This window comes from Nelumbo lutea, chromosome 1, assembly GCF_056320005.1.
Source record: "Nelumbo lutea isolate HS-2025 chromosome 1, American lotus-T2T, whole genome shotgun sequence".
Taxonomy (NCBI): domain Eukaryota; kingdom Viridiplantae; phylum Streptophyta; class Magnoliopsida; order Proteales; family Nelumbonaceae; genus Nelumbo; species Nelumbo lutea.
Genome location: NC_142684.1, coordinates 19160789 through 19232877, shown reverse-complemented (window position 1 = coordinate 19232877; position 72089 = coordinate 19160789). Strand labels below are relative to the sequence as shown.

Genomic DNA, 72089 nt, shown 5'->3' with positions numbered 1-72089 from the left:
CTTCCCATTGTTCTTCTTCACCATCACCACATTGGCCAGCTAATCGGGGTATTTCACTTCACGAATGAAGTTGGCGTCGAGCAACTTCTGGACCTCGTTAGTGATCACCTGCCACTACTTCATATTGAAGCTCCTTTTCTTTTATCTGATGGGTCGATAGCGTGGGTCGGCATTCAAGCGGTGGGTGATGATCTCGGGGTCGATCCCCGGCATATCCGTCTCCGACCAAGCGAGCACATTGGCGTGATCCTTCAGTAGCTGTATCAGTTCTTCCTGAAGGTGGTCGTCCAGGAGAGAGCCGACCTAGACCATTTTCTTGGGGTCTTCTTCATTGAGCGACACTTGGATGAGGTCTTTGATAGGTTGGCCACATTGTGTCTTCATCTCGTCCCACAGATCATAAGCTTTAGCCATCAGCATCTCTGCGATCGGGCATGGTCCTCGGCAGGAAAGTAGATAGCATTGTTGTGTAGTTCTTTGGTCTCCACGCTCTACCCCTATACTGTATTCAGTTGATAGAGAGGTGGAACGTGAAAACCGTGGCCTACAAAGCGTTGAGTGTCAGCCTGCCAAGGATTGCATTGTACGATGAGGGGCAACAGACCACGATGAAATCCACCATGACCATTGTAGTAATTTTGTCATCCCCGACCAGAAGTGGAGGGTTATCCTCCCGGTCGGCATGAGGGACTCCCTAGAGAAGCCCGTCAGGGGAGTGTTGACGGGGGTGAGGCAGTCCTTGATGATGTCGACCTTCTCAAATGCTTCTTCGAAGAGGACGCCAGCGAAGCTACCCGTATCAACTAGGATGTGCCACACTTTGATGTTGGCAACCTCGGCCGTGATTACCAGGGCGTTGTCGTGTGGGGTTTGGACCCCCCAAAGGTCATCGTCGGTGAAGGTGATTGGCTCGTCCCGCCTGTTCTTATGTCTCTAGTTGTCAATCTCACACCACCGCGCATAAATTTTTTGCCTTGAGTTGCTCTCTCCTCTGATAGCTATCCCTCCTGATATCATATGGATGACACCGGACGGGAGAGCCTAGGGTGGTGGTCAAGCATTCTTCGCACATGGTTCTTCCTGTGCTGCTTCTCATTCTTGTCGATGAATTTGCTGAGGTAATTGTGCTTGATCAGGTCCTCGATTTGGTTGCGGTGGTCATAGGAGTTGTCCGTGTCGTGTCCGTGATCCCTGTGGAACTCGTAGTATTTATCACGGTTCCTCTTGATGCCCTATGTCTTAATCTTTTCGGGCCCTTGGACAAAGCTGCACTCTAGGATCTGCATCAGGACTTCAGACCGCGAGGTGTTTAATGACATGAAGTTTTGATAGGTTGGGTTAGCGATCTTACCTCTTGTGATCCCGATCTGATTTATTTGTCTTCCGCCCCTTTGTGTCTCTTCTCTTTTTGTCAGGCTTTTCATCCTCTTCCCTCAGTTGTGCTTGTGCTTCCTCTGCGGTGATGTACTTCTGGGCGTGTTTCATCAACGCTGCTATAGTCTGTAGAGGGTTCTTCGAGATGGAGAAGTTGAAGGGCAAGGGATGGAGTCCGTGTTGGATAGCTTGATAGCCATAGACTGATTCAGGTTACGGACCTGCAATGCCTCGGCGTTGAATCTTGCCAAGTAGTCTCTGAGAGATTCTCCCTTCCTTTGTCGCATCTGCAAGAGGTTGGCCGAAGTGTTCCAATGCTTTTGACTGGCTGCGAACTATGCTAGGAATTGGGCCTCCAGCTATTCCCATGACGTGATGGAGCGTGGAGGTAGGGACTAGAATCATGTTAGGGCCGATTCCTTGAGGGTCACCATGAACACCTTGCACATCAGGCCTTTGGGCGCCCCGTGAAGCATCATCTGGGCTTTGAAAGGCATCGATGTGGTTGCCAAGGTTTGTACTTTCGTTGCATCTATCGAACTAAGGAGCCCGCCAACCTACAGGGGGAGCTTGTCCACGATCTTTTGGACGAAGGGCAGAACCCTTATGGGTTGATTGCCTGGTTGCGTGGGCTCGGCTATGGGTGGATCCACGCTTCTTTGCGCTTGGCTGTGCTCTAGCTCCGTCAGTCGTCGCCAGAGTTCCCAGATTTCCACGTTCCTGTCATCTGGTATGGTTGCATGCGTGGCTCTTTCCTTCTTTGGCCATGCTGGGCGGTCCTTAATAGAACTGGACTTGGTGACGGAGACCACACAGGGCGGCGTTTGCTTGCTGAGCCTTTCTTTAGCCAGAATCTAAGCAATATGGTGTGTTTGGTTGTGGTTGTCCTGCTCACGAGATTGGATGGAGGATGTTGATTTTCTTGCGGTGTCATTCTTTTCATTACCGGACCGTGCTCCCTTGTCTGACCGACACGTTTTGGGTCCTCAGGGCAAGGATCATTCTTCGTATGTGTCGAATCAATAGGGGGGACGATTTGTGTGGGTGGCGCCATGGGCATCCGCGACTACATCATTGTCAAGATCTGATCGACCTTTTCTTGCATCACCCGGAATTGAATGGGGTTGACCATGGCTTGTGGCTGCAATTGCTAGGTTTCATGGTGCAAAAGGCTACGATGGGAATGGGATCCCCGAGATGGGGATTGGTCTGTAGATCTTTCGAAGTGGTTTCTCGGCATCTTGATTGATTCTTGAATGCGTAGTGAGAAAGAGATTTTAGGGAAGGCTTTTTGTGTGTTTTCCACAGACGACGCCAATCTGATGCTGCTCAATTCGAGGTTGCAGTCAGATAGTCCTTGCCAACAAGGCGGAGCCGAGGTGGAAGGATGGGGCTATGCTTCAAGACCTGTGATCAAGAAAGGAAGTTAGAGGCCCAAGGAGTTATCCCTAGGTAGGCACTCTGACGCTCAAGTCTATAGAAGGTGGTGGATGGTCGGGCTGAGCAATGATGGTGCTGGTCTGAGTAAGATAACAGTATGGGTGGTAGAATTTAGAATCCCTTACCTTGAGTGGGAGATACTTTTTTATAGTCGAAGGTTCGTGTCTTGGTTGGATTAGGCTTATGGGGTTGCCAGGATAAGGTTAACCGTCGAGGTCTTTGGGATAGAGTCCTAATCCCCAGCGGAGTTGTCTTCACCCCTTCTCTTGTTCTTGGTCGTGCTTATCCATGTGACGTGGGGCTGACATGGCTTAGAGGATAAAGTGGGGGGCTATGCAGATAACGTAGCTTGGTCATGGCTGCGGAGTCAGTATATGCCACGGAACTAGCCGGGTGGTGCCAACGTGGCCGAAGTCACTAAGCGATGACTGGGTGTCCACATGGCATTTAAGGCCGGTTCAAGAATGACCCGAACATATATAATATAAGAGAATTTTTTATTCGCATTTTTTGTAGTTGAGATTACCTAATGTGTCGTTATTTGAACAATATGAATTGGGGTTTGGGGAGTTTCCATGGAGAATATGGCAATTAAAGTGGAGTTGCCTGAAAAACCAATGTTGGATTTACGACCTAATACTCAAGCTCTTAACTTCTTTTTTCTTGGGGTTTTCATCATGGTTTTCTTACATTTATTTTTGTCTTCTTATGTAAATGCATATATTATTGTTTTGTTTTTTTAGAAGTGGGAGGTCTAAACTTTATGGAGTGTGCAGTCTGAAGCAAACACTTGACTACCATTAACTGCGTTTGCTTTTTCTTCTATGGATCGAAGATTTAATGCTTACTCTCAAACTGACTTTGTTTTTGTCGAAGGTTTTTGTGCTACTACCAATAAATTGTGTGAAGGGTTGAAATGTACGTTTGGTTTTCCCAAGTGGTAGTAACCGCAAAAAGTTGATAAATTTGATTCAATATCGGTGGTTCTCTTTGAAAATTTGAAGGTGTTGAATGGTAAAATAGTCTTTGTATTAAAACATAATATTCTTGCAAGGGAGGTGTAAGTATTTATTTTTCCGCAACTTCAAGGGGCTTTCGCCCTTTATTTGATTGAGATTTTTTGTCACAATTTAATTGAGATCAGTTTTGAACTCTTCTTCATAGTAAAGATAAGCGCTAGAAAACTCATTGCTGGATGATGCCTATTGGGCCTATTGGCTTTATCTAAGCTTTAAATTTGCTTTAAAAGTAACCCTAGCATCCGAATAGGACTATTGATGGTAACGGGTAGGGTACCCTCAAAAATTGCTATTCTCATTCTCATACCTACCTAGGCATAACCCATTTAATTTTCCTCCCAATTTTCCAAGCAAGTCCTCCTAAACCCATTAAACCCATCCCATCTTAAATCTGTCATCAAATAAGTGAAATGTAGTATTGCTCTTGAACAAAAATGGTATGGGACATGCACGAGGGAAGGGATTTGAATCCCCTCTTATTTATTAGGGTTTGAGTATGATACCAAAAGAATTTATAACTGCAAACTGAGTGGTGGATAAGTTGGTACTTAGTCTGAATAGTCCGACAAGTAATGCGCTTTCGAGCTCTACTATCGGCTCCCACCACTATAGCTTTGAGAAGAATTGTAAGATTACTGTACTTCGCCAAGTTTAAATGAAATAGGGCCTCAATGATAACTTTTCTCATTATTTACAAACAAAGGTTGTTTTAATTTGTCTTTCCATTGTGAATTCAATTTATTAAAAATAGGATGTGCCTAAATCAGTCTCCCTTGTTTATTTTTGACATGATTACACAATACTTGGCTACATAATCATATCCTTGGCTATGATCATGTTTTAGACAATTATGGTACTACCAAACTTCATAATGGGTCACACACACTTCCGTATTCCCAGGCTTTACTTCAATTTATATTTATTTGTACTTTGTTTGGTGTATAATACCTAAGCAGCCACAAACCTTATTTCACTATTAAGAAATGGTATTTTAGATAAAAAAAAAAAAGAGACATTTATTAAGGAAAACTATGGGGGACATAAGCTTACCCCTCAATGCAAACAATAGGGCATTTTCTACTTGACTGTTTAACAATTATGAAACCCTTACTTCCTTTTTAACAATTATGAAAGGGCATTTTCTACTTCACTGTTTTTTGATCCCTCATTGTTCTTGGGATATATGTCAATAGATTGAACTTCCACTTCTTTATTCTACACCTCCGTGCATCCTTATGCAATTGGGATTCACATCACACTGTGTATTCCAAACATCTCCCATAAATAACAACATACAAATACGAGACATGCTGTGAGTTTTGTATAAGGAGTGCTTTGTGAGCAGTAGATCCAGAATCTTCCAAGTTGTATTTTTGTATATGATGTTTTATAGCAACACCCCGACTAATGTCTAATCCCTTTATATCATATGAAAATACATTTTTTACTCTTTTTGTATTCCATTTGACTAGATAATTTTCCCATTGTGTCCTTTTCCTGTTATACTGTTACTCATAGGTGTGTTTGTGTGAGAGAGAGATGTTTGGACCAAATTCGAATTCAAAGTTATAATCTGCAGGATTTCACTAATTTTCTCTTTGCCAAAGTTCACTACTCAAGATCAAAAGAATTTTCATCCTTCATATTGCTGCCAAGGATGGAGCCGAGAGTAACAAAGTAACTTGGCTTCTTTGGCTGAGGCTGATGTATCCAACTTTAGAACAAGAGAGAGCACGTCAAAGGCCTTGGGTGATATCCCAAGGGCAGAGACTCCTACGGTACGAGAGGGGTCAGACCAGGCTTGAGATAAGGGCTTAGACGAGATCACTCTAGAACAAGAGAACTAAAAAGCAATAGTGAACAAGATGCATATATATTAAAAAACTGAATCCTATTACACTACCCGATTACTAGCATATATATTAAAATTCTATTATGGCTAATGGTACAGATTGATATTTTATTGGACTGGCCACTAATTGTAAATGGTTTTTCTTTCTAGTTTCTAGTTTCCATTAGGACCTCTCCGCCTGGTCGAGTGAATTTGAATTGAACTTAGGCGTCGAATGCAGGAATAGGTTTCTTATTGTGTGAAGGTGCAGGTATAATGAGATGGGCTGTCCTCAAAGCGCCAATATCGGACAGAGAAGGGCTAGATGGTTGATTTGTTGGGTGGGGAGAGTAAGAGAGTCGTCCAGGACTTTACCCAAATCTGATATTTTCCACACAATAGATGAATAGATTAATGAAAAACTTGGCAAAAAGTTGACGCAGCCTGTCAAATCGACCCAATTCAATTCGAAAAAATAGGGTTAGAGTTTTATATTTAGTTACTCGAATGTGAAAACGACCGACCCGACCCGAGAAAACTGGATTGGGTTGGGTTAGGTCATGGGTCAATCCGCTGGCCTGATTGTTAAGTCTAATTGGAATTATTTATGCATTAATAGAAGCTTCTATTCTTTAATTGTTTCTATTTAGTCTTTACTTATTATTGTTTACTCTTTAAATTGTTAAATGTTGAAGTGTTTTATTTTACATTTGGAATTTTAAGGTTAATTCTTTTAATTTTGATATTTTTATGTAATTTTTCTTTATTTTTTTTTAATTTTAATTATTTTTTGAGATGACCTGAATTGACCTATGGGTCAATCCTAACCCGAACATTTAGGGTTAGGGTCTAACATTCGACACAATCCGAAATTCAACCCAACCCGAAATCAACCCAAAATACCTTGACCTAACCCGAACCCGACACACCCAACCCAATTGCCAGGTATAGTAGATAGAATACCCATTGATTGGTTATCAGATTGTTGGGTACCATACCTCTTTGGGTAGTCTCGGAAACTAGGAAGAGTGGCCAAGTGAAGAGGCAGACAACGTCGGAGTCACGCTAGCTAGCTCTTCCAGGGATCTGTCCAAACATGATCAGAAACGTCGACTTACTGACCCACTTGACGCCTACTTCCGGTCCTGTACATTGTACACTGTACAGTGTTGACTTTTAACTTAATTGGATGCCAGATTGTATTTTAATTTCCTGTAGATGGCGGGTACCACAGATGAAGAACCCACCCAATTGCAATGAATCTACGGTTTCTCTACCTACCGAACTTCTGAAACCTGAGCCTCTGCCTGGAGAGAATCAAGGCCGGAATAAAAGAACCTTGTATCCATGAAACAAGACTGTAAATAAAAATCTCAATTTGTTCATGTCCTGTACCATTTGATCCTTCAGACTTCCATGATGAGGTAGCTAGCTCACCCCTCTTCTATACATTTCAAGAGTTCTATAAACAAATATAAGAATTAAGATATCAAAGTTCGAAAAGAGAAGATATAGTAAAGAAAATTTTCTACCCAGTACTACTACTACTATTGTCTCTCTAGATCTTCCACGCCATCTGCTTGCTCACAAGGTTGAATTCTCCTATCTGATCTCTCCCTACTAAGCATCCGGCGGAATGAACTCAATCGCGAGGTTGATGCACCCACCTTCGAAGCTTGAGCAGAGCTGTCAGGTGTTCCGTCTGAGCATGTCGTTATCGAATTCAAAGTGTCCATGGCTGGAGCTGGCGGTACTGCAACAGCAGAAGCAGCAGCACTACTTGATTCACCCGACTGATCAGGCTTAGGTTGGGGTTCCGCGTCGGTGCGGCAAATTGGGCAGGTCAAGTGAGAGTCCAACCACATATCAATGCAATCAACATGGAATAAGTGCTTACAGTTGGGTAGGAGCCTGACCTTCTCTCCTCCTTCCAAGATGCTCAGACAGACTGCGCACTCTGTGGTGGTAGAGTCATTGAGTGGGTCTATTTGCTTGTAGGCGAATGTCGGCAGGGAGTCGATGACGGACTGGCCGAGCCCCCTCTTAGGTGGCTCGCGTGTGTAAGGTTGCGCGGCCACGGACATGTTGACACGACGGAGGATGGCCTGACGCCTTGCTTGGCGTCTAAGTATGCACCTGGCGTAGATGTGGAGTAGGACAACAAGGGCGACAACAACCAGTAAGGAGATTATGGCCGTGATCATGATCTTTCCATTCATGCCCATCTGGTAGTTGTAAGGATAGTAGTTTTGATGGCCGACATCATTCTGAGAGGTGGTGGCAGGCATGGTGGCTCTGATGGGGAGGGAGAGAGGGAGAGAGGGCAGAGAGAAAGAGAATGGATTGTTCAATTAGTTAGCCCCCTCAATGCCTCACTTTTAATTCATGTGGTCTGGGTTTCGCTCTTCTTTCCTCACTGTGTCTATGCGTGTTATGAAGGCTTGAAGAGGTTCCAAGAAGGGAGACTATTACAGTCTGAAACCACCTTCTCCTTTCCCAGTTGACCAAACAGGGCCTGAAATTCTTTTGGGCCCCGTTTGAGTTTGAATATTTTGCATCTTCTATGTCCCTTCTCTTGTTTCCGTTGACCATAAGAAATAATGAACTCCCAGTACCAAATTACCAGCTTAAACATGCCTAAATAATTAATGGCAATAATTAAAAAAAAAAAAAACTACTAGCGTGGGCATTGAGGTCATTTGGGTTATGTATAGTAAAAAATTTAAAAGGTTGGGTGGGCCCAAGAAGATGGATATAATCCAACGTGTATGAGGATTAGTGCCCAAAGAAAAGTAGAACGACTTGTCACTTGTTAGGCATGGGTGCTGATGAGCTCCGATGTTCTGTCAACAATGTATTGTCTTTCAGAATTGAGCAGATCGGATCAGTTGCATCCGGCATCGTAATTCCATTATGAAATCTTTAGATTTGTATTTACATCCAATTATTATATCGGATTTTAGGTTTAATTTGTATTTAATATTTTAAAATGATTAAAAAATTAGTTATTTTTAATTTTTATATTTGTTATAAATGTATATAAATATAAATTATTAAATTTAATATTTATAAATTTTATAAAATTATATATATATATATAATCATATTTTTTATTAAACTCGGATTTTAATTGGATCAAATAAGATTAAATCCACATCCTATCTAATTATTAATTGAATGTAAATTTTAATATCTAAATTCAGGATAATCAGATTTCAAATATAATCCATGGGAATTCCTTTGACAGTATATACCTTATACTGTTATACATGAAAATCAGGCATAAACCCTGTGTAAGTGAATTCACATTTACGCCTTACAACATATCCCAATCGTATATTGAGAACATTTCTCACTCATAACTTTTTATAAATATTCCTAATAGCGCAGATCTGATCTCTCTTTAAACCTACCGCAAATCCGAGTTATAGTTAAGGGGACTTACCCCTGCTCCCACTTGTAAGTTGTCACCGTCACGTAAGGCACATAAGACTGAGAGAGAGAGAGTCTTGTGGAGGATATTAATTTATGGTTTTGTCCTACAAACACTTAACCAGGTTGTTAGAAAAAGTCCATGATGGATGGCCCATGAATGTGAACTGAAATGGAAATGGGAGGACTGACAGTACGAAATGGTGAAATCAACAATGAATTACGAAATCATAGCTTATCACAAAGCGCCGTATTAAATTGGGTTAGAGAAAGCAAAATAATCTTTATAATTTCTAATACTGGCACGAAGACGTCACTTCCCCTCTTGTTTAATTGCGTAAATGTTGGTTTTAGACCGTGGACCGAAAGAGAGACCCGTTGTTATTGGAATGAGGCCCTCTACTCTATTTAACCATTGGATTTGTGGTGATGGATTAAGACTAGTGGGGCCCTCTATTCATTAAGGGGGGCCCTCTCGTTAGTGATGTAGCTGGGTTGTGATTATAATTACTTAATTAGGGGTGTAAGCTGATTCGTAGGGCTGTTCATAAGAATGCCCAACCCGATCAATCCGGACTAATTCAATCTGAGTCGGTTGGGTTTTTATCAGTATTGGTCGGTTTCGGGTTGGGCAAATATATAAATCGATATATCGGGTCGATTTCGGTTTTTTTGTGTGAAAATCAAAACCAACTTGACCTGAACCGAACTAGTCTTCTAGTAGTTCGGTAGTTCCACCTTAGGTAACCCGATCAGGTCGGGTCAGTTGGGAAAATCCCAATAAACCAACCCAACCTGACCCGTGAACACCCCTACTAACTCGAATCGACTAGTATTGGTTTATTCAACGTCGATTCGATCTAAAAATGATCGAATTTCAAATTTTCTATGTTTACTTAAATAGGGATTATAACTGATAAGTGTAATTTTTGGATTTTATTATTAATGAAAATAATTTGTAGAATATGGTAACTTTTTTTTTTTAATTATAAAAAAAAAGGATAGAAATATTGTTCATCTTTTTACTCCTTCAAACCATCGAATAAATTTCCTCACATTCGATCTTTATCTTTCTTTTTCCTCCTCCTTTCGATGGCCATGAAAGAGCTTCATTGTGCTTCCTAAACCCTTGGCCCTCCTTTTGGATCCACCTCTATGTCCAAGATCGCCGGAACCCTTTGCTTTAGATACTTGGAAGCTTCATCACCGGAAGCCTCTACTTTAGACCCTTGGCCATGAAAGAGCTCCTATTACGAGTCAAAACACTGTTAGAAGAACTGAGATAGGCAATAGGCATAGTTCCACGAGTCTTGACAACCTCTATGTCATCTTTAGAGAATGGCAATGATCTCGATCTGGTGAGGAGCCAGGGACTTGAGTCGGCGTTTCTGCTCACGTTGATAAAGGGGAATGTGACTTCTAGAGCTTGCAACACTAGTTCGAGAATGGATTCATTCGTCCAAATCTAGTTTGTTGAGCTCTGGAAGGTGGATGAATGGACTCGTTCGTCTCTGCTCACAATTATTGGTATGGCTACTTGAGCCGGCATCCCTGGCTACTCAAAAGATTCATGTGTTCTTCTAAGAAGCATAGCAGCTCTGCTACAAACTCAGATGCAGAGAAGAAGAAGAAGCAGAAGATGGAAGAAGAGGAAGAAGGAGGAGGAGGAGGAAAGAGAAAGATAGAGATCAGAGGTGGGGAGATTTATTCAGTGGTTTGAAGGAGGAAGAAGATGAGCAGTGTTTCTACCCTTTTTTGATATATATTCTTTTTAAAGTTACCCTATTTTAGAAATTATTTTAAAAAGATTATTTTTATTGATAATAAGACCCAAAAGTTGCCTTTATCAACTATAATCCCTTGATTTTATTCGAGTTGAGTTTGAGCTTTTAGCAAATTGAACTCGAAATAGATGTGTCAAGTTAGGGTTGTTTATAAGATTGATCAAATCTATGAACTTTACCCAATTTGATCCAAATTGGTTGGTATTCAATTATTTTCGGTAAAGCTTTAATTCATACATTATATTAATCAGAGAGGTTAGGTTAGTCTTGGTTTGGCCCTTTGTTGTTATATATATATATATATATATATTTATGTAATCAAACCATGTTTCCTAATAGCAACCGATTAAATAAAAAAACTGATCTAAGACCATATAACCTGAATTGACCGATTTTCATAATGGTCGATTAGTTTTAGATGACCAAATTTTGAATCCAATCAAGTCGAATTAGTTGACCAAACAACTTGCAACCGAATTGAATTGACCCATATACACCCCTAAACAGATTAAGTAGGAAATCAGCACTGACTCAATCTTATTGATCTAGGATTACGTCAGCTTAATTGGATTAGCTAAACTTGTGCCAAACGTGGGACAAATCCATGAAAAGGTTCAAGCCAAATCTTGATACGCACATCTTCGGTTAGGTTCAGGTTGAGCCAAACCCGTGCCGAAGCCAAACCACTCACATCTTTAATCAATATTATGCAGGATCCCATTTGAATAAACATCATTTATTCTAGTAAGGAAGGGTGAACCAGTCAGTAGTGGACTCCCAAACCCTTTCTTCACGCCTGTCCTCATGAAAAGGTTTCTCTAATGCTTAGAATTTAGAAGGTACTCTATGATTAGAGGTGTAAATTGGGTCGTGCTATGCTTGGTACGATTGTATGGGCCGTGTTGGGCCTGGGGTTTTAGGTCCGTGAGCCAGGCCATCACGACACAATCGAGTGGGCTAGGCTACCCACGGCTCACATGCTGGCACAACCCATATATATTTTATATATAATATATATATTATACAAATTATAATTATATAATAATATATTATATAATATATTAATAGAATAGCTTTAGCCCGGTCCACGGCATGGCACGACACAGGCCCACACAGGCCCACACAGGCTTGGGCCGTGGGTCATGCCAGACTGACCCCCCAAGTTATCCCAATGGAGGATAGCATGGCCTGAAATGGCCCACACTTTGCGTGAGCCACTTGCAGGCTATGCCATGCCGGCCCAATATGACCCGTTTTATACCTTTATTTGTAATTCAGTAACAGTCCTTCTCGAACCAATTTTTAAAATAACATAGAGTAAAGAAATCAAAGACTTGGTTTGGTTTAAAGGCGTGTATAAATATAACTAAATAAATATACAAGAACCATCTTTTATCAATCAAATATACAAGAACCATCTTTATCTGTTTAATTTGACTAGTAACAGCAGTAATAGGGAACAATTGGGGTGGGGACTGTGGATCAATCTGGGAAGGTCTGATTTGGGAATCACAGTTCACAAACCAATCTATTACCAACCTATTACAGATTGTTGGGATGGGGGGAGGAATTTTTTTATCCTATTTTTAGTGAGTTTTCTTTTTAGTAGTGAAAATGGGAAAAATCATCAAGGGTCTCTTTGTTTTGGATTTTGAGAGGAGAGAAAGTTGGTTAATATGATTTGGGTTTTCATTCATCAATAAACTTATATTTGTTTTTCAGATTTATGTGGGGTTCATAAAAACTTTATTTTCCCTAGACATTATTTACCCGGGTAACTGATACCTATCTCTCAGATGAATAAATAACGGGAAAATCTATGACGCGAAAAAAATATGGTATGGGAAGAGTTTTAACCAATCAAAACCCACACATGAATTTTGATAAATAACACCTGATTGGCTACCACGTTTATGATTCCAGTTAACTGGTCATAAGTTTTTTATATATCATATATTTTCTATATCATAATCGAACTCATAAATAACTTTTTCACATAGGGGGAAAGCTGTCAAAACTTTGATAAGATAAAATTTCCTCTTTTAGTAATGAATTTTTATGACTTAAATGTTATTATGTTATTTACCTAGGAAATAAAAGAACATTGATAACTAGCTTACCGAAAAGTGAATTAAGCTCAAACGAAATCATTGAAAATATTTCTCTAAATACAAAGCACACCATCTCGATTTCCAAGGCATAGCTTAGAACACTATTTTTATGGAAAAATAGTTCCAAATGTATTAACATTTCCTGAAGCACGGAATTTTCCAATAAAGTGCTGATGTGTCACCATTTTATGGAGTAACGACATTAATGCCAAATAGACCAAAACTCCTTTTATCAAAAATGTACATTGATCTATGATGTTTTGGAGAGATTCTAAGTGCACCTCTTGATTCTATGTCAAAACCATGGGTAGAGATATTCATGGTTTTGGAATCTCTCATGTGAACATATTTGGATTAAAACTTTGGGAGTTTATGTCAAGATTTTTTCTTCCCTATTGTATAAGAGTTTGGTTACTGAAAACTGAAAACTGATGTATTCACTCCTGATATGTTACCGACAAGACTTTTATATTGCTTATTTTGGCTTTATAATGGAGGTCTGACACGGAATTGAGTTGTAAGCATGGGATTTAAGTCAATATTGACTATCGTTGAAGGTAACCAGCTAGCTTGTCTGGTTGTAGTGAAAAGTTGGAAACATGGGATCGAATTGGGTGTGGGGGGGGGGGTTTGGAGGCATCTGTGGCCCCACCTTGAATTAGATGAATGGGGCCACTCCAATACATCTAAGGCCATGATTCACGGTTTAAATGTCTAAAGTTATGTTGTAGCAAAAATAAACTCAATTTGAAGAGGGCCATCCCCTATTATATGCTATGTAGCTCGTTGTCTTATATACCATGTTAAAACCATAAAATCAACCAGCAAGTATGAACAGGCTTAGTACAGATTTTTAAATTCCACTGCAGAGTTACAAATATTTAAAATGTCAAAAACCCTTATTTTATATATTAATATCTGCTCGTGAATTAACAATAATAATTTTAAAGTAGCACCCACCCCAATTGTACTTTGGGCCTAAAAATTCTGACACTGAACTGAACTGTCATTTTTCTAAAAATCAAAGCCTTTAGATGCATCGTGTGATTCTACCTAGAATTAGATGAAGTCGCGAGGCTATGATTCATGGTTTTAGCTTGATGCTAAAACTGTCATTGCCATAAAAATAGTGAACCCAGTTTTTAGGAGGGCTATGGATCCCCTGTTACTTAAAAGGTTGGTCGACCAATTAAGATATGTCAAGTTGGTAATAAGGTATTTCTCTAGCTTTTCAACATATCTTTTGAAATTTGCATTAAGATAGTTTTTTTAAGTGGACCACCTATAGTAGAGTTTACATCTCCGCCCCACAACACATCTCCGCCGTATATTTAGAGTATCTCTCGATAATAACATCATTGATTCTGATACCATTATCAGAAGATTTTTCCAATATATAGCCGGGATGTGCTGTAGGGCATTGTGAGGCGGAGATATGGTCTCCCTATGATAGCGTGATTAGGACTGTCATCCCTATTCTTTGTTCATCTTTGGTTTACATTTTCCCCTCAAATTAGGTAAGGGAGCCATCCGAAGGTCCATTCTGACATGCAAATCTCCCATGATATAAAAAAACTTATTGAGAATATCAGCAATTTAACAAGATAAGACAAAGTAAGTGATAATTCCATTTTCTCATTCATTCAGGAAGTGATGTCAATCTCAGTGTATTACGTGCAAGCCAAAATATACAGCTGGTGGTCATTTAGAAAAATACGACATCACAGTATATACACCTCTTTAACTATTACCACTGCTCAGTGTCAAATCAACACAACCCAACTTATATAGTCCGGTTTATATTCAAATCAGATTCCTGGCTGGTAGTCATGTAATTATGTTTTTCTTAAATAGCTTGCACCCTTTCCATAATAAATGGGTTTTTATGTAGCATATACATTCACCCCTAGTTAATGTTTAGTGCTCGGCCTGTGTTAGTAGGATGCAACTTTTGTGGGTTAGGGTTGGGTTTTTGTCAAAATTTCAATGGAATCAATTCAAAGTCGAGGCCCAAAACAGTGTAAATTATTGATTCGGACTAACCTGACTTGCACCCCTATGTCTTAGTAACCAGACCTTGTGTCTGTTGATAGTAATCTACCCAAGAAAGCAAGATGCACTGACATTTTGTGCACCAAAATTTTTCAATTGCAACTATGGCTTCAAATGTACATGTCAGTGAATGGTAGAATTTTGTATATGGACTTCAAAATGTATGGGTTGAAACTAGGGATGCAACTTGGTGGGATCGGTTGGAAAATTGTTAAAACTTCAATGAGCCCCGCCCAAAAGCCTGGACGAAATGTAGTGTAAATTCTTCAAATTGGGCATTCAATTTGCACCGCTAGTTTAAATTGGTTTCACTTAGGGCCCCATTTAAAAATAGTACAAATACAAATATGTATAATATAAAACCAACCATGTGATGGAACACCCCTTAATGAACCATTTGAATCTTGAATAATAATGCTGACACCCACCGTTTGCCTTTGAATAAACACCATTGCCATTGATTTTCACAAAAGGGTAGGGGTGATCATGGGCCAATCTGGGCCGGGGTTTGAAACTATGCCACTAATTATATTATATTTAATATATGTAATATTTTATATAAAATACAAAATATTATATATAATATATGATTATCCCTACAAAAAGGGCTATAAGGTTGGTAGTTAGGGATACAACTTGGGCGAGTTAGGTTTGGGATTTTGTTAAAATTTAAATTGGCCTGACCCAAAATCCAAAGCAGTATGTTAACTCGGGCCAACCCAAGTTATACCCCTATTGGTAGTGGATTGTGAATCCCAAATTTCCGATTTGGGTTCAAGTGCTCAAAGATGAAACTGTTTCTATGCTTCCAAAGCTTCCATAGATGAATATCTCCCATCAATAAATAGCCATGCTTCACATATTGCTGCTATGGTTGTTAAAATCCAAGCAGAAACTAATGTTGGAAACCTTGTATTAGCTTTGGAAACCAAGGTTCAGTTTGGAAAGAGTATAAATACAAATATATATAGTGCAAAACTTTGTATATAATGTACTTCTAAACCTTATATTTGCATATATTTGTATTTGTACTCTCCCCAAATTAAGCCTAAGTGATTGTTTTTGCTTTCATTTGCTTTTGAAATGGCCACATAAAAAAGTTTTTGAACTCTGTTTTTGTTCTGAAGGGGAAAACAAGTTGGTTTTATTGCAAGAAAATCAATTTGTTGGAAAATAATGGGTTTTAAAACAAAAAATAAATAAATTTCAAAGTGTAGAAATTATATGATTTATGGAACATGAAATTAAATAACTAGATGTTTTTGGAACTAGGAATTCAAGAACGTATTTTTTGTTTCAATTTTGAAAACCAAAAGAAAAATACACAACTAAAAACATGTTTTTTTGTGTTTTTATTTTGAGAAAGAATTTGTTTTCTAACCAGAAGGTTTTGATTTGTTTTCAGAACCAACAACAAGAAAAAAAATCACATTGTACTTATACAACACCCCCTAAGTGATCTATTAATTTGCAAAATATAATATTGAATATATAGTTATAATTTAGGGGTGCTCACCAATGTGAATTGTTTTTCTTGTCATGAATTCTATCAAAAACAAACTAAAACCATCTAGTTTGAAAACAAATAGGTTCTTAAAATAAAAACACAGAAAATATGTTCTTGTTTGTATATGTTTTTTTTTTTCAAAACTAAACCTAAAATTTCTAGAATTTCTGATTGAAAAACACATTTCATCAGATAATCTATTATCACGTTTCATGAATCATATTATTTCTGTATTTTAACAAAATCAATTTTCTTTTTCTTCTCAAAACAAAAATAAAGCTCAAGAACATCTTTCAATTTTTTTTTACTAACATGACAATTTCAGAAACAAAAACATTAAAAAAAGAGAATTAAAATCGTGGGTGGAAATTCCATATAAAATTAATGCTACTTTCTTATATATAAATTCTTCACTTTAAGCTACTGCACAAGCAAGTGAAGCTGCTCAAGTATTCGCCAACAATAATCATGCACATCTGTTATTCTCTCAAACATCAAACGGTATTTTTTTTTCATATTTATTTCTCAGTTATTTTGATTAATAGCCTTGAGTCACACCTTCGGTTTGACAGAAAACTTCCTTTCCCCACCTTTTCTTTCAAACCAAACATAACCTAATGTTTCTTTCTATATGCTTTAATTTGATTGAACTGCTTGAAAAGCTATTAAAAGAAGTTTCAATACAAAGTCATATTTCTAGTTGTAACTTGTAAGGAGATATTTAAGGCTTTCTTAGGTTTTCACCAAATATTGTTTGTAAGCTAGCTATTTGAATAAAGCTCACCTTACAAAGCTAGAAGTCTCTAGTTAATAGTTAGTAGAGAAATTTGATGTTGGAGGCTTTTATTTAATTCTCCTTTTGGCTACCAAGGAAACGAGTAAAAGAGATGTGCCATAAAGTTAGTAGTAGAGAATTTTGATAGCAAATAGAATTTAAGGATGCTACTATGCCGTTTAATGTATTAATTTTTGTGATGGACTAATTAATGCATCACCATCGTTACCATCCATAACTACACGAATTCTATTTTACCAATTTGTCGTATTTAAAGCCATATTAAATCATTTCTTACTATTTTTACCCATGTCATTTTTTGTCTATCCATAGCTCTTCTAGCTCTTGTAATAAATCATTTCTTCTAATTGGAATTATTGATGGTCTTCTATGCACGTGACCAAACCATCCTAATATAATCTCTCATTTTATTACTTAAATTGGAGTCACTCCTAAATTTTTTTATGGATGGCTTCATTCATGGTTCTATCCTTTTTAGTTATCTACTCATCCATCTTTGCATTTGCATTTTTTTCTGCACTCAGTTTTTGAACATGTTGTTTCTTGATGACCCAACACTTTATTTCATACAATATAGCTAATCTTACAACTGTTTTATAGGAAATTTCTTTTAATCTAAGTGGTATTTTCCTATCGCACAAAAGTTCAAATGCACCCCGTCGTTTTTCTCAACCTGCTCTAATTCTCTAGATGACATCCTCTTCAATCTCTCATTTGTTATGAATTATTAAACCAAGGTACTAGAAATGGTCACATCGAATTATCTCTTGGTCTCCAATCTGCAGTGTATCTTGATTTACATTTCTAGCATTACTAAATTTACATGTCATATACTTTGTTTTAGTTATACTTATTTTAAAACCGTTTGTTTCAAGGGCATTTATCCATAAGCTTAACTTTGTATTTATTCCTTCATGAGTTTCATCAATTAAAACAATGTTATCTACAAACAATATGCACCATGGAACTTCTTCTTCAGAATGTTTAGTCAGTTCATCTATGATTAATGCAAATAGATAAGGGCTAAGTGTTGAACCTTGGTAAAGACCCATCCTAACTGTAAAATTTGAAGTCTCTTCTACCAGTATTCTATCATTGATTGTTGCCTCTTCATACATATCTTTAACTAGATCTATATACCTACTCTGAATCCCTTTCTTTTCCAAACTCACTATATTATCTTTCTAGGAACTCTATCATAAGCTTTTTCTAGATCAAAACGTTTAATATATAAATTTGTTATTTTGTACTATACAAGCTTGTGGGTGGTTCACCATGGATCATGGATTAATGTTTTTTTTTTCTAAATATTCTTAACCAATTGCACTTGGATGCATAAATAGTTAAGGCCCTAACCCATCAAGATCCATCATATCACACCCATGATTTTTTTGGTTCCTTGGGGCTACACAACAAGGGTAGCCTATCCCCCAAATCCAAAACCCCCAACCTTGGTGTAGGTGGGATTCAGCCCCAAGTCTCTGTTACAATCGTCAAGAGACTTTACCAACTAGCTAATGGAAATCTTGTCATATTACATTCATAATTTATTTTTTTCCAAAGCCCGATTAAGAAATTCATTGGTTTTTAGATGTGGCGAAAAATCACTTTAGATATAAACTGCCAATAAAGAGTTTGGATCTGCTGACCACAACACATTGCTAGTTATATTCACTTAGCTGCACACTGGAAATATCGATAATATAAAGTACAAGAAAAATTCCCAATGTGCAATTGTAACATAGCCAATAATGTGTCGTGGTCAGTAGATCCAAACTCACCAAAAAAAATAGGCAAAAGGACCAGGTATGCACTCTCGACGCAATTAACCTACATCTAGCAATGTGATGTAAATGTTTTGATATTTTGTTCAATGTTTTGATGTGGTTTTAAGATGATTAAATTGAGAGATCTTTGATTTAGGAATGGGGCAAGGCGGGTTACATCCTTCCCTTTTTAATATATGTTTTCCTTTTCTACAATGGCTAATAAAATTTTAAGGTAGTTGCCCTTCATTTGGAGTAAAATTTGAGGCTCAAAAAATAATACCTAACAACGTAACCCGCTGCCATATTGGTAGATGAAGGAATGTATTCCCAACAAGCTGTAATAACACACTTATCATCTCCTTCAAACATGACTGAATCAAGACCAACCTCTACTGCAAATTTCAAGCTTTCTAACAGAGCCCCAATAGGAAGGAAGAGGTGTATCAGTACATTGAACCTTCCCCTGTTGAGTCACGAATCACAATCCCCATTGCTGACGGTAAAATTCCTGTTATTCTTTGTATAATCAAAGGATCTATCCGAAAAATTAAACTGATCAAATGCATTGTCCATCTGCTCCCACTCTGCTACCCAACTTATTGGCGTTTGAAGTGAAGATCATCCAATACGAAGTCCCAGTCAGAAACCAAACAAGATTGCTCTGGTCACTTCACACACAATTTGGTTTCGCTAATCTCCTGGCGGCATGATTCAAGACTCAAGTATTAGTGTATTATTACTTAATGGGCATCCCTTGTCAAGATGTGTTCATGTTAACAAGGATCAAAATATCCATATGGTTCATATCTGCATTCATGGTCATGAATAATACGACTATATAAATACAAGGTTCAAAATATTGAAATGATAAATGGTTAGGATCAAATTATCAAAATGCACTGATACCCAAAATCCGGTATTGGCAAATATGGATGATAGATCCATACTGATGTATTTTAGGGTAAATTGTTGAAACCTCCCCTTAAGTTTGATGAGTGCAATCAATCACCTTAATTTTCTGAACTTTCTGATACTGTTGCATCTTTACCTTTGAATGATAAGGGTTTGGGCCAGCGGTTCATATGGAGAGTAAATATTTTGTTTAAAAGTAATTACATAAGGGAACTACATGCAACTATATGAGAAAGTTTAAGAGAGGTGATTGCAATTATCAAACTTCAAGAAAAGTTCCAAAAACTTTAGGGGAGGTTTTACTGATTCATCATTTTTCTATTTTATCAGAATTACAGTTGAGAGTGATGCCTACAACGCACACGCTACGGGTGTATGTGTTACATTTGTTAAGATTTGATAAATTATATAAACGGAAATCTCTTTTATATCCGGTCCCGTAGCTCAGTTGGTTAGAGCGTTGGTCTTATGAGCCGAAGGTCGCGGGTTCGAGCCCCGCCGGGACCATATCTTCTTAACAAAATCAAAATCTTATTTTCCTATGTTGGGGTTTGGAGGTTGGACCTCAGAAAGATCAACCCCCCATAACGATGGTGATGGGCGGGCCATGGCAATCCACACCGACCATTTCTTTTCGTTCGCTGCTACTTCTGCAGCATTTTTTTTTTGGTCTGTAAAATCTCCATTGCCCACCTTGTCGGAACAGCTCTTCAGGGCGTTTGCAATATCTTCTCTGGTATGATATCCTTATTGTTATCATGTTGTTCTTGTTTTGGGCCACTGAGTTTTGTTTCTCCGTGCAACAAATGTGCCCAAGCTCTTCTCTTAGAATTGGGAGGGAAGGCGGAAGGTAGAAGTATTGGCAGCGGCAATGAGAAAAACAAGCGGAGCTTCAGAGACTTGCCTTGGTCGTTTCTTATTTCAATTGTTTGAAATGGGTGCTACTACCAAAACCCCAAGCATAAATCAAGAGAAGAAAAGAAAAAAAAGGATTAACAAAGATGGAGTTTTGATTTGCGCCATATACATGGGCGTTGTTTGTGTTACAGGTACAGGCAAATCTGGTGAGGGTATTGGTTAGATTGATTATGTGTGTTTTCCTTTTTTTTTTTCTTTAAATTTGCAGCATGAAAGCTGTCGGTTTGAAAGCTTATATTTTAAAATAATGTAAAAATCATATCTAATAAATTTTAGAATAGAATAGAATTATCTTGTTGACTCTGAAATATCATAAGCAACTTAAAGTCTTAAACAATACTGCTTTGATTATTATGGCATTCTGTTCCATTGGAATTAAAAGCCTTTGTTGTGATATTGAGCTGAGCTATTTTTACATGTTGCAAAGTTTATTAGGAAAAAAAATTATTAACTAGGACTGAATCAAGGATACCTGTTTTGTTTAATTTAAAGTCACAAGGTTGAGTTTATTTTCATCTTTGCAAAACTAATTTGGGAAAGTTAGCTAGAACTAGACTAAGGACTCTATTTTATGGGATTTGGCATTTCATTCTGTAGTGACACCAATTCGCTTATTCCAAGGGACAATGACTATTGAAAAGATTGTATTGATTGGATATCAAATACTCCAGTTGCAATAGCAAATGAAGCAAGAAAAGGTTGTGGCATGACTCTTTAAACAGTCACAACCTGTGCATAGGATTGAATGCTATGGAGGGGTTTTCTTAACATGACAACAATTGTCATGCTAGGATGTAGGAGATCTACTTAAATTGGTAGGCCTAATTAATAGGGCAAGTGCCAAGCAGGATTTTGTTGTTAGCTTATTTCAAGATTCATCTAATATTTTTCTGGATATCAGTCAGGACCTATGATGATGAGTGAAGTCTCGTAGTTTTTGGTTCCATTAAAGAAGGAAAGTCTATTAACTGTATTGATCTTGTAAGGATGGTCATAAATGACTACAAGATTCTGTAGTACACGTAATATTATTAAGAGGTGCATATCTTCTTACCTATGTAATATTATTAATTTGTGTACATCCTCTTATTTACTGACTTTTTGCCACATAGATCTAATATAATCAATTCTCTTACTTTTTCTCAGAAGGAAAGAGTTCAACATGTGTCATATTGTTTAGGTAGTCAGTCCTTGTTGCTGAATAGGACTAGGTGCTTGAATACTAGTTGTGAAAACTTTAGGAATTGGGTAATGCATATAAAATGCAATAGCATTTTTAATTTTGTTTTTCCTCTCATTTTTGTAAAGCTTGGCAGAATAAGAGCAAAAGTATTGCCAAATTGGCTTCAATGTGCTCATCCCTTCTTGTGAGGTCCAACCATTGAAACTATTTTTGTTTGTAGGCTTCTTGTTTCCTTGCTGATATGCTTGTAACTTGTTTGGGAAGCTGGTCACATGTTCATTATTATGACCCCATAAAGTCTTCTCATTCCATTGTTTCAAAGGACCAAAAGTTAAATTACAGGCCTATAACTATAATTTTAGTGTTGCAACTATAAAACTACCATTAGCTTATAGATTTATATGTCATCTCTTTTCAATATTCCAGTTTCTTATCATAATTCATAACCATTGATTAATTTTTTGTGCTTTTAGTGAAGGGACATGCATATATTGTGGATTAATTACACATGAATGACAACTTTATGTACAGGAGCAGGAAAACCTATTTGCCACTTTAAGGTGTAGGCTGATGTAGGTTCATCCATTTTAGTCATCAACCTTCAATGTTTACTTCTCCCCCTAGGATGATCTATATATTGTAGTGTGATTAACATGCTGGCTTGCAGTTATTTCTGATTGTTCAGGAGTAGGAAAACCGTGCCAGGGTCATGTTAGATTGTACGCACTAATTCAACAAGGGATAAATAGGAATGGGCTTTGGCTATTGGTTTAAGGCAATAATTGGCCTGAGAAAGCATAAAGAAGATAGGTTGAAACAAGTGAATGTAAAATGGTCCTTGGAATGCTAATATGTTTCTCAGTTTATTTAGTCTATTATTTGGCCATAGAATTTCTTTCATAAAGAAAACTTCATTTTTAGAACAAAGTCAAGTTGAATTTTGATGGGATCTTGTTACAGACCCAAATAGGGACGTAACGTAACTTCATCTACTTCGAGGGAGACGAACACCTCCAAGGAGATAACTCTCAATTAACAAAAGACAATTCTCATAATATACTCATTAAGAGGAAAATTACAACTTAAATAGACCTTTGATAATAATCGACTCCTAAAAACTTGGCTCCTAAAATTAAGCAACAACTTGACCACTTATCCCAACCTCAATTTGACCACTCTCCACATAACTTCCCAACATGACCCAAAATCCTAGACTCAACCTATGACTTTTAACAGACCCAATAAATATTTATCCACAAAAATCTCAACAACCAAACCTTATCCACCCTAATGACTCCCCTAAATTTCTTAAATTACTTTGGCCCATGGGCCTATTAGTGGGTCCATGACAAATCTCCCTTGGAAACCTGGGTATGGCAGGAATAGGAGGGATAATTAGAAATTCTGAGACGAGGATCTTGGCTCTGTTTTCAGGGCAATTGATTTGGGAAACTCTTTGAAGGCTGAACTGTTTGTACTGTTGCAAGGTCTCCGGTTAGCAAAACAGCTGGGTTTTAGAATGATGAGGTGGAAAGGGGTTCAAAAGTAGTCATATCATGGGCAAATTGCAGTAGGCATACTCCTTGGACTTTTAAACAGGTGATAAGGGAAGTGGAAATGATTTCAAAGGACAAAGAGGCTGAATTTAAGTGGGTCAGAAGGAGTGCAAATGGGTTAGCTGATTCCCTCGCTAAACAAGGGGTTACGAGGCAGTGATTTTTCTGGGCTGTTATGTTATTTGGGTTTGAAAGTAGGGTGGGAAGCTCTCAACTGGTATCGCAGAATGGGGAAGGAAGGGAGGGCAAGGCTCAACCTTTCTTACAGTGAAGTGGCAGCTGCGGGGGCTTAGCAGGTGTTTGGGTTTTTGGAGGTGAAGTGGGTTGATGGAAAGAGGGTGGTAGTTATGGATCCTCAGGGGGTGAATGCGAGAAGGGATTTCTTGAGGAATTGTCTGGTGGGGAGGTTCTGTTGGGGGGAGGAGACTAGGGAGGTAGAGATGTGGGCAAACAATCTCTGGAGGGAAGTGGGGGGGGGGTGAAAGTGAAGAAAATGGCGGATGGGCTCTTCCTCTTCATTTGTCAGTTGCGTGCAGGTGCGGAATGGGTGTTAAGACAAGGCCCTTGGAAGATGGGAAGGAACCCCCTGTTGCTGGACTGGTTGGGGGTGAGCGCCGGTTGCTATTACCCTGATCCTTTTGCAGTTGGGGAGGACTTGGAGTCGAGCTGGATTAGGGTTTTTGGTCTTCCTCTTCTCCTCTGGTGCCCTAGTGTCATTAGGGCTATTGGGGATGCATGTGGGGACTTCATAGAAACAGATGATTCCCCGATGGAGATTTCGACCTGCGAGTGGGTTAGGATGAGAATTTGTAGGGGGAAGGATATTCCGCACAAGGTGGAAGTGGTGGTGGGGAAGTGGCTTTTACAGTTGAGATCTGGCAAGAGATGTTGCCATCGGTTCGAAGATGGAAAGGTGGTGAAGAGAGGTCGTGTGATGTTCAGATAGAAAAAAAGGGGGCTTCGAGCTATTCCAAAACGTTGGTTCTGGAAGACTCTGGCGAGAGTGTCCTTCCCTTTTCTTCTGAAGTAGTGCGAAGCAAAAAGTCTGGATTGCGGATCTCATCTCCGGCGGCCGGTGTTGGAGAAGACGATGCAGAGATGGGGTCTCCTGTGAACCGTCTGATTAGGGTGTCATCGAAGGGTCCAGATGGGCAGTCCCAGGAATCAGGTGTAAAGGAGGTTCGAAATTTGAATTTGGGGGGATAGTGGGCAGGTTTTGGGAGTCGAAACCATTAAATGTTTAATCAGGGAGTGTCTCGCTGAGATCTAGATGGAATCTAATGTGGGCCGCATGTCGGCGAATCAACATGGGGTGATCCAGCCCCCCCTTCTTGGGCCTCAGTTGGCCCATGATAGCCCAAATGATATTCTTGGGCCAGGTGTACAGCACCCAACCCAGTCGAGTTTAATTTGCTCTAATACGGAAGTTGGGCTTGGACCTAATGTTCCAAAAGAACTTAATCCCCCATTGGATAGAGGGGCCCTTTTGAGTCCTATTTTTAGTTCTTCAGCTGGGGGATGTCATCAGGGTGTGGAGGTAGGGGCCATTCGAAATTCTCAGGAATGTTGGGCGCTTGTTTCCTGTAGAGAGAAGAAAGGTGGGGAGGGAGCTGTGGACCTTGGCTCAGTGGTTGTGAAGTCTTTGCCCTCCCAAATGGGTGCGTTGGAAGGTGAGGTTCAGCAAAAGCCAAATCAGTTAGTGGTGCAGAGTGAGGAAGAGGATCTGTTGGAGGTGGCCCAATTGTGATGGTGGCTGTGGAGTCTCAAGCTATGGCTGATGGAGGTGGACAAGAGGACGTGGGGTTACAGGGGGAAGGGAATAATCTCTAGAATTCAGCTAGGGGAGTTTCATCGGATGGGCAGCTGCAGGAAAGTAGTAACGAATTATTGGCTCAGCCGAAGCTGGTTGGGGAGCAATCGGTAAGTGGTTCCGATTCCTCTTGGGTCTCTTCTAAGTTATTGGGGCTGGGGATCTCACTAGAAGGTTTGGAAGAGGAGACAATCAAGTACTTGGAAGGGGTTGAGCAAAGAATGCGCTCAGCTAGGGGAAAGCTGCAGTAAAGAAAGGGGGTAATAAGTCTAAACAAAGTAGAGAACTGTTTCGGTTGACCTGGAGCCTTAATGAAAGAGGGGGTATCAGTGAGGGGAGTTTGAGGGGGGGGGTGGTGGTTTTGTTATGGAGTTCAAGGTTCTTTCTTGGAACGTTAGGGGTTTGGGGGTCGGGGAGAAGAAGGTTGGCTGTTTGTGATTCTCTGAAAACTTCAGGTTCAAAGGTGGTTCTGATACAAGAAACTAAATTGGAAAGTGTGGAGGCAGCAGTGATTAGGAGTATCTAGGGGGAGGGGGAGGTTAGGTGGAGGTCAAAGTCTGCTATTGGAAGTGCAGGGGGGTTACTGAGCATGTGGGACCTGACTGTTTGTAGTCTGATTTCATTTCAGATTGGGAATTTTTCAATTTCTCTTGTTTTGAAGCTTGCTGATGATAATGTTTGTCAAGTAACTAATGTGTATGGCCCTAATGACTGAAGTCAGAGGGAGGAGTTTTGGGAGGAACTGGCTGTGGCTAGGGGTAATCTTTCTTGTCCGTGGATTATTGATGTGGGCGCCGGCAGCGGCAGCAGTAATTTAGTGTTCTCCGCAGCAACAATTTAGTGTTCTCATCCTATCTTATCTATTCAGTATTCTTACCTTATCTGCTTTCAGTAGCAGGGATTAGTAGGAGTCTTATCTATTCAGTTATCTTATCTTATCAGTTCAGTAGGATAGAATAAGGGAGTCTTATCTTATCTAATTACAGTTCTTATCTTATCTTATCAGTTCAGTCTTATCTTATCAGTTTAATAGGATAGAGTAGTAGATTAGCAAGGAGTCTTCCTAAAAGTAGGATTCTACCTCTTGTAATCTCCTATTTAAGGAGCTGATATAATTCAATAAACATATTGAAAATTTCAGTCAAGAAAGAGAGCAAGGAAACTTAGGTGATCTCTTGGACAAATCACCATTAGGGTGCCAAGATAGGTTCATCAAGAGCAGGGAGGAACAAGGGAAAACGAGAGGTTTTCCCCGTGGACTGACCCGTGACGAGATCCTATTCCCGGGCCCATAACAATTTTAGGCAGGGATTTTAATGTCACATTGTCGGTGGATGAGAGAAGTTCGGGTGGGAGAAGATCAAGGGATATGGTGCAGTTTGCTGAATTTATCAACAGATTTGAGCTTCAAAACCTTCCTCTCCATGGTAACAGGTTTACTTGGACCAACAATCAAGATCTTCCTACCCTAGTGAGGCTGGACAGATTTCTGGTTACATCTAATTGGGAAGATGTCTTCCCAGAGATTAAGCAGATTGCTCTTCCTAGGCTAGTGTCAGATCACAGTCCAATCCAGCTGGTTTGTGGTGCTAGAACGAGAGCCAAAGTTCCCTTTAAACTAGAGAATGCTTGGTTTGAGGATGCTAATCTTGTTCCTTTGTTGAAGTCAGTTTGGGAGGAGCTGCAGGTAGAGGGTACTAGTTCTTTCATTTTGGCAAAGAAATTGGGGGCCATCAAAGCAAGATTAAAGATTTGGAAGTTGGAAAAGAATTTGAATTCAGACACAGAGAAGAAGGCTCTCATGAGTTTAATAAAGGAGAAGGATACAGCTGAAGAACTTGGTCCCATAGTTGAGGATCTCAAATTAAAAAGACAGGAGGCCAAGTTGAAGTTTTATAAACTGGCAGTGGTGGAAGAAATTAAATGGAGGCAAAGAGCTAAAGTTGCTTGGCTGAAAGAGGGGGATAGGAATACACATTTTTTTCACAAAATGGCAAATGCTAGAGCTAGAGCTTCTGTAATTACCAGACTAGAGGGGGAGGGCAGGGTAGGTATCACAAAGACTGACTTGAAGTTTGTGGCATCAAATTTTTATAAGAAACTGTACAAGGAATCTTGATCTTTCATACCTTTCCCTAGATCCCTTCCTTTTAACCAGTTGAGTGAGGAGCAATCTTCCCTTATTGAGGGTCCCTTCTTTGAGGAGGAAATTAAAGGAGCAATCAAGTTGTTGGCCGATGAGAAGTCTTCTGGCCCCGATGGCCTTACAAATCTCTTTTACATTAAATGCTGGGATGTGGTGAGATAGGACATCATGAATGTTTTCCAGGACTTTTTTTGAGAGGGGTTCTTTGTAGAGAAGCCTGAACTATACTTTCATCACCCTTATTCCAAAGATTGAAGGTGCAGTCAATATAAGGGATTTCAGGCCGATTATCCTTCTGGATAGTTTTTATAAAATCCCAGCTAAAGTGCTTGTTGAAAGATTAAAAGGAGTACTTGGTAGTGTCATCTCAAACAACCGAAGTGCTTTCATTCTAGGTAGGCAGATGCTGGATTCGGTGCTTATTGCTAATGAGCTCATTCGTTCAAGGTAAAAAGAAGGTTCCCCAGGTTTGATTTGTAAACTTGACATTGAGAAGGCCTATGACCATGTTAACTGGAGATGTGTGGACCTTGTGCTACATTAGATGAATTTTGGGCAGAAATGGAGAAATTGGATTAAAGTCTGTATCACTTCTCCAAAGTTCTCAGTCCTGGCAAATGGGCAGGCTGTAGGTTTCTTTGACAGTTCCAGGGGCCTTAGGCAGGGAGACCCCTTATCTCCTCTTCTTTTTATATGTGTAATGGAGATCCTGACTCTGTTTTGTAAGAAGGTTGCAAGCTCGAGAGAGTGGGATGGTTTTGCTATTGTGTCGGGGGGTGAGAAGGTGAATATTCTTCAATTTGCAGATGATACTCTATGTTTTGTGGATGCCTCTCCCTCTCAGGTGGAACTTGTCCTTGGAATTCTATCTTGTTTTGAAGTGATTACAAAGCTAAAAGTAAATTGGAACGAGAGCCAAATCATCCCAGTTGGCCAAGATTCTAATTTAGCTTAATGTTATGATATTTTGGCTTGTTAGATTGGATCCCTCCCAATTAATTATTTGGGCCTCCCGTTAGGGGTGAGTGGTGGTTCCTCTGTCATTTGGGACCCAGTTATTGAGAGATTGGAAAGGAAGCTGGCTTCTTGGAAGGCAAAATATCTTTCTTTTGGGGGGAGGGTGACTCTGATTAAGAGTACTCTCTCCAATTTGCTTACCTACTTCTTGTCTCTTTTCTATAATCCTAAGAAGGTTGTAAATAAAATCGAAAAGCTTCAAAGGAACTTCTTTTGGAGAGGCTGGGAGGAGGAGAAGAAAGTGCACTTGGTGAGTTGGGGGCAAGTTTGCCTCCCCAAATCAGATGGGGGGTTAGGTATAAGGAAGCTGAAAAATTTTAACTCTGCTCTGCTTGGTAAATGGATATGGAGATTTGCTGTAGAGCCTGATGCATGGTGGAGATCTCTCATTGCTAGTAAATATGGTGTGAGTTGGGGAAACTGGAGAACTAGGGATCCTCCTCCTATCTGGGGTAACTCCCTATGGAAAGGGATAATGAAGATCTATTCAGATTTGGCCAGGGGAGTCTCGATTAGGATGGGTAATGGTAATAGGACCAAATTCTGGAAGGACCCTTGGTGTTCTGATGTTCCTCTTGCTGAGTCCTTCCCGCTCCTATTTCAGTGTGCTTCAGATCAGGAGGTCTCAGTTGCTGAGTATTATACCATTTCGAGTGGTTCAGTTCTTTGGACTCCCTCTTTTCGCAGGAATCTTTTTGATTGGGAGATGGAAGAAGCTGTGAATCTCTTGTCATGTCTCCAAAATCAAGCTCTGGATTATAATTTGGAGGACAAGTGGTTTTGGAGGTGGAATTCTGATGGTCTGTTTTCTGTTAAATCCCTGGCTGCTTTGATAGGAAGGAGGGGTGGGCCTGATTTCCCAGCTCGGCAAATATGGAATCCAACCGGCCCGACAAAAGCATGCTTCCTAGTTTGGACTATGGCTCTAAATAAATGCCTTTCTAAGGAAAACCTAGTGAGAAGGGGCATCTAGGTTTCAGACTTGTCTTGTAGTTTATGTGGTTGCAATGTTGAATCCACTGATCATTTGTGCATCTACTGCCCGTTTTCTGCTCATTTATGGAATCATCTCCTCAACATTGTGAAGGTTATCTGGGTGAAGCCGAAGTCGGTTAAAGAGTTGTTAAACTGTTGGCAGATTAAGGGTTTGAGCAAGAAAAGGAAGGGTCTCTGGAAGCTGATTCTAATTGTGGTTATCTGGTGCATCTGGACCGAGAGGAACAGAAGGGTTTTTAATAACAAGTTTCTTAGTCCGGAGGATCTATCTCAGAAGTTAGTGGGCAAGCTGGTTTCGTGGCTGTCTATGACTGCTGAGTTTAGAAATTGTAATGTATCAGATGTTTTATTTTCTGTTTCTTGATGGTTCATGTATTTTCTGTTTTTGATCAGTCAGTCATTTCAGGGACTGATCTCAGCCTCCTGTGTGTATCTCTTTCTCAATAAATATTACTTTACCTTTTCCAAAATAAAAAATAAAAAAAAAAAGAACAGAAAACTTCATTTTTTTGCTACCCTACTCTATTAAGTTAATGAGAAGATTATGTTTTGATATGACATGGACATTCTCTCTGGACATTTTTTTAGCTGCAAATGGATGTAAATATTTTTTACCTAATGAATAAATTAATCCTTAAAATGGGTATGGAGTATAAAATTATGTAAGATTGTATTCACAGAGCTTTTTCTGGTATGATGGTTGGATGACAAACCTCCAGTGATGTTATTTCTTTGTCTCTATTGTTGAAAAAGTTACCCTTATCCACAATTGGTATGAAGAAAAGTGTCAAAGTTTTACCTGGAATCCAAGGTTCTCATGTAACCTTATCATTTGGGAAAATAGAATCTCCTACCTCATTACATTAGTTACTTCCTGGTCCCTCTGTATGAAATCTTGTGGATGCAAGGACTTGGTTGTGGAATTTTTTTATTGTTAACCTTAAAATTTATTAATGAAAGAAAATATATTCAGTTACAATTGGTTTGTAGTCAATAAAAGTTCTTATCTCTCCCATTTTTCTTACAACTGTGCCCAAAATAATTGCTGTCTTCCTACCCCATGTTTAGCAAGAGTATCAGCCAAATTATTGGCAGTCTTGATCCATTAAAATTTCATTTCCATATCCTTAGTCAACCACCTAAATTTTTTATCTCATTACTATAACTCCTCATCTAAGCCTCCCTGCTTTGTAGCCATCCCAATATCAACTTCGAATTACCTTAGACAGTCAGCCTTTTAATATTCAGACTTCTTGCTTTTTTGTATTTCCTCCAGAATGGCCAAGACTTGGTTGTGGAATCCTACAGGGGCTTTAATGTCCATTTATTTTTTTGAAATATGCGGGCCCCTATGGCAGGTGGTTAATTTCCCATAAGCAGATTTGGATTCCTCCATCACTGTCAAAGATTTCCTTTGTGGTTTGGACATCCTCCTCAGGTAAATGCCTCAGAGAAGATCAGCCTTTTTGTTCTGTATGTTTCAAGGAAATTGGGATTCATCTGTTTTCTGCATTGCAAATTCAGCGCCTTTTCTTGGACAAACTTCTTGCTCTTGGAGACTTTTGGACTTGGATGGTGTTTTCCACGTTATGTTCTTGAGGCTTTTTTCTGGTTGGAACTTGGAAGGCTTAATAAGAGAGAAAATTCTATGGAGGTGCTTTTCCTTTCCTTTCACAGGTTTAGATTGAAGGAAATGTGCTAGTATTTGACAAGTCCTCTACACAGAAAGCAGTCTTAAGGAAAGTAATCGTTATGATTGGCAGCATTGGCTCATGGTTATCTATTTGAAAATTCCTCTTTTCATGATTTTTTACCATATAATTGACTCTTGGGATTTTTTTTGAAGTCCAATTGCTTGTAGCTATAATTGTATACCTTTTCCTTTTTTTTGTTTTTTTGAAAAGATAACTGATATCATTAATCAAGGGAGGGTTGTACATGAGGGGATGTACAAGGCCTTGTCAGAAAAAAACAAAAAAAAAAAAAAAAAAACAAAAACAAAGCCCACTAATAATTTGGCAAAGTATGTGCACTATGCAAGAAGTCCTTTTACCTTTATAGTCTAATGCTTTTAAACTTTATCCTGTGTTTAATATGTGAACTACAACATACTTTGTTATTTTTCCCTTCTAGTTCATAAATTAACGCTGCAATCTAATGTAATCTAATTGTAAATCCTTTTTTTAATAGGGAATGGTAGCTTTCAGTGATAATTTTAAATAAAATTACAATTACAATTATACCACCCACAAGATGGGTGGAACATCAGAACAAGAACCTCACAAACAAGCCCAAAACAAAGCCTCTGTAGTAAATCCTTGCTTAGCTAAAGTGTCAGCCATTCCATTTGCTGACCTTCTTACCCATTTAAAATGCACCCCAATCTCCCTTGCTAAGCTAATAATCTCTCTTAGAGGCTGTCTAAGTGACCATACTCCCAAGTTTCCAGATTGCATCCACCCTATTACCAGCTCGGAGTCTCCTTCCACTTCTAAGTGTTGCATTCCCCATTGTTTTGCCAATCTCAGGCCTTGGAGCAAGGCCATGAATTCTGCCCTTAAGGAGCCTCCTATCCCAATCAGGCCCCAGTAAAGGGCCAAGACTTTTCGTTCCTCATTTATGAAAACACCCCAAACTGACCTGGACTAACCAAGGAGCTTCCATCAAAGTTTTACTTCACCCTGAACTGAGGCGATGGTTGAAAACTTGAACCACTAGGGTGGTCACTTATGCCCTGAACCATATCACCTCTACCTGATTCAGTGAGGCATTAGCTTGGCCCAAAACTTCTTATTTTACATATTGAAATGATTGGAAATGTTTTTCCAAGAGGCATTAGGTTTGTGTATTTTTAAATGTGAACCACCAACTTTAGTGGTTTAATATTAGTCTAGGTTTAGAAGCTTTACAATGTTTTTCTTCTACCATCCTAATCAGTGTTTTAAAAGGCGTGGGAGGCCTACCTCCAGGCGAGGCATTCCCAAAATGCCCTGAGGTGTTGACACCTCTGAGGCGTATGCCTTAGGTGCAAGAGGCATACACCTACGCCTCTTGCGCTTCTTTCATGAGGCGTGCTAGAGGTGTAGGCGCTTTTTTCATGAGGTGTGGTAGGGGTGTACGCTTCATGCGCTTCATCCACATCTAATATAAAAGGACAGAAAAAAAAGAAAAAAGAATAAAAAAAGGAAAGGAAAGGAAAAGAAAGGGAAGGGAAAGAAAAATAAAGAGAAGAAAAAAAGAGAAAAGGAAAGAAAAGGAAAGGAAAGGAAAGGGAAGAAAAGATAAAGGGAAAGAAAGTGGTTATGCCCTGCCCCTTTCAACTAATGTTATGCATCTTTATTCTTAATATAAAAGATTTTTATTAAAAATAAAGAAAAAATGAGATCTCCCCTTCCTCTTCATCCTCCTCCTAACCCCCCTCATCTTAAGGAGGCTTATGCCTCCTTGTGTTCAGGAGGCTTACGCCTCACGCCTCTAGGTAGTGGAACGCCTTACATCACGCCTCCACGTTTTAAAACATTAATGAGAATTTATAGTCATTTCATTTTGTTACTTAAGAAGTATTTATTTTTACAAATATTTCTTCAAGGCATTGATTTCTTTCCTTTCTAAGTTTGGCTTTCCCCAAAAGGTTTATATGGGAGAGGGTTGGGGTGGGGTTCTGGTCCCAAGTTCAAGGATTCTTTTTGGAAACCATCTGAAGTAAATGATGTTCATGGCAAACTTTAAAATAGAAGATGAGAATCTAGTACTGTTTCATTTCGCATGTTTTTGATGTGCACTTGGGGGGGGGGGGGGGTATGCCAAACACTTGTTCAACTTTTCACCATGTAATATGTAATTCCATGGTAAAAAGGAAAAAGATCCTACAGTGTTGCATGTTATTGACAATTTATGAATAAAAGTAAATTCAATTCTGTTAAGGAGATGCATCTGAGGCCATCCTGGCAAACTAGAACTGGGTTGTGAGATCTTTTTATTGACTTAATCTTTAGAGGTGGATTTGATCCCCTTACATCATAGGGGACTAAAATTTCAGTTTTGTTGTTTTTTTCCTTGCTAACACAGGTCCTGGTATTAGAACCACTTTAGCCTTTAGGGATGAGGAAGGAAGAGTTTTATTTGCTGTTTCAGGACCCAGAGATGAAGGGGAATCTAGCTAGACTGAAACAATTGCTCTTCTTAAAATCTTTAATTTATTGAAGAGTCTATCTCTTTGATAAATTATCACTTGACTACACTTTAATCATGCAATTAGTTGGATATCTACTATAATAATTTTGTAAGCATAAACTTAATAGTTAGATATCTACTAATAGTAGCCTGACTTTATGCATCACTTGTTTAATCCAAGTTATCTGTCTTTTACTTCTCAATCTCGTTTCTCATTTTCTAATGTTTGGGCTTATTCCATTGATATGGTTAGATCTCAAGGTGTAACTTCTATTTCACTACACATCAGCTTTCTAGCTTTTTACTTGCTTTCTTGTTAGCCCTTTTATAGGGCTCATTATAGAGGGACAAGTATATGTAGGTGTGCTTATGATTTACCTTTAATGGTGGATTTTTAAGGAAGTCAAACATGCCCAAAGCTCTAGTATATCCAATCAGATTGGAGAAAATGATGTATGAATTCTCCCAACACAAGACTTAAAAGTTAGGATTTTTTTTAATATTTTCTGGTGGACAGTAGACTTTAGTTATCACTCAAAGATTTTTTTAAGACTCCCTTAGCCCATAAAGTCAACAACGTGATCCATTCCCTGGTAGTATTTAATTGGCTTCTGCTAGGATGGTTATGTCATTCCTCTATTAGTTCATGCAACATGTTTTTAATCTAGAAACATCATATGTTATATTGTTATCTGTCTGGCTTACTTTGTTCACCAGTTGAGGATATAGTAGCAACTCGAATTTAAACTGCATTTCAGGCATACATGGTATGTCCATACATGTAAGTATAATGTATGAGGTATGAATATTAGGGTTACCTATTCTCTCTTTTTCTTTCATTTCTTTTTTTTTTTATTTTTGCTTTGGTTAGTAGCAACAAGACTTTTTTTTTTTTTTTTTTTACATATGTAAAGTTATAAACATGTATCAGTAAAGAGGATAAGGAATTCAAAAGTAGTTGCATGGCTGCTGTTTTCACTTGTATCTGGTTCTCCAGAGCCTTATTATTTTCTTTTTTGGGCAGCTTTCTCCCTCCCCCTCCCCCTCCCCTCCCTCTTGAGGCATCTCATCCTTTGAAAAGGCCATTACCTATTGTTGGTCCCAACTAGGGTCTTGGGAAGGGTGGACTGGTATATGGACCTAACCTTTGACATTTTTTTTTCTTCCAAAAAGTGGCTTCTCTTAGACTTGAATCCATGTCCTCACACTTCTCAGACTTGAATCTATCTCATCCTTTCTTCTACTCAAGCAGGACTATAAGAGAAGCTATGAAAAAGTGGAAGGGGAGAATTAGCTTGTCACTATGTGATTAGTGCGGAAGTAAAAATATGCTTAGTTGGTAACCTTTAATGGTGAACCCCAGTTCTTTCCCACTTAACTCTTAATTTGAAATGGCATTTGTTTCAAGAATTTAGAAGTTGATACTATGGTCTTATACACCATATTAATATTTCCCTGTGAAAAATGATATAAAATGCAAAACAAAGAAAACACAATTGCGTCCTCAGTTAACTGTATCCAATATTCTTTCACCTCCTGGTTTGGGGCATGAATTTAATAATTCCAATCTTGATCAGTGCCTTTCATTTTTGTTTCAATCATCCAATTGAGTGTTTAGTGAAGACATTCTTAGTATACATCTGGTTCTCACTTTGTTACCATCTTACTGTTTGATTATTATAATGTTAAACTTGTAAATAGTATTGGTTAAACATCTTTTGTACAAACATTTCTTTTGACTTTGTTGCATGCAAGGAAAGCTTTACAACTTTTGCAAGGGTTAGCAAGATTACAAGTCCTAACCTAAGGCCATACTGTTAGAAAACAAGCATTGACCACTTTGGAGTTATCTTCATTCATGGAGCAGAATTCAGATCCATATTAGAGCCCGTCAGCTCCTCATGGTAATTGAAGGCCGTATTAGACAAAGGAAACTAGAGAATCAGTTAAAACTGGACACAAAGCTTCATGAGCTAGAGGTACGAGTGAATCTTGCTCTCATATGCAACCACTGACATGATTAAAAATATCAATAATATCATGCTGGCAACCCATATTCATTTGTTTTTTATAATAGAAAGCTGAATATGTCTTCACTCATCCATGATTGACTTTGTGATGGCTGGAAGGTTATCGCTTGATGATTGAAGTCAAATTTCATTTTATTTTGTCAACCATTATATTTCCTTTGTTGTTCAGTAGATATTTGTGGAGAGAAGTACAAAATGAAGGAAAAGAAAGTTAAATATAAACTCCTAAGAATAATTTGTTCAAGAATAAGGATTTTCTGTTTCAAGGATGTTCAGTAAACACAGTATAGTTCCTTGTAGCCCACCTTAGTGTGATCTCTTAGACTTATTTGGTTTCAAGAATTGATCATTTGTCCGCATGAGCCTACTATTGATTTTTAAAAATCTCTCATTGGCTCTTCAACATTTTGTGATGCTGTATCAAAAGTTAAAGAACTCCAACTGTTGAGAAAAGCTTCTGTAGGTGTATATCTTCAAACGCCACTAAAACCCGCACCTACCGAACCATCAACCATTCAATCTTGATCAATAAGATTCCTGTCTATTTATCAAAAAAAAAAAAAAAAAGATTCGTGTCTCTAGGTTCCAATATGCTGGACAGCTTAGGGATGGTGGTTAGTTCCTCTAGGATTGGGTTTTCTTCCTAAAACCAAGTTATGGAAGATTGATTTTTAGGCTCAGTTTGAAAAGAGTACAAATACAAATTTGTAGAGTGCAAAACCTTATATTTTGTACTATTTTGTATGTATTTGCACTGTTTCCAAGCTGAGCCTTAGGGTTTCAAAGGAAAATTTTCTTTGGATTGTTTGTAGCATCTGCACAACTATATATAGAAAGAGTGGTTATTTGCCTTGGGTTATTACCTTGAGTACATTCAAGGCTATCGGGGTGGTTATTGAGTTAACAGTTATTATTTCTACCAACGTCATTTTTCCTTGGAGATTTTATTATGTTGGATAAAAATACATTTAGCATCGAAAAGATGTTTGGGAGTAAAGAATGTACTATTGATTCCTGCTTACAGGAATCAACAAGGATTCCTCTTAGTGGAGCCCTGGAGGGAGCAATATCTCTTCTCTAATCTTTCAAAAATTTCATTCACGGTTCTTATGTTCTGTTACAAGGGTGTCATTAGCAATGTGGTATACCGTATATCGTGTTGCCTGAGTTGACCCTGACCCAGGTTACTGCTGGGATTGAGTTGGCCCTGGTCCTGGTCAATTAGCGAATCGGACCCTCTGCCACATCATGTTTCCTTGGTCACCCCTATGATATGTTTGACCTAGGGCTGCCATCAATGGTCCGTATCAAAGGTCCCAAGCTGAACTCGTATTATCACACAAGGTCTGACTCTGTATTTTGAGCCATCATTATTAATAGGGGCTGCTTTGGGTCTGCACTCTGAATTCCAATTATGATGATCATGAAGTCAGGCTTGGTTTTCTCAATTAAGACTTAAAACTGATTAGAAGATATCCCCAACATTTTTTTTATCATGGTTTGCAGAAGGGAGAGCAACAAAATTAGCAGTTCATGAATTGCCTAATATTTACAGACTGTATTTTCACACCTACACATTTTGAATTGATGATTTCTTTTCTTATCTCGAGTAAGTGGCGGCCCCGATGCGTTGGATCAGTACAAGCCAGTTCATGAACTGCCTGAATTGCAACAGCCGGTTTCCAGCTGCCAATGAATACAATAGAGCTAGAGAGCAGATGATGTAGATTGTTGGTGGGTGGGAGCCAAGGCGCGTCCTTGGTTGCTTGGACTTGGAGTGACAACAATAGACGACCCGACTCGCCAACGGCCAACCTGTCTGGAAGTGAAGGTGCAAGGGCACGTGAAAGGGTCACCAATTGACATTCGACAACGCACACGCACCGGTGGTGGTGGTGGTGGTGGTGGACTGACTGGGGCTCGTTTGTCAGAAAATGTGGAGGAAGCACAGGGGCAGAGGCATGGAGGCTGGAGCCCCAGCCGTGAAGAACAGTCAATCCCCCCTTAATACTCCCTCGGCTGACGCAACCAACCAGGAGACGACTGGGCGAGACATATAGTACGTTAGAGCTGGAGCTGCTCGAATGTTGTATAACCATGGTTGAAGGTTGATCATTTCATTGATTAAGACAGTTGACCAGACGCCTGCCTAGGCTAGGCTTTGAGGCACATGGCTCTTCCCCAGCTCCAATCAAATAAAATTAATCACGCCATGGATAAAGGGAGCATATCTTTTAGTCTTTACAGAACAACAGTAATATATATAATATAAATAAAGCAGACGACGTCGGGACCAAGTTGGGGAAGAGAGAACAAATGGGCTTTATTATTGAGGAGGAATCTCACATGACATGGTTGCCCCCCCTTATGATACAAATCGGACGGTTAAAAGTGAGCCCTCAAGTGGACTACCACCCCCCCAAATCATCAATTGGTTCGTTCATCTTGGGCTTGTTCTTTCTCTTTGACAGCACCAAAGATGTGGCAAACTGTCAACCACATGTATCGCATGCTTAACAGCAATTTAAAATTAGTGAGATAGGATAAACAAGCATTGATCGTTTCAAATTTCAATCCCATCTGCTCCCAAAACCCATGTCATTCCTGCTTAACTCCCGACACTCTTTCCTTCAAAACCCTATTGGCTAACATATAAATAATATGGGTATTGAGCGCTCCAAGCTTTCCCAACTCGGTTTGGATTGGGGGTTTTTACCAACTTTTGTCAGGCTCGAGTTTGGCTTCATCCAGCTTTTAAAATGTCCTCTCGTTTATTTTAAATATTGGACCTATTAGGCTACCTGGGTCTCAACCCTAAACTTGTTATAAAATGAGAACAATTGTTATAGCTGGACAAATCAACCCAAATTTGAGCTTAGTTCAGACAGGAGCAATTTGGCAAATTAAAACAAACTAGGCTTGGGAACCAGTTAGAGAGCACATTCTTTTTGTTTTGTTTGGTTGGTCTAGGGTCACCCGGAGCACTCGGGATCCGTTTATCCTCGCTTGGCTGTGTATCACTTGCTATGTAACCAATCGTGAATAAACACGTCAGTGGTCTATACCCATGGAGCTCACATGCCAGCATACAGAATACTGGCGTGTTCATTTGTAATTGGTTAGTGGCAAGTGATACACAGCTAAACAAGCAGCAGTCTCGGGCTCCATCCGGAGGAAATGGCACCTGTTACCAAGTGGGCACATCATATTATGCTACAAGTAGATGGTAGGCAAATGACTTATAAACCTACATTATAAATTTATAATGCTAGGTTTGCATGTTGGGATCCGCCTTTCTGACCTCAAGAAAACAAAACAATCACCCTCCATCAGTCTATCCTTTACAATATTTTATTATTTCAGTGTATTATTTCTTTAATCTATTGTTAAGATTGAATTAAATTTAGGCAATGTACAATGAATGTATAAAGTTGGTTGTGGCTGTAACAAAAAATGCAGAGGCCATGGCAATTTTCTGTGTGCATTTGGATCCTAATTCCTTAATTCAATAGCTTAGATGTGGCTGATGATATCTCCTCCATTGAATTAGATTTACATCTACCCTTTTTGTTAAAGCCTTAAAGCAACACCCAATCCGAGTCTGAAAGATGGATTTGTTACTCCTTGAGTTCAAGGAACAATAGCTTAGTCCAATTGAATACTAAATTGCTCAAGCATTAGTCCAATAGGAGAATTTCGAAGCGGCAGGCGGCAGGTATGCTTTTACTAGCTGAAAGGCGAATCAAAGGAATTGCCCGATTTTGAACCAGTGCCAATAGTGCGACATTAATGGATTTTCATGGTTGTTTCGTCTGACAGAACAGAACTACTGTCAAAATCCAACAGGGTACCATGCAACTTCTGCTAAATGCCAATGGAAGGAGACCTCCTTTACATGGATTATGGTGAGCCCCCCCAACAAAACCAGATCCACCAATTTCTCTACCATGTCCTTCCTCGGCAGAAGCTCATTGATCAACTCTATTCCAGATCCATCGATAACAATGTGATCGGTTGCCATCCAAGACAATGTCCGGTCACCAACCACCCATTTACAGAAGCTCTCATTCCCTTCCATTTGCCTTGGCTCGAGCAGGCCAATTAATTGCTGTAGTTAATGTTGGGTAAACTCAAAAGAACACTGGATCACTGGGTGGGACCATCTGCTGCAGACCATATTTGGTCGTTCCCTTCGTTGTCGATTATCATCATCATCCGTGTCTGAATTTGCTTCTCCCTGTCTTTTCCATCGCCCTGCAACTGAATTTGTCCTCTTAGCGCCACTCGGTCTGTCCACTTTAAATTCCTTGCCAACTTCATTTCGTTGCCCAAATGAGCTCAATCACCGATTCAAGAAATATGCCTCACTTTTCGATGTCAGCTATCTAGTTCAAGCAACGCTGAGGAACCCAAGATCAAAATCGAACCTTGCAAAAGCATAGAGAGGCTCCTGCATGGTTTTAGATTTCTCAGCCTTTTATTTGAAATTGGGATTACCATATCCACCCAACTCTTTCAGGTAAGGGGAAGAAACGAAGCAAAAGGAGTATGATGACGCAACAAAGCAAAAATGGTCCTGTACCGAAGTCAGAACTTTTCTTACCTCATCTGCTTCCTAGAGGGCAGAGAAGAGAGCAACTGGATTTTGAATCTATCACCACCCTCTACCCGGTAACCCACAAACATGCACCCAGTTGCATCTGCTATAGTGCTACTATTCATAGACAAGGACTCCTCTGCGGCCTGCGCCCCACCCCACCTCCCAAAAAATAAAAAAGAAAGAAAATCCACGCTTACTTTTCACAAGTTAGTTTGGAGTTTGAACGCGATAGATATGTAAAAGATCTTTCAATTCTTTTGGAGGTTCAAGTTGTTGAAGCAAGAACAGTATTTTCAGAAACAAAGTACAACTACGAAAGCTCTCAATTCCCACCAGAAAAAGACCATTCTTTTCTATTACTAGCGAGAGGAAATGACCCAAGTTTTCTTATCTTTCGGATGTGAAAGCAACAGCCAGTTTAAATCAAACAGTAACAAGGAAAAAAAAGAGAAACAAAAAATCACGACTCTCTGTTTCTGCTGTATCCGGAGAAAATCAAGTTGAGATTGGAATCTCTGATACTGTTACTCAAATGGGAATTAGATGGAAGCTCTTATCAGAATAACCATTTCTCTCATTAGTTTCCTCTCCTCAGAGTCTACTGATCCAAAAAGATAAAGCTCGTAACCATCAAAGTCTTAACAGTAGCAGGACAAAGAAAAGATAACAGGTCTTAACAGTAGCAGGACAAAGCGAACCAACAAAAGACTAACAAAGTAGAGCTCGAAGAGCCCACCCAAACAGGAAAACGGAAATATAAAATAAACATCATGCAAGCGAACCGGGGACAGAAAAACCTGAATCCGCACAACAGAATTCTTCTTCCCACGGCATTGCCATTGGTTTAAGTGAACCCAAATTCTACTCCTTCCTTGTTTCGTATTCATTCTGCAGCTTCTTCACTCCTCTATAGAAGATATAAAGTCCTGATAAAAAAAACAACAATTGAAGGAGCATAGAATTCATGGGGAAATGAGAATAATGGACAAGTAGACAAATAAGCAAGAATTTGAAAAAAAAAAAGAGTATTGGGAGTGTTACCTTGTGGAGGGAGAGTTTTGGGTGGTGTTCACTCAATGGCGAGAAGCAGAGGACGGCTTGTTGGAAATGCCATCTTGCTCCTCTTCACCTTGAATTCGTGCTGGAATGCGGAACCCAGAGAATCCTCCCGAGGCAAATCCGATACCAGAGATGGATGATGAATGGATTGCAGCTGTATTATGGTGATCCGCGGCAGCAACCTGTGGATCTGTCCAAGCACGAACTGAAGGTGAGTTACTGGACTGAAGGGGTCCCCTCTGAGAAAATAATGGATTTTGGCCGAACAACGATTGCAGCGGCGCTGGCGAGTGGAAGACAAATCCTCCAACACCACTTCCTCCTCCACTGCTCGTTTCATTATCGGCATTCCATGCTATCATTCTCTGAAACCGGCCCATCTCTGGCGGTGGCTGCTGCTCCGACCAATTGCTGGAGGTGGCATCAAACGCCAGGGGAGCCGATACAGAGAAAAGGGCTTGCTCAGGTGAAGGAGAAGGAGCAGGATGTTGATGTGTCTGTTGATGGTGGAGAAGCATCGGATCTTGGAAGGACTGAAGCGAGAGACGAAGGTCTTGGGTCTGATTACTGGTTCGGGACAGCAGGTCAGGTGGATAGTTCTGGAAATGAATGGAAGACGACGATGGAGCAGCCGCGGCCGCAGCAGCCATGGGGAAGAAGGACTTGATGGTATCGGCAATGGCATCCGAGTCCATAGACGGTGGAAGGAAGCTTGAGCTCTGACTGGGATTACTGCTAAGCTGCTGCTGAAAAGCAAATCCAGAAGGTGCCTGCTCGTTCGCCATTGGCCTTTTACTCGAACCAAGACCGAGATTGTCGGCCTGATGACGGAGACGAAGTCTGTTTTCATCGTCTTCGTTGTTCTGTTCAACCGGTTTGGTGGTAGTAGTATTGGTATTAGTAGCGGTGGGGTGCCAGGGCGGGAGTTCGGCGAGTTCGTCGATGGCAGCTTTGGCCTTGTTGATGAGCCAATCGACAGCTTTGCTGGGTCGGTCGTAGCCCAGGCGGTCCTGAACATCGTAAAACTGGATTGCAGTATGAGCAGACAATCGAACCCTGCGGTCCCGAGGACCCTTGGCAGTACAGACCTTGCTGTGGCGGTCTTTCCTTCCAGTGGAACGGACAATGTGGCCTCCTTGGACTTCTACGATCTCCCCTCCTCCGGCACTCCTCAGACCCAATCTGGATGATTGTTGATTGTGGTGATTCTCTCCCATTCTCTCTCCGAATCCGGCATATTCGATGCCCCTAGCAGAAGATGGAGGAGAGGAGGAAGGGAAGAAAGATCGCTTCTTGGGAGGTTGTGATTGGTGGTCGATTTGGGTATCTATTGCCTCCCCATCCAATCTTCCGAAGAGCTGTTGATGATGATGATAGCCATGAAACCCTTGCTGTTGTGGCGGTAGTGGCGGCGGGGGTTGTGGTCGTTGGTGCTCTTCTTCTGACTGATCTTGGTCTTCCTCCTCTTCCTCTTCGACGTCGTCGTCGTCGTCTTCTTCCAGCCTTGTTTTTAGAGCTTGGTGGAGATGTCTCCGAATGTGAAGCTGCTGATTCCTCTGAGGATCCAGACTCAGACTCTTTTTGTTCTCGTCTTCCAGCTTTTGATTTCTTGCACTTTTTGTTACTGGGTTTTGCACTTGCTTTGCATCCTCTCCCAGCTCTCTTGTTGTTCGTGTTGCTCGTTGTTCTGCTTCTTCTGCAGCTGCCACCACTCTGAAACTTGATACCGCTGCCTCTCCCAAAAGGCCTTGCCATTCAACCCTCCAAATTCCATAACCCAACACCACAAAAATCCCCACCAAACGCAAAACACAAACAAACCCAGAAAGGTAAACAACACTATTACCTTTTCTCACTGTCCCTCTCTGTCTCACACACACACTCTCTCTCTCTCTCTCTGTCTGTCTATTTATCTCTCTAACCCATCTCTTTCTTTCTTCCTCTGGAAAGAATGGTAGAACAGACAAATCCTTGATGGGTCTATCTCTCTCCTCCCACTCTGTAGAAGGTTTGTGTACCCACCAAACTCTGCAAAAGGAAAAACAAAGAAAAAAGAGAGACAGAGAAAGAAAAAAGAAAAGAAAAGAAGCAAAAACCTGCAGAACCTCTAGTACTTAGTCACTTGAACAAGCTGAAAACAGAAGCACTAAATAATCCGACACTCCAAAGGGGATTCAGGAAGACCCCTGCAATGGGTCGTCTTCTCCTCCTCCATATCCTGGGAAGAGAGGGGATAAGAGCGAAGTGGGGAAAGAGGTTGAACGTTGTAAGAAGAGGTTGAAGAGAAGCGCTGAACCGTAAATAAAGGGGAATTCTTTTCTGGGCCTATGGGAGCCGTTGATTCCACTGATGAGGGTGGCAGTCTTGGGTCAGAAAGTAGATTAAAGATCTTTGTGATAGCACTGATGTCAGCTGCTGCTGCTGTTGCTGCCCACACACACAGACACACAGTCACTAATCACTCCTCAGCCCTCTCAGCCTCTCCTCTCGCCCCACCCTCCTCCATGACCATGACCTTGACCATGATCCACCCCTTCTCCAAACACCAAACTCCAAACCCAACTCATCCCAACTCGGCCTGCTTCTTCCCCCATAAATACTTCTCTCTCTCTCCCTCCTCTGTGCGTGTAGCCAATAAGCCAACTTTTTTTCTCTCTCTCTTTATAATTTTTTTAATGAATTACTACAACAGCTTAGAAGTTAGAACCGTTGGCTGTGACTTAACCATTATGCCTGCCCGCTAGATACCTCAATTCGCCAGCCACCCAGTAGCCCCAATTGAAAGTGACCTCATTTCAGCTTTTTGGGTTTTCCCTCCTTTCTTTTATTTGCTTTGCTATAAAGCAAACGAGCCAAGTAGCCAACGACATCATCTCTCTTTCCCATTTACCCTCCTACCGCTACAGTCTTTCACAACCCAACCTGTTTTTCTTAGATTACTGCACCTGCACACTGTACAATTTCTTTTTTATTACTCCCTTCTACAGTCTCTTTTCTCTGGTGTGGTTTCTTGATGAGAGAGAGAGGGGGAAATAGAGATTCTGGTTAATCAAACCAGATGAGTTGTGAACACCTGTGATCATGTCTGTTATGTCATTTTCGTAAATTTCTCAATTTTTTTCACCCACAAGGGCATTTCCCTGTTCTGCGAGAAAGGTGTCGCTATGTGGTATCCCACTAGTTGATTAGTAATTGTATAGGAAAGCGACACAACGCCCTCTCTAGAGTACAACCCAAATGACCAGACTACCCTCCATGCCGTCCTATCTTCATGGTCTTCCCCGCTTCCTCTTCCTTGTTTAATTCACTTGCTGGTTGATTGATTAGTTATTGACTATTGTTCGTCGTAGAAAACAACTTCTAGTCGTTTGGAACAAAAGAGTAGGTTAATTTGATTAGCTTTTACTAGTTGATCTAAGTACTTTTTAGCCTTTTTTGCATCGCTTAATAATCTGCTGATTTTTCATTTATTAATTTGACTTGGTAATGAATACATAAACAATCTCACAAGAACAGATTTTGCTTTTCTGATTTTTTTTCCCCTTTGATTATCCCTTGTGGGCTTCTGACAAAAAGGAGAGTCTTTTGTGTGAATGTGCGTACCGTCGCTTTCCATTATTCGCCGCCCACCCATCTTTTTTCTTCTCCTCAGAGAGAGAGAGAGAGAGAGAGAGAGAGGAAATAGCAGCTGCAGAGAGGCTCTACCACAAGTTCAGTATTTGGATACTGCGCCATTCTATTGTCTCACCACCCTCCTCTTTTACAGTTGGTTTGGTTTATTACGGATTTGTTAATTACATATATTTTTTACATACCCATCTCTCCTCAATCTCTCCCTACCATTTTTATTTACCTCGACGGACTAAAAAACCCCTATAAAGAGTCAAAGACCCTAGATAGAATATCACATTGCCCGGTACATACGGCAGTATAATTGACACGTAAGAAATGATTACACGTGGCAACATGGTCCCACCATTCTAGGGAAAAGATGGGTCGGGGCATGTGGGTGTGGGGAGTGAAGCCCACCCGGATATGATTGGCATCACGTTTGTTGGACTGGTCTGCCTCACCCCCTCAGTCAGTCTGGACTGTCTGGACTCTGAACGGGGGGAGAAAGATTAAAAAGAAGAAAAGGTGGGAGAGCTTTTGTTGGGGGATGTTGCCTTGCCGTTGCCGTGTTGTTGGGCAGTGGGCATTAGCTTTAGAACATTTCCTGGTTAGTTTTTTGGACGTTCCTCTTAAAATATTATCATCTCTTGCAATGTCTGTGGCTTTTGTTTGGACTAATTCTGATTAGTTTATTCTAATGTTTTCAGTGGCTCCAAAATCTAAATATTTATACCCATTTCTTTATGAGGCTCCATTGACTCATTCCATTATTTTCTGATGAAATGAATCTTGATTCACAGGTGTTTGGGAGTTGGATTCTAGCCTACTAGGCAGCCTACAAGAGGCCATGGTTGTTGATGTTGGTTGAATCCAAATTGCTTTTAATTGTTTTCTTTCATTGTTTGGGACCCAAACTACAAGGATTTTTGTTCTTTTTTTTTTTTTTTTTTAAATCAAGTAACAGAATCCCCCTTTAGCTCATAGTTTAAAAACTGATTACTTATCTTTTCTTTCTTCTTTTGGTAAATAATCATTTTAAATCGCACAGTCCCTTGAGCTCATGGTTGAAAAAAAAATTGATTGTTCATCTTTCCTTCTTCTTTTGGCAATTAACTATTTACCTGCCTCACACGCACCTCTGGATTCGGATCTATTGGTGAATGATTTAGGATGTCACGAGCATCTAGGGATGCACACTGGCCTGCTGTCTCCACTGCATTTGGTTTAAGCTTGGGTACAAGGTTGAAATTTGATGTATAAATGGGCCGAGCTTGTGTTTGATATTCCCATCTTTTAAGGCTACACTCAGGGGAATAGCTGACTCGATTACTAGCTAGACAGTAGAGACAGAGACAGAGAGAGAGAGAGAAAGAGAGAGGGAGGTAAAGGTTATTATAGCTCGATTCAAACTTCAAAGTGGTGGCTTTTGGCTTACCTTGGCCCAGCCCATGAGCATGAGAACCCTAATACATTTGTTGGAAAGGACATTTGACACATAAATGAATTATCTCCTCTGTTGCTTTCTGACTACTTAATTTTGATATTGTTGGCGAAGAGTAGTGCTAGAATTGTTAGTCCCCCAAAACATGGCTTGAGATATATCATAGCTATAGATTCAAAAACGTTTTGGGTGGCTAGAATTCTAGTGAGTAGTGACTGGTTATGAGTTGCTCAAAAGAATTGCCTTATGGACATTTTTAATCTCCATTGAGAAAGAGAAAGATGAAAATAAAAAAACTTAGAGAGTTTGAGTTAAGGAATTTTAATATAAATTGTCCTAATCAAAATTAAAAAAGAAGAAAAATAAAATTATGGAGGTATTAATCGATTTTTAAACCATTGATACGTCAAATACAAGGATTTAGGAGGTATTAATCATTAATACTTTAGGCTATCTCTGGTTCAATTTTAAGGAAGAGAAATCTAGCGCAGCAAAGCTCTACCCCGGAAGCCCATAGCACAGATGAAGCCTAAATCCCAAGGAATCCCAGAAACAAATTCAAAAAAAAAACTAAATGGCCCAGATTTTCTAGCCAATTCACTGCTTGGTTGCCTTCTCTCCACGTATGAGAATAAGCCACGTGTAATGATCTGCTTTCTCTGATGCTTCTGCAATCCTGATCAGGAACATCTCCAAGGTGGGGGGTTACTGTTGTGGATAAAGTCAATTACAATCTTCGAGTCACCTTCAATCCAAATGCTGTTGAAACCACTTGTGCTGCAATCTTATGCGCCTCCATACCTCAAATCATGGTTGAGAGGAGAAAATCCCAGAAGACACATTTCGCTTTATAAGGTTTTATCATGTCCTCATACTTGAAAGCAAATCCCTCTTCAAAATGACTAATTGTGACTTTTGGGGGATTAAAGTAGATGCTAGTGCTTATTGATTGCCATGTTTTGGACCTAAAAATGAACCAGCCTAGTCTAATAGATTTACTCTCAAATCATTAATCATTAAACCTCTATCCTTTTTGACTGTATTTACTTTTGGCAGTCAAAAGAAGTCCTTAGGAAGGTAGCTAGATAAAGAATTGCTTAGGAATTCTTGTGAAGATGTGATGGTTAAATTAAATTAAATTTGATTTTGTAGTTCATTGGGTTTTATGGGGAGGTTAGATTTATTTTTCTATCAAGTTATTTGACTTTAAGTCTTTTCTTAATATTTATACTGATTAATTATTTTTAATCTTCCACTCAATCTTTCAGAGTTAATTAATTGCACCAAGTCACTATGCTTGGTGCAGAAGTTGGTTTTCTATGAAAGCACATTACAATATAATTAATCCCAATAAACTTATCTTCTTGCCTATTGCTACACCTTTAGGTGCCCACATGCATAAATGCATTGTTTTGATGGTTTCACCAAATCGATGTGCAAATTCAACTCATAAATCCTCGAGGATGTGATAAGTACATGGCATAATGAAACTTGGACACATTTCTGCAAGTTTCAGGATTACATTGTTTCTGTAAAATTCCATGATAGAGAGGAATTTAGTAGTTTGTGGAATTGAGAACTTCAATTCTAAAATTACGAGGGATTTTAGAATTTCTAAATAGGGGATTCATTTAACGTGCCGTTTGGTTTGTAGGAATAGGGGTTTAGAATTAGAATCGGAATGGACTATTCTAATTCCAACTGTTTGATTGGGTGGAATCATAATTCTATTCTCATTCCTGCTAGAATGACATTCTCCCATTTGAGAGAATGACCATTCCCTGCCCCTCTTTGGGAACGAAATTACATTCTTGCTGATTTCAATTTCTATTCTCATTCATGTGTCAATCAAACAGACTATGGGAATAGACTATTCCGGTTCTGATTTTGAAAGATTTCAATTTCGATTCGGATTCCAATTCTAACTGTAAATCAAACAGACCCTAATTTCAATTTCGATTCCAATTTCCAATTCCAAATGTGAACCAAACAGACCCTAAGTTCGGATTAATCAGAAAACAGCTCGAAGGAAATTATATCTATATAATGGGACTCAAATCTGATCAAAATATCAATAAGTTATTCTCCATTTATCATTTTTATTGATCTAATGCACTGATGTGTAGTGGTGCGATCAGGCCAGTTTGAGGTCAACCCTAACCCTAACCAAGCCTGATCATGATCAATCATTGATCAGATAGGGTTTCAGTTGAAACCTTACCTACCCATTTTCAAATACTTGTGCACAAATAACATGTACATTACATAATCTTTTGGGTCAGGAAAGGATGTTGAGAAGAGTGACTTCAGGTGGAATTAGACCTAGGGCTAGGCCCAGGCTGACCTAAAATTATAAGACCAAATTGCCCTCCTGAGAGTGTAGAGTGGATCAATGTTTGAGTATTCACTCGGTATCCTTTTTGTTCCAAATTTGATCGTTTTATAGTTAGACCCAATTAATATGGATCCAATCCAATCCGATCCAATAGTTATTTATAGTTTAATGTTTATAAAATGGTATTCAATCAATGTCCCAATCTGATCCAATCAGTATCGGCGGATGATATAATATCTGATTCGAAAGTTGAAACCCATTTGATCCAGTCAGGTTGCAGCCATGAACCATCCTATATATATATATTCCTAGCTAGCACTCAAAAAATCATTAATAAGCTGGAATAGAAGGAGGAACATAGGTTAATTATGGTTTTCAGGAATTAAGACCCATTGAACTTTTGTTATTTAATAACATGGCAGGAGGAGTACCTTAGCAGGAGAAAAAGGTAAAGAAAATTCTGGAGGAAGATGGTGCTGCATCTTGACATTTTCACCAGTTTAGAATGAACAAAACAGTGTCTCATTTATTCTTGACACCTCATTCATTTAAAGCCTATATATAAGCTTTTATAGCACAACACGATGAGCTACTGTATGGCTATCAAACTCTGCTGCTTGAGCAGTTGAGGTAATTAATGGTCCCAAATTCAACAAAATTTTCATATGTTTACAACGTGGCAACACGTTGTCCAATACCTTTTCTTTCCTGGTAGATCAGAAAGCATCTCATACCCACCCACTCACATGGCCCAAAATATTATATGGTCCGAAGAGTCATTTAAGTGCAAGAGGAGGGGCTTTCTACTTCCAAAAGCTCATATCTCTCTCTCTCTACTTGTTTATCCATGTCCCAAATCCTATTAACTAATGATGTTAATGGGAGAGCCACTCTCCTCCCTAGCTAGCATAATACATGAGTCTGTATGTTTAAGCAATTTTGCTAAGAGAACTTTCTCAAAGAAAGTAATTTATACAAAAAAAAAAAAATCAACTATTTAAGGGGTGTTTGGCAATAAAATTGGTTTGTTTTTCAAAACAAAATCATATAGATTGGTGAACACCCCCTTAACTGTTTTTCAAAATTATTGAGTACTGCTCAAAGGTAAATCACGTCCAATTTATCTAATGTACGTATTTCCTCCTTGATCAATTTTTTTTTTTTTTGAAACCCCTTCTTAATTGCTTAAGACGATCTTTAACTTCCAAGCATTTGCATAGTACGTAGTCGCTTACCAAAAACACATATAGAATGTAGTTTGAATAGAGTTCAAATCAGCCCCCCCCCCCCCCCCCACGAGATTGCCCCCCACAAACTCCTACAACACATCTCCACTGTGTAATGAGAGAATCTCCCGATGATGACATCATCATTAATGGGATTATCATTAAGAGATTTCCCAATATACGGATTTGGTCTTGTTTGAATAAGTTGTTGGTTGATTTAGCCAACGGTATTAGCTAAGGTTCTGTTTGGGAAGAATGCAAATGGAAATTTATAAAATGCATTCTGGTCCATGTAAATGCAAAGTTGGTTTAGTTTTGCATTGATAAATTTGCTTTCTTTCCAAACAATTTTTACTTGTAAGAGGTGCAAAAATGAATCCTGAGACTACAATATACCTTTTCAACATTGATCAACTTTGAGTGCAAAAATTTGCATCCACTTTTGGATGTAAACTTTGCTCCCATTTTGAATGCAAGCATGTCTTAGAATCTGTATTTTCTGTGATTGTTAAGACACAAATAACTCTTTCCAAACACTAGAAAAACTAAACAAGAATGCATATATGCACTAAACCAGCATTTGTACTCTTCCCAAATGGAGCCTAAGGACCATAAAAAGAGCGTTAATTATCCAATGTTGGTTGCAACTGCCCGGATTCTTGGGAAGGACAAACTGGATGTGGACAATTTTTGGCAATTTTTGCACAAAGTGGGTGTTCTAGAACCTACATTTTAAAGGTTGGATCAAGTAAACACACTTGGTGGAATCTGGATCTCTGCTCTTCACAGAGCACTCCTTACACCAATCACATAGCACATTGTAGCGTGCATTGGGAACACCTCCCCATGAATGACAACATACAAGTACAAGAGATGTTACCGATGTGCAGCTACAATGTGCTATATATGAAGTTGATGTGAGGAACAGACCCCATCCAGTTTCCACTCAAAATTGGCTTTACAAGACCATACTTTCATCGTTCATACAATCTTTTACAGCCATACTATGGGAATATCTCCATACTTGTATTTTTTTTCATGGGGAGATATTCCCAATGCATGGCTGCAAGGGGCTGTTAACGGTCTTGTGATCAATGCCCAAGATCTTACCATTGTGTGCACTAGAAAGTGGTCCCTTTGCTAAATCATGAGACTGCTGGTATTTTGGTTGTTGAGCATTGCCCTATAGTTGCTAAAACATTCGCCATTTTTAGGAGAATGCACCCAACAGTTATTCGCTCCTCATGCATTTAAAAACAAACCGATTAATAAATAGCATGAACCATTGTTAGAACATGTTGTACAAGGTCCAATTTCAAGCATTCTTTTCTTTTAGGCTCAGTTTGGAAGGAATATAAGCAAGCTTTTTTTTTTCTTTCTTAAATGGCTAATGATATAACTTTGCATTCATACCAATCAATCTTATATTTTTAAACATATCTCAACCAGTATATATGTATATAGCTCTAAAAAGGGAGTTTATTTATTTATTGGTAAAAGTAAAACTATGGAAAGAGTGATATCTTTATTATGTATAAAATGAACTAAAGGTGTTTGATGAAACTCTTTTGTTGGCTTTTCATCTCATGGAACATCATCCTCGGGCGTCGGACCAATATCTTACGTTTCAATTTGCATCAAACCACCGCCATCACTGGAGCTGCTATCGGTCCCTCTTCTCCTACATTGCACCACTAGTGGTCCTTTAATTACTTTTCAGCTCAGCTTGCATCAAACCATTCATCATTAGTGCCGATATGGGTCACTCTCTTACGTTCTTCTATCTGTTAATTAATTAGTGATGATCTCTTCCTCATCTGTAATGCCACTATCATCCATGCATTATCGAAACATGACCATATATATCAAGTCAGGCAACCGTTGATTTCTGACCAATTGGGGATATATGCATCGATCATAATCAATTCTGTCCATTGACTCCATTCTATTCTATCATTGGACATGCCTGACCCTAACCCATTACCATCCTTGTCTAAATTTGGTGTTCAAACAGCTTCATGAATCAATTCAAATTCGTGCATGTATGAATGAGAGAGAGAGAGACAGAGAGAAAGGAAAGTGAAGGGTACGTGGTAATGGTTGAAGGCATGCAGGCGCTTAGCTCCAACATTCATCTTTTCTCGAAATCAGGGACGTGGGATAACGTACACCAGTATACAACCTTTCTGCTGATCCCATAAAAGGACAGTGGAAGAAGCTGCATGACGTGACGCCCCTCCTAATACTGTTCACGAAAAACGTGAAAATCACTGATGAAGCTCGTGATCCAATATCATTAATAGTACCCACACTGAAAAGCAGCAAACAGAAGGTGTACAGAGCCAGCAGCAGCACCCCCCCATCTCTCATTCTGGCTTGATTTGCTTCAAAATGTAAAGTTTTTTTCCCTTTTTTTTTATATCCTAGGAATAGTGCATCTGTGAGTGAAGACTGAAGAGGCGAGAGAAGAGAAACCTCGTCAATTGATTCAAGTTGCTCGTATAAATGCCATCAACCATGACAAGTGGTTGGCCATATATTATTCTTTTGGTTGTGTTTCTTGTGAAACAATTAAAACAAAGGAAACTGGACAATTGGCTGGGAGAGTCTCCCATCAATCAAATGGGTGGTCTTAGTCTGTCAAGACAACTCTCCACGTGGCAAGAATCACGTCGATTGAGGGTTATGACTTTGCACTTGCAGCAACAAAATGAAATAAAATTTTGACCATTCTCTGGAGCAACCAACAAGCTAATTAATATATATATATATATTTTGTTTGCTTGCCTTAGAAAAATTCTAAGCCGGCCGCCTTTCAGGCTCAGCCATATATATATATATGATCATCGTGATATGGCAACTTAGTATATATGTATACATGGTCGATCGATCGAAGTCTTTTGGCGTCCATTTTTCCATTTGGGTTGATGCTAAAATGTCTGAGAGATGCAATGCCTAGCTGTCCATTTCGAAGTAGCTAGGGAAGAGCTGACAGTATCTTGAGCTGCGCTGTCCGAGTTTTAGCTCTTTCATAGAATCCAATCAATATAATTTATGTGTAATGGCTCATCAAATTAAAACTGTTGTGCGGAAAACCCGATCTTGGTATTGATGCCAAGGTAACAAGAGAGACAAATAAGTAGAAAAGAACAAGCACAAAAAAACAAGGGTTTATGTATAGAGTACAATTTGCTCATCTCATCGCATTCACAGGATCAGAAAATAATCAGAGATAAAAAAAAAAAAAAAAAAAAAAAATCTGATCTGCTAACAAATAACAAAACCAGAAGAATTATATTAAAGATCAACGCAATCACTCATCTTCAACAAGGAGTTGCTACTTTTAATTTCTTTGTCTTCCCAAGAAAAACACTCTCCCAGGCCTCAAATGGTCCCATGCATGGTTCTCAACTACAGGTCCAGCTTAGAAAGCAATAATAATAACCATTCAGGTCAAAACCAAAACAGTAAAACCCTAGCTCATATTTCAACAGCTTTCTCTGTAAATGGGAAAGCAAGCCCAAGCCCAAATACTACTTGGGTTTCTAATTGTTTGAATTAGTCAGTACTGTGCATGACTGCAATGTGTGTGTAAGTGTGTTGTCCATCATGAACACAACTACTAACCTAAGAATAAGATTGTTTAGAGAACCCAGGTGAACCCTAACAAAGATTTGGTCTGGCCATGGGGCCATGGCTTGCTTTTCAATTTTGCCACATCTACGAACCGCGCTTATCATGTGGTTCTCTGCTCATGCAGTCACTATATGACAAGTATTCCTTGAATGCAAAGGCAGACTGGTTTCGTCTTGTTCCTCCTAGTACAAGTGGCACACCCACGTAAACTGCAGCCGGACCAATCCTTGTTTGGGGCAGATGGACCACAGAATAGATTAATCATAAATTCAATCTCAATACGTGGAATGAAAGCTACCATGCATTGTCTCTCTCAATCGAATTTGATCGTATTTTATACCAGAGGAGACTAGATGGGCCACCGATGTGGAACGTCTAAATGATAGGCCACTATAACCAGAAATGAATGACGTTGACGTCCAATTTATGCACTTCTATTTACTGAATTACAGAGCTTAGGGTGGGGCGGAGAGTCTGCATTTCTTCATATATAGTCTTCAAATTGAAGCTGTGTATAACTAGGTGGATAGTAACCCATTTGGGTCATCCCTTTTCCAATCCAACCCAACACTCTATCTTTTATATCTTTTGAGTTTTGAGGCAACCCTGGCCTCTATAAGCTGCCCCCGGCCTTTGGATTAATATAAACTGGATATTTACGTAATAACCCTAGCTGCCTATTCCCACAGTGGGAAATGTTCATGGATTAGATCAAGGTCATCTTTTATCTCAGCCCATTAGGGTTAATTTTTCAAGAGTAGAGAGAGAGAGAGAGTCATGGAGACTATTTAGTGGTCATCCCCCTCTCAAGCTACATCGGCACCATGTGTAATGGAAGAGCATGACTAAGAAGAAGTATCCTATACGGACAAGGAAACAAACTCCGCCAAGGAAGAGGAAATCTCCCAAAGACCTCGATGGACACCCTTATCTCGACAACCCCGTAAGTGTTATCCATCTAGGACACAGACACCCAACTATAAATAGGTATTCCCTAGTTGAGGTAAGGGACCTTTATTGGGATTGCACTCTTTGAGTACCTCTTTGCACTATCTTTTCAGCCCAAAACAGTGTCATTTCAACCTACTCAGCCTGGCCACATCCTTCTCAATCTTAGTGACTTGAGCATTAGAGTACTTACCTAGGGAATAACTCCTTGGGCCTCTAACCTTTCTCCTGATTGTAGATCTCAGTGCATGGTTTCATCCTTCCACCTTGACCTCATCCAGTTTAATGGTGAGCATTATTCGATTAAAACCAAATTACCGAACCAAAATTTTCAGTTTTGGTTTTTCTGGTTTGGTTTTTTTAATTTTTGGGTAATTCGGTTCGGTTAATTCGATTTTTAGAAATTACAGTTTTCGGTTTTGATTTTCAAATTTAGAAATTCAGTTAACCAAAAAAACTGAATTAATTAAAATTCATTATATAATATATAATATACAATATATAATATGTTATATATTTATATATTAATATATTATATATAATGTATTATAATGAGATTAAATTGCATAATATATGTTATAAATATATATATATATATATATATATATATATATATATATATATATATATATTAATTAAATTCTATTTTTAACCAAAACCGAACCAAAATTTTCAGTTCGGCTATTTTGGCTTTATTGTAATTTGGTTTCAATTTTGGTTTTCATTTTTTATTTCGGTTTTAAAAATTTCAATTTATTCAGTTCGATTTTTAATTGAACAAACCAAATGCTCACCCCTAATCCAATTTACAGAACTATCTAATTGTGTCATCGATTCAAAATACCTCGGATCGAACAACATTAAATACCTATACTTTCTTTCCATATATAACCAATCAGAGATATTGATCTTGTAGGGGACCCTCCTGATAGCCCATGTGCTCAATCTTCAATCTATATGAGATCTGTATCCCATCTTATATTGGCATTTCTCTGACTGATATTACTTGTTCAAATTTTTAATTAAAAATAAAGAACTATTCTATACAGATGGTGGTTTGGGGGGCTGAAATTTATTCATTAATTAGTAGAGAGAGAGAGAGTGAGTGATGAGAGGAACTTGTGGATTCTTTTAGCTCTCACCCATCTTGCCACATGGAAGATTCCTAGTCATTCACTACACTTCATTAAATAACTTGGCTGACAATCCTGTCCCCATTATTTCTACCTTTTTGATAGGTAGAGCCCATATTATTTCTACTTAGATGAAAATGCAAATTTTATTTTAATGTTATCTCTAGTGTTTAACGTTTACACATAGATTTCTATGCAAACCAAAAGCAAAAGCTATAATCCAAATTAAGTTAGATTAGGCTCGACTCATGGACCACTTCTAAATTCATATATTTTACGTTAAGAGTGCAATCCACTCGAGTTTTAAGTGAACAGATCAGGTTTAAATTCGATTAGGCTCGATTTGAGTTCAAATGTCAGGATAAACTTGTTTAATCTTTCATATTTGAATTCAACCAATAAAATATTTGACTCAAAAGCTCATGAGCCTGACTTAATATAAATGCATTTTTTAACTTTCGAGCCAAACTTAAACTCGAACTTGAATACAAGTGAATTTTAGTTGAAACAAGTCAAAACATGATGAAGTTCAGCTCAACTCGGTTGAATTGAACCCCATTTTACACGAATATGATTCTTTCCTATATAAAATTAAACCAAATTAATTGTTCAAGGTTGTTTTTGGTTTGATAAAAAATGAAAAAGCAATAGAAAGTTGAGGGAAATTCATAAAAAAAAAAAAATCACAAAATATGTTAAGAACTTACCCTCAACTTTCTACTCCTCTCTTATATATTTTCTATCAAACCATGAGTAGAATAAAGGCACAGAGGTAGGTTATAATTCTTAATGCGCTATCCCTAGTTGTGCATGTGTCGTTTCTCTTACAAGTATTAATAGAACCCACCTTCCTTATTTCCCATACTGGTACCGACATGAGCCCTGAGATAGACCAATGTCATTTTCTCCTTTCTGACTTAGCATACAAAGGGTTACATATTGAATAGCTAACTACAATAGTTAGGTGGAAACTAGAAGGAGGTTGGTTGCAAATTGGCACCATTAAATAATCATGCACGTGCACATCATGTGCCTCTATCCCCCAGTATATATGTCCAAATATATAATTGTCTAATATAATATAGAGTTTAATTATTATTGAACAATATTTAAAATTGACTAAATTTGACCAAAAACATCATTTGATGGTTGAGCCAAATCAGAATTTAGTTGTCTGTGAGATTGCATTAATCAATATTATCTGTTGACTGCCCATGTGGTATTTATACAAGAAAATTAACAAAATCTGAGTCCCACTTGGAGGATGCATGGATAGCAGCTCGATCACACAGAGATCACTAACCAACTCATCAATAATAAATTAAAAAAGAAAGATAGATGAAAGCTTGTGTGTAACTGACTGAGATGAAGACATAAAGGAAAAAGAAAGAAAGGAGATGGAGAGTGAACGCAGGCTGGCATTCAGCAAGTGGAAATTAAAAGTTGTTGAGGCTCAAGTGTTTTATAAGGTATACAACCCCCTGCAAACTAAGAGCCAAGACACATCCCAGTTGAGCAGAGACATTGACGTTTTAGGCTTTTAGTTGTTGTTAATGCGTGTGCGCACATGTTTGTGTGGTGTATGGGTTGTAAAGGGCCTCCAAATTGAGTTTACTTTTGCTACGATAATGTCACAGCACAGGTAGGGATAGCAACGGGGTGGGTTCAGGGAGGGTTTTGTAAATTTTACATTCTATTCCGTCTTCCTAGATCTTCCAATTCATACCTTCTTTTTGGTTGAATTTTCAATACTCAAATCCTCTCTATACATGAAAACGTAAAACCCTCCCCCCTCTGCATTTGAGGGTGGGGTGGGTCAGGTTGGTGGGTTGGGTCTAGAACCACATCTAATTTTTTATTTTTTTCTATTATACATAAACAATAAACAAATAAATAATATGAATATAATATTGTAACTTTTAATTATTTGAAACGTATAAAAAATACATAAAATAAAATAGGGAAAATCTATGATACAGAAAAGATAGGGTATAGAAAGAGTTTTGACCAATCAAAACCTACGGATGAATTTTGATAAATAACACCATGTTTATTATCACGTTTATGATGATTCTGGTTTATTGATAAGTTGTTTTTCGGATATCATATCTTTTCCATATTATAGTGGAACCCAATAAAATATCACTTATCCTTTAAATAAAATTCAAAAATATTATTAAATTTAACACCTAAAACATAACTTCGCTTGCCTTCCAATAATATTCAAGTTAGAAGAGTTAGACCTAACCTAATACCATACCTTATTCATCATACTCTTAGAGGTTATAAAATCTCAAAACCTGTATTCATCCCAAAATCTGTTTTTCAAGGAAAAAAACCCACACTATTGATGCAGATAGAAATGGGTACCCACCGGATAAGATAGAAATTTTCATCCCTAATTGCAGGCCTAAAACAAAAAATCATTAACAGCATTGCATCTAATTCAAGGTGGGGCGATGACAATACATTAAAGGTTTTGATTTCTTTGTTTTAGTGCAGCGCTACAATACCTTTGGTAGCAAATTAGTTTGCTTCAAATTTCAAAATTTTGGAGCAACCCTAGTCTCACCTTTTCCAATATATACCTGTCATTGTTCATCTCTCTCTCAATAAACGTGCTAAAACCCAGAAAAAAAAAATCTGTAAAATTGTGGATACGAGAGATTGGAGAGGGAGGCAGCTCAGCTCTCCCGATACACTTTGAACTTTGAAGAATGCTAAAACCTACCCCACCATGAAAGGTTGAAGGAAGAGACGTCTATTCTGTTGCTATTTATTTTACACGTGTTGAAAGTATGGCAACTGTAGATTAAAAAGACATAAATACCCTTTACATAGAGCAGTGTAACATCAGTAGTAATCTAGAAAGGTTAGCAGCTGGTTAGGTATTTGTAATCCACAGTGATTTGGGGTTTGATTAATTACTCTTTACTCTTTACTCTTTAGAGTCCCTATCCAATGGTTGGGTTGGGTCCCAAATTTTTTTGGCAATAACAATATGTGAGGGTACATCCCATCAAAACGTTTGGTAATATTTATCCAATTCAGCCACTGGTGGGTCCCCATACTCCTCCTAACTCCTTTGTTTATTAAACTTCTGTCGTAAATGGTTGATGGGTTCATTACTTGTTTATTCTTCAGGAATTACCCAAAAAAGTTATCCTTCTTGATCACAATCATGGGAATAAAAGAAGTCAAACATTCATTGTTTCTTTAAAAGCACCGACCCTTTCTACCATTCCCTTTTCTTGTTGGAAGATAAATACACAATGAGGTAAGTGCATAGCGAATCCTTTCCTTTCATATTTGTGTGTGTATCTTTCCCTTCCAAAGTGACGTGTAGAAATAGTTCTCTTTTTCTCTCTCTCAATGTCTACCGACCTACTATTCCTAATTTTCTAACGTTCGGATTGGTTGTTCATGTCTACGAAGACGACTCCACTCTATATAGACTGCTTTACACTTGTTAAGTTTTGACTTCACAAATTGTTCGATAGAAAGAAAAACTTTTACATACTTTATTTGATTTGATAGGATTGTATTCCACGCCTTAAGAGTCTATGCAATCTATTAGGTAGTTGTCTGTCTATATTCATAGTTAATTCAAAAGATATATACTGAAAAATTAAAAAAAACTTTAATTTATACCAAAAAAAAGCAAAGGTCAGTACCATATCCAATCTATTCCTCTCAAGACCCCATATAGCTCTGATCAAAATTGGGTAATAGTTTTTTTTATATTAAAAAATAAAAAATAAAAAATATATATTATCAAGGTGAATATAACAAAATAATACCAAGTTGACGAGTTGTGACTATAAAGGGCCCATTTGGGAGGGATTCAGTGTTGATTGAATTATATTGACTAAACTGCTTTGGAGAAGTTACCGAAAATGGTTTTACTCTAAAGTTGATTTCTTAGCTCATGTAAGCATATTTTTTACTTTCCAGGATTTTCATCAAACATGACTTTACAGATTTTTGTGTGGGACCTACCTTGCAATGCTAAAAGGCATGAAAGCCCTCCCAAATGGGCACAAAGTATAAAAAAGTGGATAGCCTGTTGAGCCACTATGAGTAAAAGTGGCTTTTCACTCATTCAATACAGACTTAGTGATGCTGTTTAATTATTTGCTTAGCCTCTGATGCTACTTTTAATTTTCTATATGATGATGTATTTAAGGACTCCTCTAAGATCCATGAGGGATGATTCTTTTTCATAAATTTTCCATTTCCACAATAAAGCATAAGTACTAGAAACAAATTAAGACAAACATCTAAACCTTTTTTTACAAGTGCCATGGTTTACTGTAAATTATTTCTTTTTGTAACTGAAATTTCTTTCTCCTTTTTTCTGCTAGCTTCTTTAGCTTCAACAAATGTTATTATTTTCCTATGAGGGTAGTTCTACTTAAGCAATGTAATTGGCAAGAAGGTGAAAAATGGTTATAACAATTCACATTGCTGTCTAGGGCAACTTTTAAGAATAAAAAGGGAATTGCTATGATCTTTGCTTCCTGGGAACTTCTACATAGCCAATTTTCGCGGTAAGATTAAGCTTTAAGCACTTTCCTATTAAACAATTTTCATGGAGCTGTTCAACCTAAAATCACAAGTTGTTTGATGATGTCCCTGAATAGGTTTTCATTCTCTAACATCAATATTTGGTATGGTAAAGGTTTTTCAGCTATCTCCACCATATAGAAAATATGAAGAGAGTGGTCTCAAAGAATAGGTCGAATTTCATTAATTGTTAAGTGGTTGCATAAGGCTGAATATATACAAGAACAACAAATAATAAATTGGAAATAATTACAAGTATAGAAACAGAAAAATAAGCTGAGAGTTTCTTTTTGCTTTGATTGGCCTCTCTATAGTAAGAACTCTCTGTATAGTAGTTGGTCCATCTTTAATAGGTAGACTAGAGCTCTCTTTGGTAAGAGATCTAGAGGTCTCTTTAATAGGAAGGCTAGATCTCTCTTTGATAAGAGTTCTAGAGCTCTCTTTAGTAGGAAGGCTAGAGCTATTTTTGGTAAGAGGAGGAGGACTAGGGTTGGTCGACTCCTCAATACGCCCCCTCAAGAGAAAGTGGGTTGGAAGCACGTGAAGCTTGGATTGAAGCCACTCAAATTGGTAAGAGGACAGTGGCTTAGTACGAGCATGGAAAATGGGATGAGCTACAAGATACATGGCCCTAATATTGTCGTAGTATCGAACCGGTGGTGATTGGATTTTGACTCCCAAATTAGAGAGAAGAGAATTCATCCACAAGAGTTCCATGGTGGCATTAGCTAGAGCTCGAAATTCAGCCTCTATGCTTGATCGAGAAATAATAGGTTGTTTCTTAGCACTCCATAAGATCAAGTGAGAACCAAGAAAAATGCCATATCTAACAGTAGATCGTCGGTCATCAGGGCAGTCAACCCAATTAACATTGGAGTAACCAGTCAAGGTATCCAATGTATGCACCAAGAAAGATAAGTCCGTGTCAATGGTACCTTTGGGGTACCACAAAATTCGCTTAACTACGCCCTAATGTTCATCAGTAGGAGAGTGTAAAAATTGACAAAATTTATTTACTACAAAGGCAACACCTGGCCTAGTGAGCATGACATACTAAAGAGCACCTACAATGCTCTGGTACTGAGTGCGACCAAATAACGGTTCTCTATCAAATCATGAGAGGCGAGATGAGATGGCCATCGGACTAGAAACCAATTTGGCTATAGCAAGATTAATCTTCAACAAGAGATCCAAAATGTACTTACGCTAAGAGAGAAACAACCCTATGGCATCATGGTGAAATTCAACACCAAGAAAGTAGTGTAACGACCCCAAGTCTTTCAGGGCAAATGTCTAAAACAAATTATTGATAAATTGATAAACATGAGTAGAAGAAGAGCCGGTAATAATAATATCATCAACATAAACAAAAATATAAATGTAATTTGTTCTTGATTGTAGATGAACAGGGAGGGGTCACATTGTGAACCATGAAAACCAAGATCATATAGTCGACCGCTCAGATGATAGAACCAAGCCTTAAGAGCCTATTTGATTCCATAAAGGGCCTTATGAAGCTTGCAAACATGATGGGGATAATTTCTATCATCAAAACCTTTTGGTTGACGCATATAAAAAGTTTCAGTGATAAAACCATTAAGAAAAGCATTATAGACATCCAATTGCCGAATGTCCCATCCATGAGAAATTGCAAGTGAAATAACAGTGCGTACAGTTGCAGGTTTGACCATAGGACTGAAAGTCTCAGTGAAGTCAACCCCTAGAATTTGAGTGAAGCCTTGTGCAACAAGACGAGTTTTGTAACGATCAATTGAACCATCAGGGTGTCGTTTTATTTTGAAAATGCACTTGGACCCAACTACATTCACATAAGTATCATAGGGAACTAACTCCCAAGTACCATTATGAATCAATGCATGAAATTCGGTAGCTATGGCAGAGTGCCAATGAGGAGACTTGGAAACATGTCCATAAGAAGAGGGCTCCTCTTCATTTGTAGTGCATCATGAAGTAGAGCAGACAGAAGAGGATGGTGAGTAGAAATTAAAGCCTAAGATGATCTGGATGTCATAAACCTCGTTGCCATGGAATGAGTGCACAAAGGAGGTCCTACAACAGGAGTTGTGTCGAGTAGTTCTTGAATATGTTTGGTGCACCAAATTGGCAAGAGATCATCACTAAGGGAAGCTTCCTAGAGGAAGAAGTAGTAGATTTTTCATTAGTAACAAATAGAGATGGCAAGGAAGAACAGGATACCTTAGGAGCTGGAGCTAGACATGTGTTAGCATTAATGATACACAAAGAAGGGAGAGTAACTCCAATGGGAGCAACAGGGCTGGAAGATGGCGATGACTATACAAATCTAGGAAATGAATATTCATCAAAAACATGTTGAGCAATGATTTCTTTGGCAGTAGCAGAGTTGTAACAACGATACCCCTTGTGATTGTTGTTGTAGCCAATAAAGATACAAGTAGCAGATCAAAAATTCATATTGTGTGAATTATAAGGCCGAAGAAGAGGATAACATTTGTAACCAAAAAACTTTAACATAGAATAATCAAGAGGTTTTCCAAACAATTTCTCATAATGAGAGATATTACCAAGACCCGGAGTCGGCAGTCATTGATAAGAAAAACTGTAGTTTCAATAGTATCAACCCAGAAGGACTGGGGGAGAGAAGAGGACACCAGTAGATATAACATGGACTCAATACCGTGTTGATGTTTGCATTCAGCACTGCCATTCTATACATGCATATGGAGACAACTAAGACGGTGAGTAATATAGGTATCATCAAAATATTGAGAAAGATTTCAAAATTCACCACCCAATCACTTTGAAACATCTTAATTTTTGTAAAAAATAGAGTTTCAACATGATTCTTAAATTTAAGGAATGTATAAACACGTCTGACTTCCTCTCAAGTGGAAAAATCCATGAAAATTTTGTATAAGTATCCATAAATAAAACATAATATCGAAATCCTTTATTGGACAAAATTGGGGCAAGCCCCCATACAACAAAAAACACTAATTCAAAATAAGAAGAAAAAGTTGTATTTGAAGATGGTAAACTTAAATGATGGGCTTTGCCCATCTGACAAACTTCACACACAAAAGGATAATTAAGAGATCTAGAATAAGGTAGACTAAATTTTAAAATAATATTTTTCATAACTCTTAGGGAAGCATGACCAAGTCATTGATGCCATTCTGCCAAAGAGGTTTTCTCGCCTACAAAAGCTGTCGAGTTCTCTGTCTTGTGCTGAATCGCTCCAAGAAATTGATAAAGTCCATCTCTATTAGGTCTTCAGAGTAAAACTCTCCTTGTATGATCCTTCAAGACAGAAATCCAGATGAAATTCAATGACCAAATTATTATCCTTGGTAAATCTACTTATAGAGAGCAATTTCCTACAAAGAGAAGGAACATGAAAAATATTCTTCAAGGTAAATTGATTATGATTGCAAACTAGAGAAATCGACCTTGTATTGTTTATAGGCAAACCTATTCCATTACCAATCTTGACTTGACTAGAACCTTGGTATTCGGTTCAAACTTGTAGGTTATCAGCATCCAGATACCAGATCGAATCAATCCAAACCCAGGCATAGAGTTGTTATAGGATACGCCACTATGAAAGGTTGTAGGATCTGCTGGATGCGAGTTGCTCTCTCCTTGATATGAGAGACCGAACCATTTGTAACACTTCAGGGCTCAATGGCCTGGTTTGTTACAAAGTTGACAAATAATGCTTTTTCCTCTTCCACGACCTTGTCCATGGCCTAAGGGCTAACCACCACGCCCCCTGCCTCTGCCACGATTGTTACCACCCCTGCTTTGATTATAGGAGTTCTGAGAAGACTGAAAATTGTTAATCACATTTTTATTATTCATGGCAATATTTGCATTAGGACTCTCACTAGAAAAATTATGTTGTAAAAGCTAGGCTTCATGGCTCAAAAATAATCCAAGAACATCACTAATATTGAGTTGATCTGCATCAGTTTGATTTGTGATGGCCGTAATAAGGGATTCATACTCACTTCCCAAACTAGATTAAATATATAGAACCAAATCTTCTTTTGCTACTAGTTCCAAAACTGCATAAAGGTTATCTGCAATTGTTTTAGCTTTCTGTGCATAATCACTAATGGAGAGATTTCCCTTTTTGAGGTTCTGAAGTTGACGCCTAAGTTGTAGTGTCCTAAATCAACAATGAGAAGAGAATGATCTTTCTAGAGTACTCCAAACTTTGGCAATTGTAGAAAGTCCAACAACTTGTGCCAGGACTCTCTCAATTAGAGAGGCTACAAGCCAGCTTAGGATCAACTGATCTAATTGTAATCAAGTTGGAAACTTTGGATTCAGAATTTTCTTATTGTTACTATTGGGATCTAGTATCTCTTCTAAGAGAGGCTTGGCCGATCCATCAATTAGCCCCATTAACTTGTGTGCTCAAAGTACTGGAAGCAATTGAGCTTTCTAGAGAAGAAAATTGTCGCCATTAAGCTTGATTGTCAAATAATGGGAGATATTTGGAATTGAGTTGATGCTCATTGATAGAGAAGAATTTGGGAAGTGGTTGAGCTTGAGCTCATTGCTTCAGATGCAATGGAGGTATTGTAAGCCATGGCTCTAATACAAAGTTAAAAAAAAAAAAAAAAACATATGAAGAGAGTGGTCTCAAAGAATAGGTCAAATTTCATTAATTGTTAAGTGGTTGTACAAGGCTGAATATATACAGTAACAATAAAGAATAAATTGGAAATAATTACAAGTATAGAAATAGAAAAATAAGGAAAGAACTTCAGTAGGAAACTTCCTAAGAGGAGAGTTTCCATTTTGCTTTGATTGACCTCTCTATAAATTAGAACTCTATGTATAGTAGCTGGTCCATCTTTAGCAGGAAGATATAGCTCTCTTTGGTAAGAGATCTAAAGCTCTCTTTAGCAAGAAGGCCAGAACTCTCTTTGGTAAGAGTTCTAAATCTCTCTTTAGCAGGAAGGCTAGAGCTGTCTTTGATAAGAGGAGGACTAGGGTGGTCAACTCCTCAATACCACTAATTGAATGGCTATCTATGAAGAGTTTTTAAGTAGTTAAATAGAGGTTCTTATATAAATGTTATTATTATTATTATTATTATTATTATTATTATTATTATTATTAAACTCTATACTGATAGGGACAGAAAGAAGAATTGAAGGTTTAGTCAGCTAGTATAACTATATTAATGGTGGGATAATTTTTTATACAAGGTGAAGTACTATAATAAGGCTGGTGTTACCAAGAAAGTATGTGTTTGATCAAGGTCGATCCCTTATCTGATGGAAAGATAAGTTAGATTATTTTCCCGAGTTGACCTGGCTAGTTTTTCCATATGCTAGTCTTTTAATATTAATGCTTTATAGGAATATGAACACCTATTAGCTAGTTAATTTGTTTAGGCATGGATTTCTATTAAAATATTTAGGGGTTATTAAATTAAACAGATGGGATCTTTGTTTCATAAACACGGATTTTCTACATAAAGAATAGCTTTCTCCAATTTGAATTGAACTATTACAATGCTTATTGGATTATATTCTCAAGAAATTAAATTAATTAAATTATGGTCCACACGCCAACCTGCTCTGGTAGGCTTGCGCTCAGCCGGATTTGAAATTCATAATTTTGTTCTCATGAACAGTTTCATACACTAAACAAATTCAAGAAGAAAGCTGGCTGCAATGAATCAAGCCAAAATTAAATTCATCACTAGTTTGCAGCATTTAAAAGCTGATGCACTTTAAAATCAGAATCAGATTAAACAGACAGAGAGAGAGAGAGAGATTTGTGACTAAAAGGGTCTCATTGTACTTCATTTCTGTTTGCTTATTTATTAATTAAGTATTGCTCTGGCCTCTGGGTCAGACTGTTGTTGCATGAAGATTCAACAGGGATGGTTACAAACAGGAAGCACCGAAAAGAAAAGGAAAGTTTTAGTGCAGCAATTTATTATATATTGTTATATTTTAATATGAAAGGAAGAGGGCCACCCTTGAATCTTGATTGAAGGCAGGCTGGTAGAAGGATCTGAACACGTACAACAATATGATAACTCTAGGAGTGTACTTGAACGTTTGATTGATTGAAGGTTCGATTGAATCCTCTCTCTCTATCTATATATATATATATATCTTTGTTCTGCATCATCCACAGAGATGTAGTACAAATCAGCATTTTGGCCACCCCATGCCAAAGGGTTGCCTCCAGATGAGTGTGGAGACTTTAGACATTTAGTACAAATCGACATGGTGGACCCCATTAGTGCCTTCAGATGACTACGAACGTTCAGAGATGTAGTACTAACCAACACGGTCGACCCAACTCGATTGGTTGCCTTGTAAAGTTTATCAAGAGATAAAGAAATCTAGTACCCACCAACATGGTTCACCTGATTGGTTGCTTTCGGACCCAGACATGGTGAAAAAACCTAATCCCGACCGGTTGCTTTCAGCCACTCAATGAATCCCATTCATCTTAAACTGGATAAATCATCGTCATCATCGTCACCCTGAGCCTTGTTTCAACTATATGGAATCGGCTACATGAATACTGTTTTGCCATTCCGCTCTGTTTGGCCTCATATCCATTTTGAAATGGGTAAATATAGAGCTCAAATCCGTCTGAATTTGTCATCTGTGACTAAAGCCAGACTTTTTGAGTCATCTCTGCATTTTGAAACATTGCAATCAGGGGCGGAGCCAAGTATATTGGTGGGGTCCTTGGCCCCCCAAACTTTTTGTTAAACTAATATTTATATAGTTATAAGTAGAGGTAACCCCCCCCTCTCCCCCAAATTCGAATTAAAATGTAGGTTCACTCTCTAATGTTCTTTCAACTCCTAAAATTAAATATTTTTATTTATTTTTTTCTTTAAGAAAATATATAATAGACACAAACTTTTTCACCCCATTTCCCTACACACCCTACCTCTTCTACTCGAGAAAATTCTTGGCTCCGCCACTGATTGCAATGGATGACTTCTATTCTGTGTCTGGTCTCTAGTCTCCAAGGTCTAAAGCCACCAATAAACCCATGTTACAAGTTACAAACCTATTGAACAAATGGGCTCATGCTTGTTTAATTAAATCACACAAATGGGCTGAGGCCCAAGTATTTGAACCTTGAGAACAAGCCTACATCTCATGGGCCAGTCTTCACATGGGCTTGCTTTGCTAAATTTGTTTCGGTGATCGGAAAAAAGAAAATTCTATTGCTATATTTTCTTTTTCAAGGAGATGCATAAATCACACGATTAAAAATGCATCTGATGTTTGTTGACGTGGCAAAAGACCACAGACGGCCATGGTTAATTGCGAAGCCATATGCAATTACAGCTGTTTATGAGTTTTGGGCTGTGACAAATAAAATTGAGCCAAAATTCGTTTTGAGCATTTTGCAAGAGTTTCCTTTTAACACATTATAAGTTGGAGTAAAACACTTTAGTGCCCTAAGGCTCAGTTTGGAAAGAGTACAAATACAAATATGCAGAGTGCAAAACCAGAAAACCTTCTTTCGTATGTATTTGTACGCATATTTGTATTTGTACTCTACCTCAGTTTGGAAGGAGTATAATTACAAATATATAGAATGCAAAACCTATTTTGTATGCATTTGCACTATACATATTTCTGTTTGTACTCTAGCTCAGTTTGGAAGGAGTATAAACACAAATATATAGAGTGCAAAGCCTATTTTGTATGCATTTGCACTATACATATTTCTGTTTGTACTCTAGCTCAGTTTGGAAGGAGTATAAACACAAATATATAGAGTGCAAAGCCTATTTTGTATGCATTTGCACTATACATATTTCTGTTTGTACTCTTTATAAACTGAGCCCAAAGCACAAATCGTAAGAGGGCTTTCAGATAGCAGTTTCTAATTTTTATGAGGTTAGCCCCACCTTGACAGCATATAAGCAATGTTTGGTGATAACCCTGGAAAGCGGAAAATAATTTTACAGTCAAGATTATGGCTTTATGCTGAAGCTTCTTTCAGTGGTTTCTCCAAATCAGCCCTGTTGGGAAGAACTGAAGCTTTGGTTGAGTAGCCTTCCTTGAATTGGTTTGGAAAAGCCAAAATCTGCCATGTGAAAGCCTCCCCAAATGGGCACTTAGTGAAAACAGCTCAATCAAAGCTTCAGCTATCCCAAAATTGGCCCTAAAAATGGGGTCTTAAAAGCACAATTAAGAATGCTTATACAAGCATAACTTCAATTATTATTTTCATCATCATCATTCAAGCCTTATGCCAATTATATGGGGATGGATACATAAATCTTGTTTTGCCATTTCCTCCTGTTTAATGTTATATTCATTGTTAAATTATAGGCACTTAAATCATTTCTAACTACTTTAACCCATGTCCCTTTTGGTCTACCCCTACCCCTTTAACTTGCAATAGATCAGTTAGTCTTATAGGTGTTTCCAGTGGTATTTGATGCACATGGCTAAACCATCTTAGTTTACTTTCTCCCATCTTATCGCTCTTTGGAACTACTCCTAGTCCAAGGTTCTTCAAATGACTTCATTTTTTGCCTTATCATTTCTAGTTTTTCTACTAATCCATTTTAACATATTTGTTTCTGCCACAGTCATTTTCTAGATATGTTTATTAGCTACCCAACATTTTGCTCCATATAATTGGACCTGCAATTGCTTCATAAAATATTCTTTTCAATCTAAGTGGTATTCATCTATCACATAAAGAATCTAGAGTCTAAATCTACCTCCCTTCATTTTTCCCATCTCGCTCGAATTCTATGGGTCTTATTATAAATTACTGAACCAAGGTATTGGAAAAATGTCACACTTATCTCTTGATCTCTGATCCCAATTGATGAGGGCGGATTTGGCCCTCCAATGACATTGTGACACATGGCACCTCGGAATAACTAGGTGACACCCGGAACCACTTAGGCAACAACTTGTCTTAGCCAAATTGATGGTGTCCCACCTGGCGGCCTGGCCCAGGCACGACCTGGCGGCCTGGCACGGACGCGACCCCGTGGCTTGGCACGGGCGCGACTTGGCAGCCTAGCACAGGCGCTGACCTGGCAGCCTGGCATAGGCGCCGAACTGGCGGCCTGGCACAAGCGCCAACCTCCTAACACTCCCAAGATCGTTGGAAGTTGGCCCATGTTCCAAACAATCCGGAGGGTGGTCAACGTGCATGGCGGTTCCCTCAGGGAATCTCGGACCACTTAGACGACTTCTCGGAAATCTTGGATGTAGTAAGTGAAGCCCACGCCAAACAATGCCTATATAAAGGCACCAACCTCAATGGCATGGGGGGGGGGGGGGCAAGTAAGCATATTCTAGCTCTCATACTTTATGATTTTTATCTCACAGTTACTATGAGAGTACTGACTTAAGCATCAGAGCGACCTCGCTGGGTTAGCCATCCCGGGTCCTCTGACATTGATTCCTTGTAGGTCTCTAAAGAACTACGAAGCTCAAAAATCAATCCAGCTCGGCAACTAATAGGCAGCTCGACACTCTTGTCAGCTCAGCAACTAATAGGCAGCTCGACCCTCTGGTCAGCTCGGCAACTAATAGGTAGCTCGGCCCTCTGGTCAGCTCAACACCTAATAGGCAGATTGGCACTTTGGTCAGCTCGTCACCTAACCTGCCTTGCTCAGCCTAGTCAGCTAGTCACCTAACCTACCTAGCATGGCCCAGTCAGTTCGGCACCTAACTTGCCTAGCTCGGCCCAATTAACTCAGCACCTAATCTACCCCTAGCTCGGCCTGGTCAGCTCGGCATCCAGGTCCTCATCCTGCAAAAGTTCACTTCGGCCTTTGAGTCATCGGCCACTTGGAAGTAGACCAAATGGCGAGGTACTTAGCACAAAAAATTGATACATCACCAAAAATTGATTCATCAATTGGCACCGTTTGTGGGAAACGCTACAAAAAGCTAAGTTCTTATCCTCTGAAAGGCTAAGTCCTCTTCTTCCAGAAAGCTAAGTTCTCACCTTTTAGAAACTAAAGCTCTCACTTTCTAGTTTCCACTTTTTTATGAACTCAAAGACTATGCAGGAAGTTGATGGCCAATAGACTAAGCAGCTCTACCAACTTTATTTCAACTCGGATAAAGCCTCATCAATTCTCTTCGCGAGGTACCCTCTACAAAGATGAGCTCTTCGTGGCTTCCGCGGGATTTGGCAGCCAATGAACTGCATGGACGCCGTTGCTGGTCGAGCCCTCCAAGTCTCCCGTGCGAGCTGGTGACCTAAAGTCAGTAGTGCTGCCCTTATAGGTCGAGCTCCCAATAGCTTCTTGTAGGAATGGGTGACCGATGTCACTAACAAGGCTGATGCAGCGCAACTGTAGCTCTAAGGTGTCGAGCTGATAAAAGACCTCGGCACCACATAAGACACAGTCACCTCTTCGGCATGGGAAAAATCAAGGAGAGTGAACTATGAGTCACTCCTAGAGCTTAAGGGCTAAAGTGTCGAACTGACAAAGACCTCGACACCACATAAGACCCACTTGCCTCTTCGGCATGGGCAAAATCAAGGGTAATGAGAGTGGACTACAAGTCGCTCCCAGAGCCTAAGGAATTGAACTGACGCTTACGATCTCATCGAATTATTCAATCTAGGCCAAAAGGAGCAATCTACTCCCTTCGCCAAGTTACTTTCAGCTCAGGAGTGGAGGGCAAATGATGAGGGCGGATTTGGCCCTCCAATGACGTTGTGACACATGGCACCTCGGAACAAATAGGTGACACCCAGAACCACTTAGGCAACAACTTGCCATAGCCAAGTTGATGGTATCCCACCTGGTGGTCTGGCACAGGCACGAACTGGCAGCCTGGCATGGGCATCGACCTAGTGGCCTGGCATGGGCGCTGACTTGGAGGCCTGGCACAAGCGTTGACCTGGCGGCTTGGCATGGGCGCCAACCTGGTGGCCTGACCCAAGCGCGAACTGGCAGCTTGGCCCAGGCGCGAGCTGGCGGCCTGGGCCAAGTGCGAACTGGCGGCCTGGCCCAGGCACCAACCTAGCGGCCTGACATAGGTGCCGACCTGGCGGCCTGGCACAGGCGCCGAACTAGTGGCCTAACACAGGTGCCGACCTGGCGGCCTGGCATGGGCGCCAAACTGGCAGCCTGGCCCAGGCGCGAACTGGAGGCCTGGCACAGGTTCCAACCTAGCGGCATGGAACAAGCGCCGAACTGGCGACCTGCGAGACGTGCTCGCTGACAAATTCGGCATGCATATCCTAACACTCCCACGATCCTTGGAAGTTGGCCCACGTGCCGAACGATCCGGAGGGTGGTCAACGTACATGGTGGTTGCCTCAGGGAATCTCGGACCACTTATATAAAGGCACCAAACAATGCCTATATAAAGGCATAGGGGGGGGGCAAGTAAGCATATTCTAGCTCTCATACTTTGTGATTTTTAGCTCGCAATCTACTATGAGATTACTGACTTAAGCATAAGAGCGACCTCGCCGGGTTAGCCACCCCAAGTCCTCTAACATTGATTCCTTGTAGGCCTCTAAAGAACTACGAAGCTCAACAATTAATCCAACTCGGCACTCTGGTTAGCTCAACAACTAATAGGTAGCTCGGCCCTCTGGTCAGCTTGGCACCTAATAGGCAGATCGGCACTCTGGTCAGTTCGTCACCTAACTTGCCTAGCTCGGCCCAGTCAGC

At 39.2% G+C, this 72089-nt stretch overlaps 2 protein-coding genes, 2 long non-coding RNA genes and 1 other non-coding gene across 6 annotated transcripts; 3 read left to right on the top strand and 2 right to left on the bottom strand.

Annotated features, from left to right (window-relative positions):
* Positions 1 to 7023: 7023 nt before the first annotated feature.
* LOC148873826 (E3 ubiquitin-protein ligase ATL41-like) lies at positions 7024 to 8068 on the bottom strand. The gene has a single exon (XM_088942300.1). It carries the CDS (start codon positions 7950 to 7952, stop codon positions 7212 to 7214), a length of 741 nt encoding a protein of 246 aa, XP_088798426.1. The 5' UTR covers positions 7953 to 8068; the 3' UTR covers positions 7024 to 7211.
* Positions 8069 to 20460: 12392 nt separating this feature from the next.
* Positions 20461 to 20534, top strand: TRNAI-UAU (transfer RNA isoleucine (anticodon UAU)). The gene has a single exon. It is a non-coding gene; the product is annotated as a tRNA-Ile (tRNA).
* Positions 20486 to 31307, top strand: LOC148873824 (uncharacterized). The gene is made up of 3 exons (XR_016105883.1): positions 20486 to 21076; positions 30930 to 31091; positions 31178 to 31307. It is a non-coding gene; the product is annotated as an uncharacterized LOC148873824 (long non-coding RNA).
* Positions 31308 to 34708: 3401 nt separating this feature from the next.
* On the top strand, positions 34709 to 38174 carry LOC148873823 (uncharacterized). Its single transcript, XR_016105882.1, has 2 exons — positions 34709 to 35805; positions 37471 to 38174. It is a non-coding gene; the product is annotated as an uncharacterized LOC148873823 (long non-coding RNA).
* Positions 38175 to 39226: 1052 nt separating this feature from the next.
* LOC148873822 (transcription factor TCP4-like) lies at positions 39227 to 44307 on the bottom strand. 2 transcript variants are annotated; one of them, XR_016104825.1, is made up of 3 exons: positions 41498 to 44307; positions 41254 to 41382; positions 39227 to 40306 (listed from the first exon to the last, which is right to left on the bottom strand). XR_016104825.1 is itself a non-coding variant. In XM_088963748.1 (2 exons), the coding sequence occupies exon 1, from the start codon at positions 42730 to 42732 to the stop codon at positions 41530 to 41532; it is 1203 nt and encodes a 400-aa protein (XP_088819874.1). In that variant the 5' UTR covers positions 42733 to 44307; the 3' UTR covers positions 41010 to 41382; positions 41498 to 41529. The 2 variants fall into 2 exon arrangements, 1 of the variants encoding a protein (XP_088819874.1); XM_088963748.1 differs by lacking the exon at positions 39227 to 40306 and having other exon boundaries at positions 41010 to 41382.
* Positions 44308 to 72089: the final 27782 nt, after the last annotated feature.

Bases quoted from the DNA above. Each gene is read 5' to 3' on its own strand.
- LOC148873826 (XM_088942300.1), bottom strand. From the start codon at position 7,952: ATGCCTGCCACCACCTCTCAGAATGATGTCGGCCATCAAAACTACTAT.
- LOC148873822 (XM_088963748.1), bottom strand. From the start codon at position 42,732: ATGGGAGAGAATCACCACAATCAACAATCATCCAGATTGGGTCTGAGG.